Genomic DNA, 72,089 nt, shown 5'->3' on the forward strand with positions numbered 1-72,089 from the left:
CTGGTCTGCAACAGTGTTTATGTCGGCATCTAACATGTTCAAAATTTGCTGATTGATCACATGATTGGACGGGTCCAGGGTTTCTTAGCAGAACATTGGCGTTATTTGCTGCTATCACTAAACCAACTTCGCTGTGGTGGAAGATATCATCTAGAACACACATGCATAAGTAAAAATGACAACAAATACAAACTCTAGAAACTTTAACATCAACTTTCTCCTCACAGTCTTTATTTTCACTCTCATATCTACTATTTCATCAGATTAGAAGAGGTATTAGATATTGCAGCATTCTTGCAATTTCTTGCTCTCATCTACTATAAGCTTTATGCTGTGGAATATATTCCATGCTCCAGTCTTTCATGTTCTTGTGAACTCTTCTGTACTATTAATCCATGACACAGGCTAGAAGAAAAACTGTGATACCCAATCGACTACAAACTCTCCTCAGTGTTACATAATAAAAACATAAAACTCCTCTGTCAGTGTAGTGCTGGAATGCAAAGGTGGGAAGGCAAAGTAAAAATAGCAGAGGGAGATTAAAAAAAAGTCAAGGGAGGAATAGTAAAACAGGATTAAATGTGAATGAGGAATCAAAAAATAATTGGAGAGGGCAGTAAAAAAAATGTCAAGAAGTGAGAAAGGGAGTCATCGAGAGATCTCCTACAGGAAGACAGAACAAATGCTAATGGGTTTATGATTCCAGGAGATGACTAAACACAGACAGTGGGATATAATCCAAACAAGCCCTTCCCCTTGCTCTGCGCCATCTCTCCCAAAAAGCACACAAAGTCTGCAATGTGCCACAGAAACTAAACAAATCCTGTCACTCTATGCATTGCACGCCATTTACACCCACAGTAAGTGTGTGATATGTTGATCTTTTCTTTTTCTCTTTATGGTCAACCCCTTGGATTTAGAGTCTGAGGCAGTGTTTGGGTCAGTTTGGGGCAGCGTTAACCCTTGTGTGAGGCTTAGAGATGGAGACAGTGGTAGGATTAAGATTAGGGAGGAGTCTGAGGTTATGCGAGGGTTAAAGATAAAGGATTAAGAAGGAGGAATTTAAAGTTGCATTAGCAGCAATACACTGCGTTGCATCAGCATTAACTATAAACTTAGTTTTAAAGTTCTGGATGGATTTGACAGAAAATAAAAGATAATACCACCTCTGTGCCTCTTATTATTGTTTATCAAAAATGTTACATTCTGTCATGAGAAACTCTTCAGCACAGGACAGTAATAAAAAACACCTACACACAAAGGTCTTGGTAACACTGTCAAGGCTGATTTTTTTATTTTATTTTTAGGATTTCTTTTTTTGGCATGCAAGTACACTTTTAGTCTGTCTAGTTTTATTATACTAAGTGAAAAAGAATATTTATTTTCATCATTGTATCGCTTAAAGGATTAGTTCACTCAAAAATTTTAATTATGTCATTAATTACTCACACTCATGTCCTCACAATCCCATGACACTTTCGTTCATCTTCGAAACACAAATGAAGATATTTTAGATGAAATCTGAGAGTTCCCTTATTCTGACAGCAACAGTCCTGAGACATTTAAAGTGCAGAAAAGGAACCAAAAACATCAAAACATTCCCTGGGACTTTATTGAAATCATACAAAACTCCAAGAACGCTTTTGTCTGCCAAAAGAAAAACTGTAAAAAGGAATTTGTTCAACCATATTTTCCCTCCCACAGGTCAGGGTGTGCGTTTACTTCAGGCAGTATGACGTATTGCCATTAGGGTCAGGGCACAGCACACAAGTGCCCGTAATAAACACACATCCTGATCTGATGCGGTTGACAAAGATGAACGTTTTTTGTGCACAAAAGGTTTCTATTAGCTTTATATGATTACAGTTGAACTACTGAAGACGCATTGAATGTTTTGACAATATGTTTGGTTACTGTGACATGTAGGGGCAGATAGCTCTCGGATTTCATCTAAAATATTACATTTTCTATTGTGTAGAAAAATAAGGGTATCGGGATTGAAACAGCTTGAGATTGTGTAATAACTAATCTTTTAAATGCCACCCATTTTACCCCTTTTTCAAGATTTAATATTTAACTCTGCTGCATCAGATGAACAGCACAGTGACAGACATGAAGGAAGCAGGTCTCACGTAACATTTGTGCGAAATACTACAGTAAGATTTTTTCTCAATGATTATTTGGTGTATTTGTTATGGAGTTAATTAATGTACAAAATAAGCCTGATTTAAAGTCCATAAACCGGGATTGAAGCATCTTCTTTTATAATTGTACTGACATGCGGCCGTGAAGATGAATTACATAGCGATTTTACCTTATTTACCTTATTACAAACATGCACTGTTTTAAAAATGATTTAAACTTGTAAAACTCACTCTTGATCACATTTGATTATGATTGATGATCACAGAGAGCTGAACAGATCTTTTAATCACAGTTGCTTTGCACACATCCTGTCTTGTTGATATGATAATACGCATTAATACGGAGACATGTTAATACGTGACTGTCAATGAAAATGGAATTTATTGCAAGTGCTTCTAGTCCAGTCTGAGACCCACTTTATATTGTATATCTGTCAGGCGGTGAAGATCACTGGTTTATAAAGAAACGGCTGGCTTGAAAATTAAAGGTCTGTGTGCATATATCCCATTGATGGCACACTGATACATCTATAGAGTGAAATCTGTTCTGAAGCCAGAATGGGTTCTAATCTATAGCAAAGTGTACCTAATAAAATGGCCAGTTAGAAAAAAAAGATTTATTTATATATATATATATATATATATATATATATATATCTTTCAGACTGTTTTTGTAACCTTTTTTTTTTTATTTTTTAACTAAATGCAAAGTTGCAAAGTTTGCAAATGCAAAGTTGGCCCATGGTAACCTTTTATTTGGCCCACCATCCCATCTGAGAAGAGGTTTAGAATGAAGAGATCATCATTTCTAATTTAATGTAGCCTTTTGTTTGATTGTTAAAATGTTGAGATGTTAATGTTGAAATGTTGATGTTGTGCATGAATCAGATGTTTAAAAATGTAAATACTATAACTTTAAGTGAACATACACAAGACATCAACGAGCAAATCAAGGCAATGGCAGGTCCAGCTTGACCTGTGTATTTAGCATTGAACAGCAGTGTGTTATAAATGTGTTTGTATATGCTTTTAATGTAAGAAGTTCATTATAAAATGTAAAAAAAGTATAATTATTAATATGATTAAAGTATCTTTTCTATTTATTTTTCAATATTAATAAATTAGGCAATTACCATGGTAGCTTTAATGATATAGTTCGGGATATTTACCTTCTGCCTCCCCCTCAATCAAGTTTGGTTTTTAGCCCTTCATAAGAAAAGGTTTGTGCACCACTTAACAATACTCTCTATAATCTCGTTTGTGATTCATGGAGAAAGAAAGTCTAATAAGTTAGGCAAGCAATGACAAAAGATTTATATTTAAGTAAACTAATTTTTTTGCAACCTATATAGCATGACTTAAAAACGTGTGTATGGATGTGATATGGTAGATTTTGTTTGGCATCCTGAAAAATCTGTCTATCTCTTCCCTAGCCTGCTGTATTTCAGCTATCATGCAAACATCCCTGAAAACTCTCTTATACCCCCTTTGTGAGGGTTTCCATAGCAAGGGTCTCGAATTGAGCAAACTTGATTCTGAATTATTTTCCGCCAGAGCCTCGTTTAGTATAATTCAACACAGAAATCAAGACATTTTGAGGATTCCCTCAGTCTGAACTCACCAACAAGATTTAAATTGGACATCTTTTTTCACTTTCACACTGAATTGCACACACGGTTGCATAAAAACAAACCGCAGCCATCTTGTTCAGATGATTTAGAATCCTATTTAATGCCTAACTGGAAGGTGTTTAAATATGAGATACTCTAATATTGTGCAATTCTGAGGACAGCACAACATTCCCAAACTTCCAAACATCTCGTAATTTAGGAGGGCTAACTACTTCAGGGCGAATCCTTCACGCAGCGGAATAAAGCCTTGAACAGCCATAAACTCTTAAGAGGAACTTTTATTATTTTCTGTCTCATCTTTTTTGCTCTACACATACTGTGGAGCTACTGGAGTTCTTAGCACCATCACTTAGTCAAACGTTATCAAGAGTTGTTCACTTTGGGGCTTTCCTCTGACTTAAATAATTGTCCTTTTCAGCTAAAAAGAGATTTTAAAAATGACTAACAGCCACTCAGACTGAACCATTCAACCATGTTTTGACAGGCGTTCTCATCCTGTATCTTCTAAAGATTTGAGATGACAGGAAGCTGAATTCACGCTGCAGTGCTGCTGTCATAACTGCTGATTGCTTATAATTTAGGACTTGCTATTCTAACAAAGGGAGTTATTTTACAAAAAAACACCTCTGAGAGTTCCCACTGAGCATCCTGGGTTTAAGTGTCTTTTTTGATGACACTGGTGATAGTGTTCTTGCCACTTAGCTTAACATTAACACAATCCAGACAGAAATAACCAGCAACGGATGAAGAATGGCAGTGGTTAAGTGAGCATTGAATGGGAGGGTGGGCATAAATTAGGATGTGAACACTTTTGTTGTGACCCAGTACTATCAGCTGCTTTGTATATTGGACCTGATGTTAAACAGCTACAGTTTATTCAGTGAAATGTCCAATGATTGATGATGTTTTAGTCGAAGCACTTCAAATGTTGACAAATGCTTGAATACTGCCTCTGCCTATTTATAATTCTTGCTTAGTAAATTGCACCATCAGGGTTTACTGTATCATTTAAATGTTTTGCCTTTGGAAAATTGCTTAAAAATAGTATTCACTCTTGAATGAATACTACAAGCCACATAATACTGCAAGAACAGTGCTTGAAAAAGTTATTTTAAAATGGTTATTATGTGAAATATTATTATATTACAGTATGAAATATTTTACACCGTACTGTTTAATCTACTTAAGTTTATTCTTTATGTAATGGCTAAGCTGAATTTTCATTGTACTGCAACCTTCAGGGTCAGTTGACCTTAAAATTATGATTTGATAATGAAGAGACATACAGTATCATTATTATCATCAGTGGTAAAAGCTGTTGTATTGCTTGATTTTTTTTTATGAAAACAATATTCAAAGATTCTCTGCTAAACGTTATGACAAAAGAATTTGTATGCAGATTTATCATTATTATTATTATTATTATTATTATTATTATTATGTAGCAGTAAAGGTCTTCCTGTGTGAATTCACTTACTACCATGAACAAACTAATAACAATACATTATCACATCTTGACAGTATTCATCTTTGTTTTTAATTGTTTATCTTTGTTACTGTTTGTTAGTTTTATTTAAGTTAAATAACGTTATTTCATGTTGCTTCATGTTAACTCTGTCACTATTGTAGGTGGGGACAAGGATTCAAATGCAGAAATAAAATGGGTATTTATTAATTCAACATGGGCTCATTCTGAAAACGTAGCCCTATATACAGTACGTTTCTGGAGATCTAGAATTATGTAGCCAGGTCTACGTATGGCTGTATTTCATATTTAAAACGAACGCTATGGGGCGCTATGATGCCGTTTATTTTCTCATTTACCAGCTGACCACTTACCTACATATGACTTTCCCGCTGTTACCAGTTTGTCCAGTTGGCTCGCCATGTACATCGGCAGACTTGAGATGCAGAGTGGAGTTGACCATGATAACAGGGTTCAAGTCTGGTGAAGAATGATTCCAGAAAGCAGGTAAGACAAAAACAGAAGCAAAAAATTTAAACAAGTAAATAACAGGGTGAGAATGTGGTAAAATCTGAAAACGTGGTAAAAATTAGGGGCTTTTCTTTTTCTGGATTGCTTTTTAAAATACTGCGGTTTGGTTTAGGGAATTGGGTGTTTGGGTCAGTCGGTGCTTTTGAAAACACTATTAGTTAGGTTTAGGAAAGGGGAAGGTTGGGGGGATTGGTTGGTTGGTCAGTCAGTAAATCAGTCAGTCGACAGCCGCCTCTGGTTGATTTACGCAAGAAGAGCAGGCAAGTATGGCACTTGTGAGAGAAGTTTGAGATCTAAAAAAGGATACAAAGCGGCCTCTGGTGGATTCGCGAAAACAAAAACTGCAAAAAACGCACCTACTGGGATGTATTTTGCTCTCTCCAGAAATGTATATAGAGGTTCATAATCAGAATGAGCCTGGGTTGTATTAATTATAAAATAAAACAAAAAGATATCAAAAACAACCCTGAGGGGGAAAAGATTAACAAAACAAATAAACAAACGAACTTGACTGGGTAGGCTGGCAGGGATCAGGGCTGGACAAGACAGGACAGGACAAGACTAGACTGGATAAACACATGTGATGAACTGGCACAGGACAGCAGACATGAGGAGACTATAAGCAGAAAGAATTAACAAACAAACAGGTGAATATAATAAAGTAATTATGAGTTAACAAGGAGGGTGGGACTAGACAATAGACAGAAGACCACATGACTAGGCCCACAAGGAATCTGCATGTGCAGGATTCCGCAGATTTTTAGCCCATCATTGATTCTGTTTATTTACTTGTGTAAATGTGTGTAAATCTATATTTATTTAGTTTTAAAATTAATTTCAGTAAAATTGACTAATATGAAAATATTCATATGATTTATTTACAATACAGTTTGTAAAGTAATATTTTCTGTCTTTTAGTAGATATATTATATAAGAGACTTGCTTTTTTTTACCAAATAAGTGGATCTAATTTGGATTTGCATTGTAAACATTAAATAAAGATTAAAAGGGTATTACTTTTTATTCCATATATTAAGGTTTTATGATCTAAAATCATTCCGCATAAATCTGCAGATTTTTAACAAAATTCTGCACAGAAATAGCAAAAAATGTCAGCAGATTCCATCTGGCCCTACACATGACACAAAGAAAACACAAGCCATGTGCTCATGTAAAATGAGACTAGAGCACGCAGCCGATAAGAGAACTCATTACCGCGTGTTCACATGAAACGTGACACTAAAGCATGCGTGCATGTATGTGCAATGTGCGAATCACCACACCAACAGAAGACTGAAATTAAGACACGAGCACACGATAAATGAAAACATTTGCTGTTCACTTACATATGCAATGTGCATGTTTCATCCCATGTGCATGTTTCAAATTTTGGAAAGGTCTGAATGTGTGAAAGAGGCTTGAGACGCTAAGAATGCATGGCCCAAGCATGGCCAAGAAGGTGTACATACAAAAGTTGAAGATTGACAAGAACAGAATAAGAGTGCTTGTCCCAAGAATACTCTGAGCACAACATACAAGACAAGACAGGACTAGTGTCTAGACTCTGCCACCATAACAAGAATTGACGAGACCGAAGTGGCAGAATCCTGACAAACTCACAGTACATTAACTAATGTTAACAAGCTCAACTTTAGGTTTTAATAATGCATGTTACAATTAAACCATGATTAATAAATACTTTATAAGATTATTCATACTTAGTTAATGTTAGTAAATACCTTAAATGTTAGTGTCACCAATGCCTTTAATGTGACATTTAAATGCAACTTTTTTTACTTGAACATTTTAGGTTAGTAATGTTTATTTATTCTGTTATTTATTTATTATTTTTAAGTGACACTTTTTAATGTAATGCATGCTAGCTGAATTACTGTATGAATTCCCTACACAACACGCACAAAAGAAAAACATTGTGACCTCAAGTGTTTGAGCACTGGAGTATGTTCTAGAGGACAGTGACTATAGCATGAATGAGGCATGAGATGGATGCAGCACAGATCCCTGAGGGAGGTTTGCAAGGCAGTGCACAGTAGAGAGTGAGTTTACCCTGGATTTACAGCATTTGGCGATCAATCTGTGGCCTTCACAGCTGCCTTATCTGTTTCCAGCACTGAGAGACTGCTGGGGTTAGTTCAGGACAGCCACAAGCAGTCGTGCAACCATATGAAAGAACAGACTTTCATGCATAAACACGTGCAGTTATCACATGCTTTAATGCACAGAGCGGAGTCTAAAAGTCTGGCATTTCACATGTGAAAATGTGGGTTTTGTTTTTTCTTTATTTCGATAAATTATTCCCACTTGTATTTGTAAGATGTATGTAAATTTCAGAATGTGTTTGCTCTCTGATTAATAAAAGCAGCATACGGACGTTGTGTAAAACCTACTGATCACGTGATTGAGCATGGTTTGAGATAATCGAAAGAGCGTTCTGTGTCCTTCACTGAATGCAATTGACCTTTTGTACAAATGGTCATTGACCCAAATTCACAAATTTGATTAGTTTCTATAAATACTGTAGGTATTTTACATCATTATTTGTTCTGCCAGACTGTAAGTTTTGATCTTACATATATATATATATATATATATATATATATATATATATATATATATATATATATATATATATATATATATATATATATATATATATCAAAACTTACAGTCTAACAGGACAAATATAATATGGTTTAATATATAAAAGTCAAAATGCTACAATTTTTTCAACATAGGCTCAATCTGAAAACGTAGTCCTACATACGTTTCTAGAGACTGCAAATTATGTAGACATGGGTACGTATGGCTGCATTTCATTTTTTAAACAAACGCTACGAGGCGCTATGACGCCATTCCTTTTTGCGCTTACCAGCTGACCAATTACCTCCATGTGAATAGCTTTCCCACTGTAACCAGTTTTTCCCACTTGCTCGCCATGTACGTCGGCGGACTTAAGACACAGAGAGGAGTTGACCACGACAATGGGGTTCGAGTCTGGTGAAGAACGGTTACAAAAAGCAGGTAAGACAAAAAATAAAATAAACAAGTAAATAACAGGGTGAGAATGTGGTAGCATCTGAAAATGCGGTAAAATCAAATGAGGGCTTTTCTTTTTCTGGATTGCTTTTGAAAATTGTTGGTTGGGTTTAGGGAAGTGGGTGGGCGGGCCAGTCAATAAAATTGGTTGGGTTTAGGGAAGGAGGAGAGTGGGTCAATCGACTGGTCGGTCAGTCATTCAGTCAGTCAAACAGTCAGTCAACAGCAGCCTCTGGTGGATTTCCGCAAGAACAGCAGGCGGGAATGGCACTATCGAGAGAAATTTGAGATCTCAAAAAGTGTACACAGCGGCCTCTCGTGGAAACAATAACTGCAAAAAAACGTACCTCCTAGGATGTATTTCCCGGGTCTCCAGAAATGTATATAGAGGTCCGTTTTCAGAATGAGCCTGGGTTGAATCTTTTGCATTAGAGTCAGCACGTTATACATTTATGATTTTGATGTTAAATGAAGAAATAAAATATTGAAACAATATTTGTTATGTTGATATTTCAGTGGTGGCAAAGTTAAATTGTCAGCAAACATTACACCATATTAAAAGTGAGAGGGACCTTTGCACACTTACCTTGATATGTCTAAGAAAATCTGAAGAGGCAGCTCCACTCTCAGAACATAGTAAGTGTATTTATTCACACACACTATTATTAGTTTTTTGTACTCCATAGAACTCCACATAAAATGCAGAAACCTTTTATGCACAGGCCTATCTAAAGGGTTAATGGTGCCAACAGATGATCAACAATAAAAAGTTAAGATTTGACAACAGGGAAAACCACCAACAATCAAGAAAGCATGATTATTTGGTGTTAAGGCTTTGCAATCAAAAAATGTGGTTATAATGAAATCAATGGGGCAAAAACAGCCACCAACATAACGAAAGTGTAGTCAATATGAACAATACACAAGGGTTAAAATATGAACGGATGGATGGATGAATGAATGAACAGACGATAATGCATTAGTTAACAAAGTAGCAATGAGTCTATTAACACAGTCTATTAACTAATTATAATAAATACAACAATTTTGTTAATTTTAGATGATGTTGCATTGAGGGGCATCACGGTGGCGCAGTGGGTATCATGATCGCCTCACAGGAAGAAGGTTCATGGTTCGAGCCCCGGCTGGGTCAGTTGGCATATCTGTGTGGAGTTTGCATGCTCTCCCTGTGTTGGCATGGGTTTCCTATGGGTTCTTTGTTTTCCCCCAGACTCCAAAGACTTGTGCTATAGGTGAATTGAATAAACTAAATTGGCCGTAGTGTATAAGAGTGTATGGGTGTTTCCCAGTGTTGGGTTGAGGCTGGAAGGGCATCTGTACCGTAAAACATATGCTGGATAAGTTGGTGGTTCATTCTACTGTGGTCACCCCTGATGAATGGGACTAAGCCAATAAAGAAAAGGAATAAATGTTGTGGTTTGTTTGGTTACGTGGACAAAATTACCTAGTTATGCACTATTAAGGTGATTTAGAGGGACATTCCTTGTGTCTCTGTAATTTGAAATGCTGAAATATTTTATTTAATGGGGTCTTTTGACTTTCAAAATTTGCCACTTCCTGTGAGTGTTGGGTTTGGGGGTAGGGGTGGAACAGACCCAAATAATAAGCAGTTTAAAATGAAACAAACAAACAAACATTATGTCTAAGGAGAGTGGCTGTACACCATATGTACAAGTGTGCGTGTGTGCATGGGATCGAGCGTGTTACTTTGTTTTTCACCTCAGTAAGTATTGTACAGGGTTATTTGATTCTCATCCTGGAAAACTGTTTCATCCCATGCTGATTTTGTTGCTTTTAAATACCAAGTAGTCATTTAGAAGACATTTGTTGTACATTACATTTATAGTAGGAACAATCCTAACTTAAGCAACCTGAGTGAATTGCTCAAGGGAATCAATGATGATTATTCAGGAGTTGTCCTTCAGTGCAGTTTCTGATGTTCAGCAGCTGTGCCATGTTATTCTAGCATAAATAAAAGACAGAATCACTCTACTAAACAACAAATTATTCACCTCTCTTTCCTTTTTTCCTTTCATTGTCTTTCACCTGTCACAGTGATCTACTGGCTTGAGTTTCGTCCTTTGCCTCATGCAGTTGTGTTACGATCCCCCGCACACCGCCCTCTGACAGCTCATTCATCGGTTTTGAAACTTCTGTAGGGATTTGGGAAGCAATCTAAAGGGAACATTAATGCCAGAAATTAATAACTTCCAGTGTGCTTGTTGAAAGGAAAATATAAAGAAATCAACCATTCACAAACTGATGTTCTGATTAATCCACAGAAGATACAGGGGTCTTAGATGAACTTTGTTGCGACACAGTGAAGGTTATCACCTCATGTCCACTTGCGTATGTGTCAGTTTGTAAGATTCTTCCTGTGTGCAAAGCAGAATGTGTGATTAATTTCTGAAAATATAATATGGGGGAACTTTGTTAAATGTTTATGTGGAAACCTCAGTGTAAATAAAAGTTGATGCAGAAAAATTATCCTTGATTTAGAAAACAAAACCCAGCCAATACTTATTGAAATTTAGAATTACCACATACAAAGATTTGATGGATTCTGATACTTCTGTTTGATTAAAAAAGCAGTCAAAGTTCAAACAGGATAGCATGTGTGACTGATATGACCAGACAGCCGTAGCTCAGCAGCCTTACCTTCAGTCTTAAATGAAAGGTTCACACCTCGGATGATTTTCATTGGCTGGTGTAAATGTGTGTCATCTGGCTTGTCTGATTCTGAGTAAAGTCTGTATGTGGTCATGAGAAGATAAACTTTAATGACCGCTTTTTAAAGCAGGTTGATAAGATGTTTAGTTCCATTCGCACTTTATTTGTATTGCTTTATCTACATTACGGTGATTGAAGACTTTTATGAGTCTTGATGGCTAATCTGCTGTCTGGTGTCACTCTTTCACACTATATTGCTTTACACAGCACAAGGTTTCTGTGTGTCGTTCAGATAGATGAGAGATCTTTGTGATATCTGGTAAGTACTTTTTGCATCAACAGTTTTCAGCTTCTCTATAGGCTTTGAACAATGCAGCAAATGGCAGGTCTTGTCAATCAAGTTTACATTATATATACCAATGAGCCTTTCTGCCTTCTTGTGTTGGTCCTCTCTGTGCTACTAAAGCCTCAAGCCGCCTTTCCACTGCACACGACATATGAACATGACTGTCGGAATACACCCCCTTGTGGAAAACAACAAAAAATGTACATTTTTTATTACTTATTTATGAATAGATATGTTTTTTTAATAGACATTTTCTGATTAAAAAGTAATGAAAAAATACTATTTCTTACTTCGCATGCACAGACCTGCTTAGACAACACTAGAATACATCACAGCCTGTCGCATACAGTCTAGTTGCAGGAGTTCAAATATTTCAACGTATCCGCAGCTCAAATCAGATCCGAATTATCTGCATACGGATATGATCAGAACTCTACGCTACCGGACTACTCTCCATTGGAAATGAATGACTTCTGGTCTGTCGCTTGTCGTTTGTCGTGTGCAGTGGAAAGGCTTCATTCACACTATGAGCGACTTGCACTGGCAAAGCGACAAGCAAGCCGTCATTTCAACAGAGAGTGAGCGACTTCCGGCGACCTCCATCTAAGCAAGCGATAGCGACCGTTGGCAACCAGGGGGCATGTTGAGCGATGCAACAAAGTTGAGAATCCTTCAACTTTATGCAAATGAAGAGCGACTTTCTTGAGCGACAGCCAATAGGAGCACCAGTAGAGGTCAGGTGATCCTCTCTCAGCTTGCTCAGCCACCGGTTGTATTCGTGCTGTATATACCTACACAGACCTGTGTTTGCAGCACCACCCAGAGCGACAGGCAGCTAAAAATTCGCTGCTAGTGTGAATGAGGCATAAGGCAGGAATGTCAAACTCACACACTTGGTCAAACTAATTGAGTCCTTCAGGATTGTTTATTGCCGCGGTCACACTAAAGCCTGGCTCACACTGTGAAATTTTTAATAATCCTGAATGATTGTAGCATGTCAGACTGCACGAACATGGCTCCCATGTCAGACTGTAAGACCTCAGCCATCATAATGTCAGACTGAACGTCAATGAAGACGCACTAAAAACAGAAGAAAACTCTCCCAGAGTTTGACGTCATCCACCCGCGACACTTTCACTATCCCGCGGTCCTCGGGAAGCCCCACTCTGCAGATTTTGTATGTCTTTCTTGTTTGACACACAAGGATCAGTTCATGAATCTGTTAATGTGCTGATGATCTGAATCAGGTGGGTTAATTAAGGAAGACATACAAAATGTGCAAGGCGGAGGGCTCCCGAGGACTGGAATGAGGAACCACTGTACTAATCCATGGGCTTTGTGAAACCTATGATGGTGTCCTGTGGTATTTTGTACCAAAATATTTTCAATAGATCCTTATAGTAATCCTACAAGTTATGTGGAGCCTTTATGGTAAAACAGCCAGTAAAACCACTGTTGCTCATTTGGATTAAGTTTTGTGTATTTGGAGACCAGCGCAACACCTTGAACTTTTCATTATGTCTTTCAAACCATTCCTGAACAATGTATGCAGTGTAAAAGTGTGCATTATCCTACTGAAAGAGGCCATTTTTCCATCATTGAAGTGGTCTATTTGGTCTGCAATGGTGTTTTGATATGCATCATGTACATTCTCCAAAGTATGACACTCCCTCAATCAAGCCGTCAGCATCCTACAGTGTGTCCTACTGCAATCAAATGCACACACATTCACGGTCACCTATGAATTGTACAAAACAGCACTCATCGAACCAAACCCCCTTCCTCCATCGCAGTACCAATGCTTGTGTCCTCATAAGCACTTGTGATGGAGGATTTGGGTCATTAGCCACTCTGACTGGTCTTGGCAATACGGTGTGGTGGCACATTCTCTACATAACCCTTATAAAAAATGTGTTTCACTTGTGCCATAGTAGACCTTCTGTTGCTTTGAACCAAACATGGATTACCTTTGTTTCCCTTGTTTATTGTTTAGGCCCAATCCCAATTCTATTTTTGTACCCCTACCCCTTCCCCTTTGCCCTTACAACCAAGGGTTAAGGAGAAGGAATTCAAAATTTCCCCCTAAGAATTGGAATAGCACTACAGCACCTGCACACGTCATCATATGTCATCACGATCTCATGCTTCATGTGAGATCCTGAGAAATCTTCGTTCGAAGGGCTATTCACCCCTTCCCCTTAGCTCTACGCCTCCAAGCTAAAGAGAATTGGGACACCCTTACCCCTTGGCGTGCGTGAGCAAAACGAGGGATAGGGGTAAGGGGAAAGGCTAAGGGGTAGAATTGGGATTTGGCCATAGTCTTGAGTGTGCAACACCCTGTCGCTGTTTGTCCTTCATCTGTTCACTGTTGGTAATTTCTCAAAATGTAAAAATTGTAAATATTAATAATAATTAATTATTCATATTCCAAGTTTCATGCAGAGACTTTGTGACTCAAGCAGAGATCTCACCAAGTGACAGTTTTATGGTGATCCAGACACACATGTACACACACTCATACACTCATGGCTCCTTAATTTCTCTGCACAACACATTTATGTTCCTCAAAGGATGAATGAATTTCTGTGCTGGAAGCAAGAGTGCTTATGTATTATGTGGACTGTTTACCAGGTTTCAAATTTTGCCAAACTTATCTTTGAATAATCCAAATTCAACATTTCATTTATTCGTTGCTATCCCAGTAGGTTTAATTGTATATTTCAAAACTAGTTTTGATAGACCTGCTGAACCCACCGAATAACTGCAACTCTTGTCCTACATAACTGTTAAGCATGTGTGATGATCATTCGTACAGTTACAGGAATGACCATTACTCATAAGACCTTTATCTCTAATGGGACACAGATTGGTCATCATGCCAGCATTTCTCAGAAGCTTGTGCCATGATGCCACCCCCTGATCTGACTTTTCAAGCCCACCCCACGTCCCTCAGAGACTTTTAGGGACAGACCTCAAGATCAACCGCTGAGCCATCATGCAAGAAATCTCCAGTATATGTGTTTGTGTGCCTCCCTTTTTTATGCGCTGCTAACGCAACAGAACTGATGTTGCGTAACGCAAATAAGACCCCTGATAGTTATTATTCTAGACCTCAATCTGCTGATATGACACACAATTTTTAAATATCATTTTTCGTTGGTACTTCTTGTGGTTGGAAGCTGTTATTGTGCAATGGCCCAGTGCTCTGATAGGCAACTGCTGATAGTGGGCTCAGAATACTGATATTGTGAGGCAGAAAGAGAGATGTGGGCTCCAAAAACAAGAAAGCCGCACATTGTGTCCAGGTGCACCTCATACAGTTGTCATGGTTTTGAGCTTGATCAAACAGAGTGTAGGAAGACCAAAGTCCACACCCATGGCTTGGTCAGCAAACAGCTTATCATAAACTGTAACTTTTGTCTAGGGACACACAAAATCAGATCATTTCAGCACTCTTAGTCCCTAATAAAGATTCTTTTTATAGGACACATTGACATTTTTGTGTGATTTTTTTCTTGCTTATTCTATTTGTTTGCTTGATCCATTTTCTTTCGGCTTTGACATCTTATGAGGCCCACATTTATATATATATATATATATATATAGGCCAAATTTTTCATGCTACACATCTTTTTCATCACTTGTCACACTGCAGGACTTGGATCGCTGACATGTTTAGAGATTAAGCCTGCTAAATATCTTTCGGGCATCAGCAACACAACTGCATTTCTCTCAGATCACATATTTGATATATTAGATTGTCACTCATGTAAACAAGTAGTTGTTTGACTGTCTCTGTGCTTTTGTCAATAACTCATCAGGTGGATGATTGGGCTAAAAATGTCTGTGGGCAACAGTAATGAGTTTCGTGCAAATTGCACAGGAATCATGATATAGAGGTATGGGGAATTCTAAATATCCTCACTGACCAGTATATTATATATTGCGAGTTGGACTCCCTGTTGCTCTCAGAACTGACTCAATTCTTTGTGGCATAGATTCAATAAAGTTTCTCAGAGATTTTACTCTATGTTGACATTATAGCATAACACAGACTTGTTGGCTACACATCCGTGAAGCAAATGTCCCATTCCACTTCATCCCAAAGGTGCTCTATTGGACTAGATCTAGTAAATGTGTAGGTTATTGGACTATAGTGTACTAGCTGTGATGTTCAAGCATCTAGATTTAGATGATTTGAGATTTGAGACTGTGTGCCCCTACTGTAATTAGCCAGATTGTTGGAGATAATCCCAATACCAGCATTTTGTGAAATACTTTGACCAGCCAATTTAGCATTCACATATTCAGAGATAATGGAGATAATCCCAATACCAGCATTTTGTGAAATACTTTGACCAGCCAATTTAGCCACATTCAGAGTCATTTAAATTAACTTTCCCTCAACTTTGATGGTTGATTTTTTTTTTAAATTACCAAGTTAGACTTGGGGGTGGTGCTGTTGGTCAGTTGGCATTTCTGTGTGGCGCATGTTCTCCCCGTGTCCATGTGGGTTTCCTCCGGGTGCTTTGGTTTCCCCTACAGTCAAAAGAAATGCGCTTTAGGTGAATTGAGTAAGCTAAATTGTCTGTAGTGTATGTGTGTGAATGAGAGCGTATGGATGTTTTCCAGTGATGGGTTGCAGCTGGAAGGGCATCCTCTGCGTAAAACATGCCGGATAAGTTGGCGGTTTATTCCTCTGTGGCAACCCCTGATTAATAAAGGGACTAAGCCTGAAAGAAATTGAATGACTTGTTTGATTGTAATGAATTTCCACCTAGAGGCGGAACCAATGTGCCAAATCTCCATCAAATTGCACATGAACCAAATAAATAATAAAGTGAGATAACCTGTTTTAGTGTCTATAAGGTATACATTGCTTATTATTGTTTGGGACAAAAATACATTATGTAGTTACTGCTGAAATCTTTCGAGCACTGATGGACACAGATATGCTGTACCAAAGGATTTAACTTCTTGCACTTGCGATTGTGAACTTAAATTGAAGCATAAATTGAATTTAAAGCAAATTCCCCAGTCATTTTTTTTAAATGATTGCCTTGTGAAATTATTCATCTTTGTTTTGTTGTTTATATTTGCTTTTCTTTTTTGTATTCTGTAGAAATACAATGACACTATTTCCAATTAAGAACAAAGTGCACCAAGCTTACAAACTTTTACATGAAAGACAGATGTTTTTCCAGGCTGACTATATAATACAGGTAACGTTTCAATTGTAATAAGACTTTCACCTAACAGAAAGGTTGTTTGAGATGAGCATACATCTGCATTCACTCAGAGGTGATTTACACAGCTTATCTGTTCATATGGAAGTTTTCAGTAGGGAAAAGGTTATTGCATTGTATTCAATCACTTTACACTGTTAATGTGGCCAATATGTCATCAAGTGTTGCAATGTAAAATACTCGGGTAGGTGAAAGGGTCTCATCAGACCCCATGATTACAAATGCTGTGTCCGAAACCTTCCTGCTTTTCTGCCTGGTTTATTTTACTTTTTTTGTTGTTGTACAAAGGCAACTTGTATATTTTCAGACCTGTTTCCAGTGAGACGCACTGTATCCTCATGTCCAATGACCTAGAATAAAATAGATCAAAATGCTTATGAACCAAATATATCTTTAGTCATCACAATTTCAATTTCTTGGTTTACCGAAAGTTCAGAAAATAGACATTTAGGAATAAAATGACTCATTTCAGTAACTCAAACATTGATTTGCATGTGCCTTGACGCCTTTCTATCTCAATAATTGCATTTGCGACTTTAAGTATGTAAATACTTTGTAATCCTTTGCTTCTCTATGCTTCTCACCATCTTCAGAATTTCTCTCTTCGTTGTTTTGTCATACAAAAGGTTAGAATTTTGATTTAAAATATGACAGATTTTTCATTTTTGGGTGAACTAATCCATTAAGGGAACCTGGGACAAAGCTTGTGCAAACCCAGGGAAGGGACGGCCTCGCAGAATGAGAGATGCTATGCTAGATTTATAGCAGGAGTGACGGCATTACCTTCAGGTGCACCTCCTCATTTGCTGCCAGCAGTGTTGCGCTTTCAAATGGCAGTGGTGCAAAAACATGCTGATATTTGTGTAACTTAGCCATTCAAATACTAAAGATCCAGCTAAATCCAGAAAGGCCAGTCAGCTGGACCGCAGAAGAATATCAGTGGATTAGCTTTATCAGACACATACTCAGCATAATAGCTGGTGATTTATTATCACTACTAAACTTTGAGTTTGAGACTCAGGAACAAACCGCAGGAAAGAAGAGATAAAGACGAGAGTGAAAGAATGTCCTCAGTGCATTAAGTCCACAGAACAATCTCAGTCTCTCTTAGGTTCAATGGTCTAGTTTTACAGCTTGCCGAATAGTATATCTTATCCAGAGAGAGCAAAAATGGGAGAATGAGACAAAGTTTGAGTTTGAGGTGTTCGTGGACACATTCCTGAGGATCAACAGGTGTCATTTCTGCATAGCTGAATGTAGCTGTTGTACAGGTGCAAAATTGTAACTAGGACTAGTTATTGATTCAATTAGATTTTTATTCATATGCTTTCTATTCGATTCAGTTTTGATTGTGATAAGATGCAGTATTTATTATTTATCAATAATTCATTAAAATTGTTAGTTTTGCATACACAAAATTCATATTCAATTCGTTTTCTTTTCGGCTTAGTCTCTTTATTAATGTGGGGTCACCACAGTGGAATGAACTTATCCAGCACATGTTTTACGCAGTGGATGTCCTTCCAGCTGCAACCCATCTCAAGGAAACACTCACACACATACACTACGGTCAATTTAGCTTACTCAATTCACCTACAACACATGTCTTTGGACTGTGAGGGAAACCGGAGCACCTGGAGGAAACCCACGCGAACATGGGGAGAACATGCAAACTCCTCACAGAAATGCCAACTGACCCAGTTTAGGCTTGAACCAATAACCTTCTTGCTGTGAGGCGATCGTGCTACCCACTGTGACGCCCTGGAATTCATATTTAAATATAAATATAACTGCCAGTAATAAAAACCCCGCTACTCAGCTCTGGAATTCATAACAATTATACTAACAGTGGAGATCACAAAATTGTTATATGTAAGCCTTTTGTCCAAAGTGATTCACACCATGAACACACCCAGAGCAGTAGGCTGCCCAGGAAGCAGTTGGGGGTTTGGCTCAATGAAATCAACTCAAATGTGTTATTAAGTGTGGATGAGAGCGCTGGATATTCACTTCCAAAGGCTAATCCCTGCCAGTGCTGGGACTCAAACCTGTGATCTTTGGATCACAAGTTCAACTCTCTAACCATTAGGCCACATCTGCTCCCTATAATTTAAGTAACAAACACTATAATAATATTAAATCTTTAATTATGTGCAGACAATGTCTACAATTCAAGCACAAATTACACAATGGACACAATGATTAAATATCAGTAGTAGTTGTAGTAGTATATTTTATGTATGTGTGCTTTTATGAACTTTAAGTATTAGAGTATGGCACTAACACCAAAAAGATCATGGACTTTAATCCCTACAAAATGTATGTGCAACAACTTATAAGAATTTACATAACTATACAAAGTGTACCTCTTTCTTTAGATAAAGCATCTTAAAGAAATAGTTTGCCCAAAAATAAGAATTCTGTCATTGTTTACTTACCCTTGACTTGTTCCAAACTAGTTTGTTCAGTTTAACACAAAATAAGATATACTGACAAATGCTGTAAACCTGGAAACATCGACTTCCATGTTGTTTGTTTTTTCCTACTATGTCAATGGTTACAAGGAGTGTAATGGATCACGGTTGATCCATTATTCGTATGGATCACAACCCACGGTTCGGAACACACATGACCCACGGATTTGGCTAATAAATTGTTTTTTACTTGTTGATTAATCCTAAGTTTGTAACGATCGCAGTGAGAGATCGCCTCTGGTGTCATTGAAATCACATGTATGAAAACATTTAGGCTTTCCTGTAAAATATAATGATGATGGAAGAAGCTGTGGTAGGTTTTTTTGGGATGTGGTGGGTTTCTTAGGTTATTAAAGGTGTTTTCTGTCACTACTTGTTTAGCCTGCATTAATTCATTCAGTCTAAGCTGCACGATTAATCATTACAAGATCAGGATCTCAACACCTACGCAACATCAGTTATAAATTTTATTCATAAATGTTTATTAATCCTTCGAATTGCTGCATCCAAATCTGTGTTTGAAAAATGCAAAAATCAAGAAAGAGACCCAGTCTTTAGTTTACAAACAATCAAATAACACAGAAGTACTGGGATAACAGGTTATAGATCAGCGGTGTCAAACTAAGTTCCTGGAGGGCTGCAGCTCTGCACAGTTTAGTTCCAACCTTAATTAAACAAACCTGATCAAACTAATTGAGTTCTTCAGGCTTGTTTGAAACCTACAGGTAAGGGCATGCTCACAGTAGGTACAGTTGCCTTGAACTGTGCTGAAGCACGATTGTGCCCTCTCGAGTCTCCCCCGACGGCCCACACTCACACTGCGTTTTTAGCATCCGTACTTATGATAATTTACTTGTTTCTATTTGTAGTAAAAACATGTTTGATATCATACTATTGGTCAATTAGTGGAAACCATAGTTTTACTACAGTAACCTTGGTTTCTTAGCTGTATTTGTAGTAAAACCGTATGTAATTTACGTCTGGGACATGCACATGCTGAAGCAACAGAATAACTAACAAATAGAACTGGTATGTATGCTAACATTACTCACCACTCTCTGATCTCTCCAATCCTGTGTCCTCCCTCTCAGATGGCGTAGAATCACCCATGTTCTGTGGATGGGTCTCCAGCACATTGGGCTATCGACAGCATCGTACCATTAAAATTTTTTCTTTTCCTCCGCAGAGCTGCCAGATCTACGGAGTGCATCCCGTACTTCTAAATACTGTGTCCACAGTTTTTTGATCTTGTCCCGACATTGCTCGGTGGTTCTTTGACAACCATGACCAAGAAGATAGTCACTGATTTTCCGAAATATCTCGGAGTTCTTGTGTGTTTTGTCCAGCTGTTGTTGAATGCTTTCGTCTGCCCAAACGTCCAACAAACATTGCACCTCTGTCATAGTCCAAAATGATCCTTTCCACGGCATGAATATTTTGAATATTCACAGAAAATGGCGTCACACGTCATTGCTTTGAGAGTTTGCAGCATCGCAGAAAATGACGTCACACAATCTCTTCCGTTTTTGAAGCGTTGCAGCTCTGTTACACCGCTAATGTTTACTGGTATTCAACATTCTTCAAAATATATTTTTTAATATTTGTGTTACCAGTTAATCTGGCCCGTGTTAGAATATAAGGGTTAAATTGCTTCATTTGGTCACAGTCTTAAAACATGACAAAAGGAATGGTGCATTCAGGTGTTTTAAAAATGACCCTGGTGTAACAGATAAACAACCTGTTACCAGAAATACCTGAATTAGCTAACTCAGTGAGGGAATTCTTCCTGTGTAACAGGGTGAGACAGGAAATGCCGCTTCACCACAAGTACATTCTGCTGCTGTGGAGTCATGACACTGGATTTGATTTCATACTTTTAATCCACCTCAATATATCCCACACACACCACACCCAGAGCAGCTCTGTGCGTCTTCAGCTGGCTGAAAGGTAATGTAAACCAGGGCTGCTGAATTATGCTCATCCTCTGTAAATCACAGTTTTGGCCCTTTTTCGTGTCAAACCACGTGCCATTTTCATCACCATAACTACTGACAGAAATGGAAAAGATGTGCCTTTTAGGCTGTTGTTTGGTGTGCGTGTTAATATGCCTGTGTGTGTATTTGAGTATGTGTGTGTATTTGAGTATGTGTGTGTGTGTGTGTGTGTGCATGTGTGAGAGCGAGAGATGGAAAGAGAGGTAGAGTGAGACTGACAGCGCTAATTATGAATGGAGACAGTCTGAGGGTGTTTTTGTGAAGAGAAGGAAAACACATGCATACAGACTGGCAAAACACAAAGAACTGAACTTAATGTCGTCCTCAATTTAAACTGATTTTAAATGCTTAAAAATGCTTGATGTGTGCTTCTTTAAAATATTATTCTTTATTCCTTTTACCAGTCCTGAACAATTAAGCCATTGATGTGGAGTTGAGTGTGTTTATGTGTATGCTTGTTCATCTTCTGGATTATAAACTGCTTATAGTCTTAAAAATGAATCTGTAAAGGTCAAATTCAACAAGTTTATTAATGGTGTTTAGAAGCATAGTGTGATTAAATGTGATTACTTTTATATACAACATTTATTTAATGCAGTAGTTTTGATATTTTTTGACCCTCATATATTTAATACAGGAAAATACTGAAATATACCTGCTTCCTTTTTTCTATTCATCATCAAAACTAAGAGTAGTAATGTATTAATGAAACTAATTATTACATAATCAATTCTGTAAATCAAAAAGTTTCAAGAAATGATTTTGAGTAGTTTCCCAGTGATGGGTTGCAGCTGGAAGGGCATCCGCTGCTTAAAAAATATGCTGGATAAGTTGGCGGTTCATTCCGCTGTGGTGACCCCAAATTAATAAAGGGACTAAGCCGAAAAAAATAAATAAATGGATGAATGATTTTGAGTAGTTATGGATATTTTTTGGTCGTAGTAATACTGTAGCAGATTTTTTAATTATAACCCTTCATAAATATAAATTTCTAAGCAATTTCTAAGAAATGTTTTCCAGAAGTTTATAATGTCATTATGATGTATTGCTTCTGGTGGAGAATGAAGACGTGATAGGCTTGTGTTGCTTTCTCAGATACAAGTCAAGGCTACCAGTCTTCATGAATAGACAACCAGGCTGATTTGCTTTACAAAAAGAGATATTCTTAAGGTATAACAATATAAATATCAACTAGAATTTGGTTGATCATGATGCACATCTGAGTAGCACACACCTGAATTTGCAATCATTTTATATTGCATCTTTATATTGCAAATGAGTTTAAACAACACAATTCCTAAAAAAATTTTTACAGGACAACTTAATTGTTTTAAGTTCAATCCGCTTAAATTTGTAAAAGTTAACTTAATTTCTTTTTGGGACAACACAAAATATTTTTTTGCAGTGTAGTTTTCTGTTAATTTCTACAGATATTAATTGTACATTTGACAAATAAGACCAGCATATTCAGTCTGTGAAGATAAAATGTGTTAAGTTTGTTAAATAGTAATTTTTTAAAACGAGAAATGCATAACTGTACATATTCTCCCTTATATAACATCATTATTAATCATGTTAAAACAACCACGTATTTTTAGAGTGTACTTGTGTTGTGTGAAGGAAATATTTATATATATTAGGGCTGCATGATATTGGAAAAAAACAAATGTTGCGATATTTTTATTTTCAGCGATTTATATTGCAATATTTCACCAAATAACTTGATTAACTCGATTTGGAAATAATAAATACTTTTATGTTTTTTGGGATGATTTTATAGAGTGCATTTGCAGAAAAAATAATTAACAAATTACCAGCATAGATAAATAGAGCAACAATATAAATAGACACTATTCATGTACAAAAATAAAAGAATTTAATGCACAATTAAGTGGTCTTCACGGTATCAATAATTAAATAAAATAATCTTTGTTAAAGCTATAATGTAATAATACCTTGTGCCCAAATACTTTAAACTCACTTAAAATACTTACTGATAACAGGCAAATAATAAACTTTCAATTTATTATGGTTACAACAAAATGACTTCACAATTTTGATGTGTTCTAAACTGTTTACCTGGTCAACTATAATCCAGACTCCACATTGCAGATCCTGCAGTGTGACTATCGTGGATTCACACATTGTGATATATACAGTATATATATAAATATTTGGATATATTACATCTACACAATTCTAACATTTTTGGGTCTATACACCAACATAATGGATTTGAAATTAAATAAACAAGATTTGCTTTAACTACAGACTGTCAGCTTTAATTTGAGGGTATTTACATGCAAAGCAGGTGAACACTGTAGGAATTACAAACGTTTGCATATTTTCCTCCCACTAGTTAAGGGTCCAAAAGTAATTGGACAGAATAATAATCATAAATCAAACTTTAACTTTTTAACACTTGCTTGCAAATCCTTTGCAGTCAGTTATATTCAGAAGTCTGGAAAACATAGACATCACTAGACACTGGGTTTCATTACTGGTGGTGCTCTACCAGGCCTCTACAGCAACTGTCTTTAGTTGCTGCTTGTTCTTGGGGCATTTTTCCTTCAGTTTTGTCTTCAACAGGTGAAATGCAAGCTCAATCAGGTTATTGACCTGGCCATTGCATAACATTCCACTTCTTTCCCTTCAAAAACTCTTTGGTAGTATGCTTTGGGTCATTCTCCATCTGTGCTCTCTCTCTCTCTCTCTCTCTCTCTCTCTCTCTCTCTCTCTCTCTCTCTCTCTATATATATATATATATATATATATATATATTAAAACAAAACACTGCAACAAAATGACAGTATAGGGCAATTATTGTGCAAGAGTCGACTAACTAAATCAAACAGACTTAAATGCTTTCCTCTCAATTTTCTGGTTTAGATCACACTTGCTTCCAGAGTTCAACAGAGCCTAAAACATTCTGAACAAATGGATATGATTATGATAATGATGATGAGCATTATTATGTTTATTATTATTATTATTTTATAAGCAAAACAAAAAAAGTGAATTCCATCATGCCAAAGCTGACAGAGCACAGTAGGACTCAATAAACAGATTGAGAGGTGTAATGATTGGTCTTTTCCTTGGTATTGAGGAACAGCTTTACTGCTGAGTGATTGAAGACTTCCTCTGCTAACATTGCATGGCCAAACTTTCCAAAAGAGAAAACACAATTATACTGCGATTGTTGTGCGTGTGCAAAGCTTTAGGGACTATTACAGGCCCATCTGGCCTCACTGAGCATGTCTGCTTACTGTCTTTATCATCTTCAATTAAGCCTTGGCCTGATCAAAGATCTCTTTCACTGATCAGAAACAATGCGTTCAGCTATGTCCAGCAGTGTTAGGAAAGAACTAGTTATGGCCAACTGTAATACAAGGCTAAGAATAGAGTTCACATTTGTCAATGATTTATTGTTCTTGCAAACTACCAATTGGATGGGAGAGAGCGAGAGAGAAAAGCGGACTTGATGAAACATAATTTAGTCTTAGTTCGGCAGAGGTTTGTAAAATAACTGCAGGTCTTTACATCATTGGTTAGTTTTGGCATTCAGGCTGATGATCATATTTCCAATCTTGCTGGATAACACAAATAACCACTTCTCTGATGCAGATTAAGGTAGAGTTTATACGATTCTCCCAGCACACTTGCTGAATGTACAGTGCATACAATACAATGAGGCAAAAAAGTAACAGGGCACAGAGCCTCTATTAAAATATCAAATCAAGCAACATCTGCAAGCTATTAACTATGCACATGTTCCACTATGTTTGTAAACAAGAACGTGTCCAGCAGTAAATCAGTAGTTGTATGATAGAATGTATAATTATATCTCCATCTAATGCAACAGTTTGATAATTCAGTTACAAAAAAGTATACTTGCATTCAAATATAATGTACAGTCACCGGCCACTTTATTAGGTACACCTTTTGCCTTCAAAACTGCCTTAATTCTTCATGGCATATATTTAACAAGGTACTGGAAATATTCCTCAGAGATTTTGGTCCATATTGACATGGCAGCATCACGCAGCTGCAGCAGATTTGTCGGCTGCACATCCATGATGTGAATCTCCCGTTCCACCACATCCCAAATCTGCTCAATTGGATTGAGATCTGGTGACTCTGGAGGCCATTTGAGTACAGTGAACTCATTGTCATGTTTAAGAAACCAGTCTGAGAGGATTCGCACTTTATGACATGGTGAGTTATTCTGCTGGAAGTAGCCATCAGAAGATGGGTACACTGTGGTCATAAAGGGATGGACATGGTCAGTAACAATACTCTGGAAGGCTGTGGCATTGAGATGATGCTCAATTGGTACTAATGGGCCTAAAGAAATATCCCCCACACTATTACACCACCACTACCAACCTGAACTGTTGATACAAGGCAGAATGGATCCATACTTTCATGGTGTTGATGCCAAATTCTGACCCTACCATCCGAATGTCCCAGCAGAAATTGAGACTCATCAGACCAGGCAACGTTTTTCCAAACTTCTATTGTCCAATTTTGATGAGCCTGTGTGATTTGTAGCCTCAGTTTTCTGTTCTTAGCTGACAGGAGTCTCCTGGTCTTTTGCTGCTGTAGCCCATCCACCTCAAGGTTTGACGTGTTGTGACCTCTGGCATCGTGACCTCTGGCATCAACAAGGCGTTTGCGCCCAAAGAACTGCCAGTTACTAGATATTTTCTTTCTTTTAGACCATTCTCTGTCAACCCTGAAGATAGTTGTGCGTGAAAATCCCAGTAGATCAGCAGTTTCTGAAATATTCAGACAACCATTCTACTTTTAAAGTCCCTTAAATCACCTTTCTTTCCCATTCAAATGCTTAATTTGAACTGCAGCAGGTCGTTTTGACCATGTCTACATACCTAAGTGCATTAATTTGCTGCCATTGGATTGGCTGAATAGAAATTAGTGTTAACGAGCAGTTGGACAGGTGTACCTAATAAAGTGGCCGGTGAGCATATGTAGTAAGTATACCAATATCAATGCACAAGTAGTATACTTGTAAGTACTACTTGAGTCGAAATTGGACCTTTTATGACTTTACATGTAACAACAGAAATGTTTAGTACATAAAATTATTTTTTTTGTACTGACTCTTTACTACAATACAATACTGATATCTACTTATTTAAAATTTAAGAAGTTTATTAAAGGGCACTTTAAGTATTTTCAGTACATTTCTACTCCTGTAGTTTTTGTACTAGTATAGTATACTGTACTTGTAAGTTTGGTCTAACTTACAAGTGGACTTAAATCACATTTCAGATACATTTTAGGGGGAAATTCTTTGAATTATATTTTTAAGTCAATCTTAATGAAAAGATGGATTATGGCATACTCTACTGTAAATATACTGTTATGTCAGTATAAGTCAAGCTATCTTATGTGTAATTTGAGAACACATAAACAGAAAGTATGCTTTCTTATTTATAGTGTCCCTTATTAGCTTAAATTAACCATGGTTTTACTTCAAAAGAAACCAAAAAGCATGGTGCCACAAATCAGCCATAGTTTTGATATACTCATAGTTTAACCCAAGTGCTTGTAGTAAAACTAAGGTTATACACACGTGATTAATGTGCCATGGTTATTAACTAAACTTTGACTTTAATAAAGTCATTTCAATTAATTCTTAATTAATTAAGAGTTAAAAAGTATACTAATAACACATGTGGAAGGGGTGACTTGACTATTCAAATACTTCTATTGGACGTTTTTTTTTTCTTCAGTTTTTGCTCTAAAGTTTTCTTTGTCAGACAACACTGCGCCCTAGTGGGTGCAAAACAACTCAAAGTTACCTCACAGAAGTTCAGTACACCACCATTAAGAGCTTTTATTCCAGCAAGTAAATCACTAAAGCTGTAGTTGAGTGTTTAAAGGTTGAAAATTCGATGTGTGGTTGGATTTTAGGTTAAAGGGAAGTGAGACTCACGTGAAGGAATATTTGATTTGATGACTCATATGATGCGATACTGTCACGGACACTGACAATGAATGACGCTTTGTGTTGGCGTGCTTCTTCCCACCTTTTGTTCATTGGTTAAGTAAACCTGCAGCATGTAAAGTGTAAATCATCATGACTAATGCTGTTACTGTAGTTAAATACGATCTGCAAATGACGGGAAGACTTTGTGACAGGAAGTCATGAGTGTTGGTTTATCCCCTTACCTGATGACAGACTGACAGAACAAGATGACATGACCATCAAAACAATACTCTTGGATCAAGAGTCGGTGTACTCAAACACAACTTCAGCTCGTCACATTTTGTGTGTTTGTTTTTAAGTAATGACCTAAAATGTGTTTAGATAAGATGATGCACTACTTGAATTTACAAAATGCAAAAATATATCTCGAAAAACGAATGCGTCTCTGAAAGAAAGTCTCCGCGTTCAAAATGATGCGTCATGTGAGCACGCGAGCGTCATTGCAGAAGTTGTGCTGAAGAATATTGGACGCAGGCAATAAAAAGTCACTGATATCTGATTAATGTCTTTCACGCTGTCTCTTCACTGAGTTAAAATAATTCCCTCAATCCCTCATCAGTCTGAGATGCACGCTGATGCTGGAATTTCAACACATTTCATCAGTTAGTGTCTCCACTGATGCAACCGTGGCTCAATAAGCTGGTACTGGAGGAGGAGAGAGACACCTAGTGTTCAAGATGAGAATCACACGCACACACACTCATCTCAAACACCTAGAACATTCTCAGGAATACAATTTAAATGTTTCACAGTGAAGACCAAACTTGGAGGATTAGAATTTCAACAGTTCTGAGGTCTCTACTTAGTCTACTTTTAAGATAACCTAGCCGGAGTAAAAACTAGATATTAGATTTATTCTAAAGCAAAGCAAAAAACCTCAAATGAGACATTTAAAATTCTAAAATAATTCAACATTATCTGACAAAGCTTATATAAAGGGTTAGTTCGCTTCAAAATGAAAACTTCTATTTTTAATTAATTACAATGTGTCTTTAGAACACAAATTAATATATATTTTTCCCTCATCCTCCAATAAAAACTGTAAAAATTACTTGATCTTGACTATGTTTTGTCATCTACATCAGGACAGGGTGTTCATTTGCTATGGGCAGTATGACGCATTGCCAAGTGTTGTGTTGCCTATTGTAAATGTGCACCCTGATCCAATGCGGAAGACAAGACAAACGGTTGTTTACAGGCACACAAAAGTGTTCTTGGAGTTTCGTATGATTGCAGTTGAATCACTGAAGTCGCATGGACTATTTTGACAATTGTTTGGTTCCTTATCTGGACTTGGATTTTCTCGTGAACATTGTGGGCTGTGGAGTTGTTAATTGCTGGCAGCTAGCTTTTTTCAACTCTCACATGGTCGCCCACAGTAGAGCAGCGCCTGGTCAGTACCTGGACGGGAGACCACATGGGAAAGCTAGGTTGCTGCCTGAAGTGGTGTTAGTGAGGCCAGCAGGGGGCACTCAACTTGTGGTATGTGTGGGTCTTAACCCCCAGTATATTGATGGGGACTCTATACTGCTCAGTGAGCACCGTCTTTCAGATGAGATATTAAATCGAGGTCCTGACTTTCTGTGGTCGTTACAAATCCCAGGATGTTTGCCCACTGTTTGCCCACTGGCCTCTGTCCATCATGGCCCCCTAACCATTCCCATATCATAATTGGCTTAATCACTCTGTCTCCTCTCCACCAATCAGCTAAAGTGTGGAGTGTAGTCTGGCGCAGCATGATGAGGATTTTCCTCCCCAAAAAGTATAAAGTACTTTGATTGTCCAGAAAAGCTCTATATAAATGTAAGGAATGATTATAATTGGAGTTGGTTGTTAATTGGAGTTGTATAAATTTGTGTTCTGAATGTGAATGAAGGTCTCACGGTGATTATAACAACATGAGGGTAATTACTAACAGAATTTTTGTTTTGCGTGAACTAACCCTTTAACTGCCAGCCAAACTTTCCTTTTTGCACTGATTTTACAAGATGGTGAGCCTTTCTAAAGTGACTGACACCCTCCGACAGCAGAGGAATGCCAAAGGGATGAGGACTCTTTCAACCATAGCAAGAGAAACTTATCATTCAAAACCTTTACAATGTCTCTAACTCATTCAATTCTCGACAAAAAGCAGGTTGTAAGAAAGACAAATGCACAAGAGAGCAGGATATTATAGAGAATCTCAACTGGGCAGTCAGTTCATCTCTTCAGCAGTGAACAGATCTATATCTCGACATCCAGTGTCTTGTCATTTAAGAGAATTTAGACTTAAAGCCCTGCAGTAGCCAAAGGCACATCAAGAGACGAATCAAAAGTCTGGTAAAGCCATAACTAAAATTCCTTCCAATTTCAACAATGAAGATTACATTATTTCTGAAAAAACAACTGGTGTTTATAAAATATTCTCTAATTTTGAATTCCTCTGAACACTGCAACAGCCTTATGATACATGGTGAAATAAAGTATGCACGTATCGAATACAAGACAGAAATTAGGATTTATTTGTGAACAGTTTTCCCTAATACATGTTTTATACTTATAAAAATCAAATAAATATTTTTTTATATATACATTTGATGAACCTATGAAAATATTTTACACATCGTTTGTAAATGCTGTGTCTACACACACACACAAAAGACTAGTGAATCTCTGGTGAAAAATTAACTGTGCAGCTCAAATAAAAAAGTGCTAATCCATGTGTTTTTACCTATTAATGTACAGTTCAAGTGTGCTTTGACATATTATTGATAGCATGTATGTAAAGATTGAGGTATGAAGTCTCAAATGTTCTGTATAAAAGATGTGGTAAACTCCCTCAGGTTGACTTCCTGAATAAATGTATGAGGTTTGAATGCATGTCTAGATGTGAATGTGAATGTTTGTGAGTGCTTCACGTGTTGACTTGATTCGCAGCTGCTAGAAGTGATGCAAATAAAGAATTGGGTCTCTGAATCAGGTCCTGCGGTGGATCAAACTCAATCACCTGGAAGAAAACACGATAGTGGGTTTAAAATAATGTCATTAATGCAATCAAACAATAATATACTGCATTTAGTTGCTTGTATGTTGTAATGGTACACAAATGTGAAACGAAAATGTTCAGTTACAGGTTTTCAGTGTGAATGTTTTCCGAATAGAAGCAGTGTTATTTTAATTATGGCAAGTGTGGATTGTTTTGGTCTGTGTGTACACCATTCAGTGTCTCCGGAAATACAATATCATCAATATACTTTGATGCTGCTAACATATCTAAAAAAATGCATTAAAATGGTCCTGCTGTGCACATTCATACATGTACCTCCAAGATGTGTAAATGTTTAGCTTAAAATACCTCTTGGATCATTTATTGCTGTAAATGACTTTTTTTTTCAGAAACTAGCTTACTGATATAGGGAGTAACTCCTCTATACATTACCAAATACAGGATTGAATCATTATAAGACCCCTCTCAACCTGATGGAGTGGCCACAATTTAAACTACAATATTTTACACATTTAACACCCAAAGGTGTATATCTTGTGTATATCTTGCCCCATTCAAATATCTTGCTGCAGTTTTAACAGCATCATAAACTGCGATGTGTTGCTGGTTGTTTTTTAAGCAGTTTTTCCCCTCTGTACGGAGCCACAAATAATCGCATCCAAAATAAAAGTTTGTTTTGACAAAATATGTATGTTTATTTATTATGTATTTACAGTAATCAGCATATATGAGTACACCCCTCACAAATCTCTCTTTTAAATGCATATTTTAATAGGAAGCTCTACAATATTATATTGGTGCATATACATTAGACTAGTCAGTACTGAAGCCAAATCTGGAGCTTATCTAACAAAATACCTTAAGATAATGATCCAAAAACTAGGACCCTCAAATTTATAAAAAAATTATACATATAAAACACAAATTTAAAAAAGAGAAAAATATCAAGAGAAGCAAAAAATATGAAAAATTTAGTTGAAATTTTGTAGGTTTCTTTTTTTTTGCAATATTTTGCTTGGATTTAATTGTATTCTCTTTCAATTTCTAAATCTGTTTAATGACTAAAATATTATTTTAATAAATATATCTGTTTAATAAATCTGTTTTGTTTAAATGCACCAAAATACATTGCTTATATTCACTGAGAATTGGATACAAATATTCATTTTCAAAATGGGCTGTACTCAATTATGCTGAGCACGGTATGAATACATGCATTTGAGAAATAGTTTATTTGTATTTAGATATAAAATATATATGTATATGATACAGATTATGAATAAATTAAATATCCATGTAACAATTTTTTTTTGTATATTTTTTATGTATGTGTATCCCACAAATACTATGTAAAAAAACGTTTATTTTAGATGTGATTCATCTTTGCCCAGCACTAATATATACAAACTGTCATATGTATCATTACACCCCTTGTAATAATGTAAGTTTATACATTTAAAGTGCTGTATTACCTTGCCCTGGTCCATGACGAGTATCCGGTCGCTCTCCAGTACTGTGTTGATTCTGTGGGCGATTGTGAGCATAGTGCAGTGCTGGAAACCATCTCTAATGGTGTGCTGGATCAAGCTGTCAGTCTCTGAGTCTATCGACGCTGTCGCCTCATCCAACAGAATGATCTACAAACACAACTTTATCAGATTCTTTGAGAGATTTGAATATTTTTGAGGACATTGTGTGTGTTTGCGTTTTTACTTTGGAGTTGCGCAGCAGTGCTCTGGCCATGCACATGAGCTGCCGCTCGCCCACAGAGAAATTCTCTCCATTCTCCACTACTGGAGACTGCAGCTTCTCTGGTAGCTTACCAATCTGCATAAGAGAAAAAAAAGAGTCACAGATGATTTAACACCTGAAAGCATGAGTGTTTATTATATTCTTTGACTATTATATTCTTTTACTGTTTCTTCATTCTTTTTTGTTACCATGGCCCAAAGTTTGCAAGGTACTGAGCGGATTTTAAGCAGATGTTTCGTCTATGTTTCATCACTATAGTGCGGCTCACAGTAACATGCCCACTCTCATATTGTGATTTTTCTTTTCTCTCTCAATAAATGATATCCTCACATAAAAGGCTAGATTAACCTAATGAAGTTTGAGCGGCTCCTATTCAATCTGTTGAAATCACAATGAAATCACGGCACCCCGCTGATCACCTGAAGGCAGACTTTATCGTAATGAGCAGAAGTGCTTTATGGACATGTGTCAGATACTGACTACTTAAACACACAGGTAATGTTCATCAGGTTCGAGACTTCAAAGGTGTGTGTGACTAAGCTGTTTTCTAGAAAATGAGGCATGTTTGCAGAAGTCTTCTAAGTAAGAGACAAGTTGAAGAAAAGTTTGTTCTTGAGACATCGTCAAAACTATTTTCCATTCAAAGCCTTGTGTTTGTCTTTACCGTATCCTTCATGTAGGTCTTTTCTAAAGCCAGCCAGAGCTCCTCATCTTTGTAGTTGTTAAAAGGGTCCAGGTTATACCTGCATACAGTAATACAACAAACAAGCACATTTAAGTCTGCAAATAAATTAGTCTTTTTTTAAATTGAACTGCTGTGTTTATTGTGTATTATTTATGTGCACATTGTTGTATTAAAAACATGATATATCATCATTTTCATTAAAGGGTTAGTTCACCCAAAAATCAATGCTTATATTGTAGCTAATTTATGTATTTTTCATATTTACACAGGTATTAATCATTTCATATACCCAGGGGTGTGAATAATTTCGGGCTCAACTGTAGATATATCCACACACCGGCCACTTTTTTAGGTACACTTGTCAAACTACTTGTTAAGGCAAATTTTTAGTCAGCCAATCCAATGGCAGCAATTCAATGCATTTAGGCATGTAGACATGGTCAAAACGACCTGCTGCAGTTCAGACCGAGCATCAGAATGGGGAAGAAAGGTGATTTAAGTGACTTTGAATGTGGCATGGTTGTTGGTGTGAGACGGACTGGTCTGAGTATTTCAGAAACTGCTGATCTACTGGGATTTTCAAGCACAACTATCTCTAGGGTTTACAGAGAATGGTCCGAAAAAGAAAATATCCAGTGAGTGGCAGTTCTGTGGGTGCAAATGCCTTGTTGATGCCAGAGGTCAGAGGAGAAATAGCTAGACTGGTTCGAGCTGATAGAAAAGCAACAGTAACTCAAATAACCACTCATTACGGCTGAGATGTGCAGAAGAGCATCTCTGAACGCACAACACGTTGAGCCTTTGGATGGGCTACAGCAGCAGAAGACCACACCAGGTGCCACTCCTGTCAGCTAAGCACAGGAAACTGAGGCTACAATTCGTACAGGCTCACCAAAATTGGAAAATAGATGATTGGAAAAACGTTGCCTGGTCTGATGAGTCTCGATTTCTGCTGCGACATTCAGATGGTAGCCTCAGAATTTGACATCAACACCATGAAAGTATGGATCCATTCTGCCTTGTATCAACAGTTCAGGTTGGTAGTGGTGGTGTAATGGTGTGGGGGATATTTCTTTAGGCACTTTAGGCCCATTAGTACCAATTGAACGTCATCTCAATGCCACAGCCTTCCTGAGTATTGTTACTGACCATGTCCATCCCTTTATGACCACAGTATACCCTTCTTCTGATTTGATGGCTACTTTCAGCAGGATAACTCACCAAGTCATAAAGCGTGAATCCTCTCAGACTGGTTTCTTGAACATGACAATAAGTTCACTGTACTCAAATGGACTCCAGTCACCAGATCTCAATCCAATAGAACACCTTTGGGATGTGGTGAAACGGGAGATTCACATCATGGATGTGCAGCTGACAAATCTGCAGCAACTGCGTGATGCTGTCATGGCAATATGGACCAAAATCTCTGAGGAATATTTCCAGTACCCACTGAATATATGCCATGAAGAATTAAGGCTGTTCTTAAGGCAAAAGGGGAGTCCAACCCGGTACTAGTAAGGTGTACCTAATAAAGTGGCCAGTGAGTGTATGGTATATATGTATAGCCAACGAAAATTAAAATTTAACCCATTGTTCATAAAAATTTCGATTTTAAGCATATATTAGTGTAATTGTGTTTGGAGAGTGCAAAATGTGTGTTTTGTGTTTCAATATGCATATAAATGTGCAAAAGAAAGGCTGCAAATCAAATCCAAGAGAGAAACTATAAAATATTAATACTGTAATATACTGTAGTCACTGAGAATAGTTTATTTATTGTGAGCCATTTTTTCTAGGATTTTTGGCTAAGTAAAATAAGACCAATTTGTAGCCAAAAATGTTGTCAGTTAAAAATCTTAACAAGGTTTAGAGGTTTCATTTTCCCACTATAACATGTTGCTAATATTTTTATGGTTTAATCCGACTTGTAGGGTCATAAAAAGCAAATATTTGGCAAGGTCCCACTCAAACAAAACATTTTTGGCTTATTTATTTATTATTATTATTTTTACAACAGACTCACTGTTCATATCGTGTTACAGTTGCCCAATTCAGTATAAAGACTAACTGAACAAAACAGTATAATATTTGTACAGAATAAGAATAAGAAGAAAAAAATGAAATGAACAATCACGCCATAATGAGTAGAAGTGTAGTTTAAGAGTGAGAATTGACCTGACGGTGCCGATGAAGAGTACAGGATCCTGTGGTATGACCGAGAGTTGACTGCGAAGGTCTTTGAGCCCCAGTTTGCAGATGTCCATATCATCTATTAAAACAGTACCCTCAGCCGGCTCTGCCAAACGAAACAATGCTACACCCAGAGAAGATTTCCCTGAAACACACGAGCACACATGACTTTATTAATGACACTTTATGAGGACAGCAACCATTTTAACATAATGTTATAGTACATACCACAACTTAAATATAGATTCCATTTCTGAATGTAACCAACTAGTTCTACATTCAAACAATCTGAGCTTATGACAATAATACAAGCAGTAATAATAGAAATAAGATTATCTCTCACCAGAGCCAGTGCGTCCCACAATGCCGAGTTTTTCCCCTGGCCTAATAGTTATGTTGAGATTATCAAGGACTATTGGAGTGTTGTCCCTGTATCTCATACTGTAGTTTTTAAAGGTAATGGTGCCCTCTTGTGGCCAACCGGCAGGGATGTTGGCATCCTTGACTCTTCGTGGACCCTCTGAAACACAACTCTACAGCACACAAGCAAGCAGATTAAAACTATTATATTGTATAATTGATTTTCTGAACTAATTAAGTTGAACAGGAATATGAATTCCTGATAACCCTAGAGTAAACCTGATGTTTAAGTCTCTTACCGTAATATACTCCAGCAATCTCTCTACGCTGGTGAACTTCGCCTCCAGCTCGGTGGACAATCGCACCACAAATTGAAGGATTCCAGTCAACTGCAATCACATAATAACAAGTGGTCATATATCCAGTGACAACTTTCAATAATTAGCCTACTGTTTGAGTGTAGGTGTGAGAGTTACCTGTATGGTGTAAGATAAGGCCAGACCTTTCAGAGAAGGGTTTATGGTCTCATTGGGGCTGAGCACAACAAACAGTGACACTATTAGAGTAACAGTAGCAGACAGGACATCCAACCAGAAGGACAGCCAGCGAGTTCCAGCATTAAACAGCATGAAGTGGTTGGAGTTATTGTCACTCAGCATCTTAAACCTGTGATTAAAAACAAACAACAAATGACTTTCAACTCCTCAGTTGTGTGCTATATTGCTGTAAAGTGTAGCCAATGAGCAGACTGTTGCTAAACTATTAGTACACAATAAAATCTAAGGTACTTCTAGTACAAAATATTAAACAGCCTTCATTTTTGTTTTGGCTAGGCTACACCTATAACCCATTTGAATTCTGACTATAAAATAAGCTGCATGCCAATATTTGTCAGTGTTCACTTAAAAATAAAGTAAAATCTTTATATCCAAATGTAACCAGCCCCCCTAAAAAATTGTTTTATTAGCACCATCTGGAGGTTATTTCCCTGATGTTTGCCTCTGAGTACTGAATTGAGTACTGAATTCACTTTAAAGCTATAATTCATATGAGCTCAATTTAATTTCAGTTTATAGAAGTCAAAAAGCTCCCTAGAAAGTGTGTCCTTCTGCGAGTACCACAATTACACCAGTAGGTGGCAATAAGTTCCTGTCAATAATTGCACTGACTCTGAAACTGGGGGGCAGGGTCAGACGTTTTTATTTCAAAATAGTTTTTGATCACATTTTATTTTTACCTTCATAAGGCCCTTTTTTATAATTATGTTATTTATTGCATCTGCTAAAATGGTTTAAAGTATTCATTCATTCATTTTCGTTCGTCTTGGTCCCTTTATTCATCAGGGGTCACCCCAGCAGAATGAACCGCCAACTTATCTAGCATATGTTTTACACAACGGATGCCCTTCCAGCTGCAACCCAGCACTGGGAAACATGCATACACATTCATTCACACACATACACTACGGCCAATTTAGTTTATTGAATTCACCTATACTGCATGTCTTTGGACTGTGGGGGAAACTGGAGCACCCGGAGGAAACCCATGTCAACTCGGGAAGAACATGCAAACTCCACACAGAAATGCCAACTGGCCCAGCCGGGACTTGAACCAGCGACCTTCTTGCTGTGAGGTGGCCGTGCTAACCACCGAGCCACTGTGTTGCCTGGTTTAAAATTGTAAATTATAAAACAGGAACTTACTAATGACAAGAGCTGCATTATTATGACAAAACCTTTATTGTTGATTGTTGCTCTTGATATTTTAACAGTGTCTATTTTGATTATTAGAATACATGAAAACGTTTGGAGAAACAGCATTGGTTAATCTGGCTACTTGGTCCTAGAGACCCTCTGTCCTGAAATGTTCAACTGCAAATAAACACGTTCCAGCTGATTAAGGTCTTACTAGTCACATACATATAGGTGTGTTTTGGCTAGTTGGAGCTACACTCAGCAGGACATTGGCCCTCAAGGACCAAGTGTAGACACCTCTGGGCTACAAAGATAAAACTTGTCAGCCCATGAAATTAAACAAGCGTAATTTACTCATGATATAATGGGCTCTATTTTGACGATCCATGCGCAAAGTGCAAAGCGCAGGGTGCAACCTCATTAAGGGCGTGTCAGAATCCACTTTTGCTAATATAAGGACAAAAAAAATCCGCTTTGTGCCGTGGCGCATGGTCTAAAAGGGTTGAGCTTATTTTCTTAATGAGTTATAGTTGTGTTTTGAGAATAAACCAATCAGAGTCTCATCTCCCATTCCCTTTAAGAGTTGTGTCGCGCCATAGCGCATTTGCTATTTACATGACGGACTTTGTAAGTGTAAAAACTGAACACTTCACTAGTGAGAAAACAGTTAAACAGAGCATCTACAGCACGAGAATGAGAGATGAGCCTCCTTATTGTTTACTTTTGCTTTCACTCTCGTGGATAGAGAAACTTCTTGTACGCACAGACATCCATTAGCCTTTAAATAATTTATTTCGTTTGTTAAGTGCAAAGATTTGTTTCAAAATTATTTCTAAATTCAGTTCTAATTTCCAGCAAACAAATAAATGAACAATAATAACAACGAAGTGTGTTCAAAAAACTGAGTTATATCCTAATACACATGCTATGCCCCATATGGTCTAAAACCTGACAGGTGGACAAATCTAAGCTTGTTTTTAATAAAACAAATATAAATATGCATATAATAAATAATACTGCTAATAATGATAACATTATACAAAAGCAAATTGTTATGAATAAACTGAAAAAGCCCTCCGAGATGAAGAAGGCATGAAAGTATGGTTTTTATATTTATATAGGCTAGAAAATAATATGTTTTGTAATATTTTAATCCTTTATATTTATATCCTATATATATCCTTATTATATCCTATATATCCGTAATATTTTATTTCTTTTTCATATGTAAATATATTTGCGTATTGCTGTACATCCTGTTTGTATTAAGCAATGTGTAAGCGAGGCATACAACTAACGCGCTCTGCGCTGGACAATAGACCGGCTTTGTTCTGGTCTATAGAACAGTCTATTAAAGCTTCTCAAAATAGCAACGCGCCTCAAGACGCCTCCTTTTGTAGATCAGAAAGCCTATGGGCGCACATATGAGCCCAAATGCATTTGCTATATAAACAGTGTGGCGCAAAACGTCAAAACGACTCTTGCGCCAAGCTGAAATTAGCAAACAACAATTGTGTCGCGCCTTGCGCCACATTGCGCCGAGTGCATGATAGGGCCCAATGACTTAACATCTCTGATTGGCACATACATAATGGCATGTGATTGGTTTTATGTAATACACAGTGCTGCAAAACACTTAAATGTACACATAACCAATTATAATACCATAAAATCCATTCACTTTCACATTTGACTTCAAAGGTGACAGCTGAGCAATAGCAGTTTTGTTCATTTGGTGGCATTTAGGCTCAAGCCCCTGTTATTTTCCAACCCTGCTCTACAAGCATCATACAAATTCAGTTATGCCATCCCATCCTTTCAGTAATGTGACATTTCATTTATAAAATATATAAAAATGTGGCATCTAAGCATAAATACAAATGTGGCAGTTTTCTGAAAGGTGGTGAGATTTAGTTATTTATTTTTGGTCATCGCGTTCCACTTTTCATGTGATTTATAGCTAGAAATTGCTGAAGCTCTCTATCTTTTTTGTAGATCATTAAACCATTTTGCTGCCTCAGATATCTGTCCAAAATCATGTGCAAACATTGAAAACAAGTCAGCTGCCTAAGCTTTTGAACATAGCCATGGGTTCATTTAGGAAGAAAATTCCACGCAATAGATAATTCTGTTTTGACTTTTGATAGCAACAGGCAATATCATTTCTAAAATATTTAGCAATAAAATTTTTGTTTCAGTATTAAATTCTTTATTGGACTGTTACATAAAAACAATATCCTGCTTGTAATCAAGCTGCTGGTCTAAAAATTAACACACTTATTTCTATCCCATTGCTTTTGCATGTTGGAGTCATTCTGGGAAATGATTCACGATGGATCGTAATAATGATGTTTTATTTTTCTAAAATTCTTATAATATGAAAAACAGTATCTTACCGTTCAATGTACTGTTGTCTTTTGTCGTAGGCATGGATGGTGCTGAGCCCTTGTATGGTAGAGGTGGTGAGAGAAATCCAAGGGGAGCGACTCACGTTCTCCATCCTCTTCATATGACGAATGCTTCTTTGGAAAACACTAGAAAAGAAAGCAAACGGTTTGTACATTTAATGGCTTTAAAACTTAATCCTACTTGATGGATCTGAGATTGTAATATTTAACGTCTGGATAATTTTAAAAATAATATTAATTCTCATGATGTTAAGGTAGATTGGTTGTGTCTCACTATAGGATTGTGGCGAAGATGAGTCCGAGAATGACCACGGCGATCAGGAGGAATGGGAAGACTATGCAGATGGTGAGAAGAGTGAACGTGACAATCAGACAGAACTGCAGAAAGTTCTCCATGTTGAACGGTAAAACTGCATCCACTTCATCTTGGTCTTTGCTGAAGCGGTTCACCAGGCGGCCAGTTGGAGTCGTGTCAAAAAAACTCATTGGGCTGCCAAGGATCTGATTAAAAGTACAGTCACATGGTATGAAAATGCTGCGCTTCTCAGTTTACCGAACAAATAGTAGTCAAAGCTTACATTCTCCATTAATGAGCCTACTCTTGATCATTCTAATTACAAAGTACATTTTTTGCCACAAGGAGGATTTAAATCACTTCCAATGGAGCTATTTTTAAAATATAAAAAAATCAATACTTAAAACACAAAATTATTGTTTATTTAATTAAAAAACAGTAATTTAGTGTTTTAAGTATTTTAAGTAGGTAGTGCTGTCACCTCACAGCAAGAAGGTCACTGGTTCGAGCCTCGCCTGGGTCAGTTGGCGTTTCTGTGAGGAGATTGCATGTTTTCCCTGCCTTCGTGTGGGTTTCCTCCGGGTGCTCCGGTTTCCCCCACAGTCCAAAGACATGCGGTACAGGTGAATTGGGTAAGCTAAATTGTCCGTAGTGTATGAGTGTGAATGAGTGTGTGTGGATGTTTCCCAGAGATGGGTTGCGGCTGGAAGGGCATCCGCTGCATAGAAACGTGCTGGATAAGTTGGCGGTTTATTCTGCTGTGGCGACCCCGGATTAATACAGGGACTAAGCCGAAAAGCAAATGAATGAATGAATAAATGAATGAATGATTTGATGAATTTTGCTTGACAAAACTACAGCCTCTGCTCCATCGTGTATTAATACTGATAGATCAGACATTTTTCATTGGCACTATGGCTAAAATAAACGTTTTTTTGATTCACCTGTCCCCACCAATGTCAAGTGCAAACCTACGCCCTTGACTTTGACAATCACAAATAATGAATGAATTGATAACTGTCAAACCAATAATTGGACAAATTGTATATTGTAACTTTTTATAATGAATCTGTAAATATCACATTAGTCCATGTGACTTTCTGTACTGCTGTGACAATAATTTAAATGTAAAAAATATTTCTACAGTGGTGAATTTGAAGAAGAGACAAAACCAGGATGATTTTCAGGTATCTTCAAAGCAGAATCCTTTAATAAAAACTCGCCATCACTGTGGTGTTCATCGAAAAATCTCTCTACTACTGCAGCTGGCACTTAGTTAAATACACAATTTAGTGGGCAGTGCTTATTAGTAGAAACAGAAACTGCCATTACAGGTTTAGTCCAAAAATCTTGTTTTAAGGGTCTTGCCTGAAAGTATGGAACTGACATTATGCATTACTTTGGATAAATGATACTGTATCTTACACATAGGCAATGAAACTTGATCCCCCAGAATGCATTTTACATTGTTTTTAATTTATATATTTTAAGAAATCTTTCACAACTTTTTTCTTTTGTTGAGTCCTGGCTAAATAAAATAAAAACACTGATGTACTGTACATTCAGTCTCCAGAGTAACACAACAATTCTCTCCTCATCCTGTATCATTAACTGTGAGTGACATATAAGGACTAAGAATCTTTGATCATGTTAACAGTAAATTGAGAAGTTGTTTGACTATTAAACATTACCCCTTGACTAGCATTTATTTCTGGGCATAAGGTTCACTTATCAGAATTTTACACAATGCACAATTAAAACTGGTCTCTCAAATAATTGCTAATAGATCAAATAACCACAAACAGATGATTCAGCAATAATTTTCCCTTCTCAAAGCCCTCACACTCCAACAAGCTTTCACTATCAGTAATGTATAGCTGCTCCCCTATCAATTTGTGAATGAATAAATTCTGTGCAATTACATACTGATTTCAGACAAACGCAGACACAAAGGTCTGCATTATGCATACGGGGGAAATGTTCTGGATGTGAGAGTAAATAAAAACAAAATAAAGATTGATGCTATAGCCTACGAATATAATGACGGGAGGTTTGGATCAATTGAATAAAATTTATTTGATTCCCTCACACACAATTTACAAACACAAGCAAACTGTGGCATCCTAAACAAGACAATAATACATCTATCAATGAATAAAAAACGATTAAATCCTCGTTTATCTGTTTGTCTTACCCGTTTGAACATGGTGTCATGGAGTTTGGAAGAGGAACGCAGGGTGACTTTAGTGAAGGTGTAGCCCTTGAGAATACTCAGCAGTATCATGGCAATGATAATAACACCATAAACCATTTGGTAGAATGGCAGGTCCGGATTCTCAGAGATATTACCGTTGTTTGATGTTACATTAGAACTGGTACTGTTCTACAGGAACACAAACAGAGAAAAGTGATTTGATTATAAGATGGTTATGTCTTGAATGAGTCTAAAGTGTGTGCATGTGCGTGACATTGCTTTTATATCCTTGTGGGGACTTAAACATGAATGTGCACAGACTCATGGGGACTTGTGTCACCGTGGAAACATAAACTGAGGTCCCATGGGTAGAACTGTCAAAGTTATCGACTTCGGTACCAATCGATACTGAGATTTTTAAAACGCCCATTTCCCGCTAACATTTGAGCGATGTTGAGGGCATACTTAAACACAGCTGATTGGCCATTGTGTTCACGTGTTCAAAAGAAATGACTGTGATTGGCTGTGACGGTCATAGGTTCACCATTCTTCACTGCCGAGTGTTACAGAGTGCAAACACAGATACAGTGACAATGGAGCGTTTCAAAGAAGCATCAATCAGCTGATCTGTCTATGAGCTGACATACGAACGATACACTGATGAATCGACTGATCTTCATGGCTTTGAAACGCTCCAGTGTCCTTGTATCTGTGTTTGCACTCAGTGAAAAGTAGTGAACTGATTACCTTCATGGCCAATCACTGTCATTTCTGTTGATAGCATGTGAACACAATGGGCAATCAGCTGTGTTTTAAGTATGCCCTCAACATCACTCAAATGTTAGTGGTTATACAGGTTATATATTTTCTACAGTATAAAAATTATTATGGCCAAGGAAGTCCACACAAGGATAGCAAACCAGATATGTGCGTGCTTGTGTGTGTGTGCGTGTGTGTGTGTGTGTGTGTGTGTGTGTGTGTGTATGTGTGTGTGTTTACCCCTGATCCCTGGTCCAACCAGTAGCTGAGCCACCAGTTGCTGAAAGCAGTCGATCCCACAAGAAGCGTGAAGAGAAGGACAACAAGAAACAACAGTATGTAGCCTAGAGAAATATAAACAAACTGTGTTATGACATTCACAATGAGCAGAGAGAAACATATGGAGAGTGAGGAAATAATAAGAGAAACCTCCAGCTGCTTGGCAGTATTGATGGTAAGTCCTCCATGTAACGGAACCTTCTTGGGCCACTTCTCGTGTTACTAATTGATCCTTTTTCCCTAAAACAAACATACACACTGTTGTGTGAGTCACGTTTGTATAAATATAATGGACATTTTCTGGATTATATTGTGATTAAAAAAAAAAAAAAAAAAAATATATATATATATATATATATATATATATATATATATATATATATATATATATATATCTGTCTATATCTACCTTTTGTTTCTGTGGAGTCTTTGGGTGTTTCGTTTGTTGCAGGTTTCTCATCAGACATATCAAACGCTAAAGGGAAATGATAAAGATTACCAAAGGTGAACAAAGTGCTTTCCTTATTCCCTTTGGACCACAATAAAACATAAATAATATAACAGTAATTATAACTATATAATAGATTATTATTATTAATATTATTATTATTATTATTACACATTATATAATTGTAATCATAGTTTTTTTATGTTTTTACATTTTATATCCGAATATGTAAGCTTTCCATTGATTTATGGTTTGTTAGCATAGGGTAATATTTGGCCAAGATACAACTATTGGAAAATCTGGAATCTTAGGGTTCAAAAAAATCTAAATACTGATAAAATAACCTTTAAAGGTGACTATATGAAGTGCTTAGCAATACAAAGTTTTAATATATTTACATTTACATTGCCAATAATATACCTGAGCAAAAGACTGGTTTTGTTGTCCAGGGTCACAATTAAGAATATTTTTCAATAAAATCTCTAAAATTAGCAGATTTCCAATATAACTCCTAAGCTATTAAAGAGGTGGTCCAGAATGTAATTTTTAAGGCTTGGTTGTGTTAATAGGATGCAAAGCAATGTGTCCTCATGTTTCACTTGAAGGAAATCACGTTATTTTTTCATAAATCTCACTTTGCTTATATACAGCTACTTAGCTAACATGAAAACAACTGATATATTTCCTAGTTCCTCTAAAAGGTCTGCCGTCAAGTGACTCTGTTTGGTCATGTGTCATAATGTCCTGTGATTCGCGGATCGGCTCCACGTCACGCCTGTACAAGCACGCACGTTTTGTGTGAACAGTCAGTCAACCTCATGTCCACTCTCTAAAATAACATCTGACAAGTGTCTGTAACGAGTGAAAATGGGGTGCGGCTCCTTTAAGAGAGAGTGTGTGTGTGTGTGTGTGTGTGTGTGCGCGTGCCATTGTGAGTGTGTTTATGTGTGTGCGTGTGTATACTATGAACTATCTGTAGACCCCGTGTAACACGAGAAGCGCATGAGTGGGACCAATGTTTATTTTTATTTTTCTCTGATGCTCGGATTAAGTTATTTTCTGTAATTTACAGTGACACTGACAGGAGAATAAAGCACAAGATGTGGGATGCGACCTGTGTGAGTCTTGATTTATTTTTCTGCTGCTACATGAGTTAGGCAAGCTCTCCTGTATTTTTTAACTCAACGCGTTACACGACGTCTTTCACATATATTCGGAATATGATTGTGTAAGTAACGAGAAGATAAAAATATGTTTTGTGAGTTCATTATCTAAGATGTAAAGCTGCCTATAGATAAACACAGCAGTCGCACACATATAGAGAAGCTGCACGTGCTGGTGAAGTGTGTGTGTGTGTGTGTGTGTGTGTGTGTGTGTGTGTGTGTGTGTGTACAGCAGTTTGACGGATAAATATGAGTTTGTAGCTAAATCGTTAGCAGTGGCGAACAGCATTTCCCGTTGTTTACATCTTTGCTACAACATACCATTAAGGCTAGGCACTGTGCATGTCATAATCAATTTTAACAAATAAAAACACTTACAGGTCGTGGCTCAGAGTTCACAGCGTCTGCTTGTTGTAGCTGCTCCTCCTTTGAGGATTAAGATTTAAGCTGTGTTTTGTCAAATCATGCTTGCTATGTATTTTATAATTCTCTGGAACATAATTCATATTGAACTGTGAGCACTTCTGTATCTGTGTCGTGTCTTTTGGAAGCCCAGATACAGAAACAGAGAAGCTCTGGTAAAATAGCAGGATGGCATTTTCTCCCTCTGCTGTAACGTTACAGCGCCTCTGGCCACACCCCTTAGCTGCGCAGTGTGTGTGCGCCGTAAAAATACGTTTGTGATCTCACAAGGCCTGGAAGTATTTTTTTGTAGTTCCCAAAATATGTTCATTTTAGGCTTTGCTAAGCTAACTCTGTAAAACCAAGGTCTCCCTTTGCATTAAACTTTGAGCATTTTACAGATGCTATTTATGTTCACACAGCTCCATTACACATCAACTAAAATTTAAAATATGATATCGTAGTGGACCACCCCTTTAAGTTAAGTACAAATTAATTCAGAACAAATCGTAGTCGTAAATTAGGACAGAAAAATAAATAAATCAATCAAGTTTATGTTCAACGTTAAATGTTTATTTATTCATTACTACGTAATATAATGTAAGGCCAGTAAACAAGATTCCCTGCTATTGCTTTATAATAAAAATGCCATAAAAAGAGTACTTTGATGCCGTTTTCCTAAACAGATCGAAAATGAAGCTTCTAGTGACTTCAATGCACATATTTCACATAAAACATGTAACAATAAGTGATTAACAACCATAGTTTATTGTCCTTTTGTTAATAACATGTTTATATTCTAACCTGGGTTTTCGATTCCATTGGCCTTGGGCTCATCTGCATTGGTCTGTTCAGAATCATTGTGTTCAGTTTGTGGTTTGGAATCAGCTCTTTCCTGTAAGACACAGAAGGGAAATGAAGAAGAAATTCAATGACACACTACTAAAAAACAAACAAGAGCTGACAAGTTGCATTATTTTAATGGCTTATTTCATTTGCAAAGTAAGTAAGGTTGGTTACGTTATTCTGTTCCAGATGGACATTGGTAATAAGCTGAGAGTAGCGGCCTTTAGTTTTCATCAAATCACTGTGAGTTCCAGCCTCCTTTATCTCCCCATTATCCAACAGCATGACTTCATCACAAAACTCTAAATACTAAACAAACAACACAACAAAAAGGACAAACAAAAATTGTTAATCACTGATATAAAGCTACTGTTTTAACAACTTTACAGTATGTCGAGTAACACATTAAAAGGCTATGCTGAGTCACACTGACTGACAGTAAAACATGCTGAGTAACAGAAATCAGTTAAAGGTTTGTGTTTGTAATTTCTCTTGATAGTGAATCTTGTAGACAAGGTACACAAACTTGGGTTACTCTTTTCTCAGTCTGAGATGGTTATGCATTAAATGTGTTATGGCAATATAAATTAATCATTACTGTTTACTTCTTGTCAACATAAGACTTTCCACACATTTTCATGTGCAATTTTATTGCATCTTCCTTTGGAATGTTGGTTATATATTAACTTCTCATTCATGCAACTACATCCCCTAAATCTTTGGAGAAATATCAGTCTCAAAAAAATCCAGATTTCATATCATAAGTTTCAGAATAATTTTCAGACTTTTTTGCCCTTTTTTAGAGAAAATAATTACTTGTAAGTTTTTTTTTAAGTTTCCTGTCATTTTGCAGGTTTTTGGAAGCTACTGGGAATCTCATGTCTGTATTTGGTTTGAGCAAATATTTACTCTACAAACAGCTTGAAACAGCTTTTTTTCAACCTAAAAAAAGAACATTCAAGAGAATTACCTGCAGCTGATGAGTGACCAGGATCACTGATTTGCCTTTCAGTTCTTTCTTGATGCATTCTTCAAATATATGCTTCCCAACATGCGCATCAACAGCAGACAGAGGATCATCCAAAAGGAAGATGTCTCTGTTAGAATACACTGCTCTGGCCAAACTAACCCTCTGCTTTTGACCACCTGAAAGATTAATACCTCGCTCTCCAATCTTGACAGACACACACACAGGATATATTATTTCCAGTTGCTATATAACTAGACCTTTAAAAAAATAAATAAATAAATAATAATAAAAAAAAAAAATATATATATATATATATATATTACAAAGTAATCTAACACACCTCTGTCTGGTCTCCATATGGAAGTATTGCCAGATCAGGTCTTAGACAGCAAGCGTTAATAACACTGGCATATCTAAAATACAACAAGCACATACCAGATTGTTTAAGTATGCAGCAATTTAAGTACAAAAGATCAATGTTTAACAACATTATAGATTTTAAAGCAGCAAAGACTGTAACCACAGCCAGAAATGTACTCCCATCCAATAAAACTAGTCATAAACAATATAAAATACACAATAAAGTGTCTTCTTGTCACAAGAATAAAGTCTGTATATTACAAAGTGAGGGGTAGCTGACTGTTCTTGACTGTTTTGCTCCTGTCATTATCAGCTTGTTTATATCAAGACATTGGTAAGGATTTGTTTATAAAATCCTATTGTGTGTATATTTTCTTATGCTTTTGAGTCTGTGCATCTATTACTAATTAAAAAGCCTTATTTTAGAGCTGTTAAAAGCAGACTAATGCATGAGAGAAAGATTAAGCAAATGTGCAAAATACCACCTCTCTACCAAGGATGTCATGTATGTTTTCAGTTGGCAGTGCTGATAACACGTTTTGTGCACATGTTTTTCCTTGTTTATTTGCATATGTAGGAGAGACTGTGATTTCCATAGATAAAACAGCATTGCGCAGGAATAACAAGGAAATTGTTTGTTTTTTCACAATTCTATCATTTATTTATTTGGTTGGCCAATGTGTAGTGTGTTTTTTACCATTGCTGCTGTAAGTACCTTTCAAATAACTTTCATATATGATGCTAACAATATGCGATTTGATCTTTAAACCACTATTTTTTTAAGAAAGTTTTATCTTTTATCAGGGTGTCCACTGGGCCTTAAAATGACTTAAATTTCAAAAACTAAATATTAAACCTTGTAATTTAGAGTTGTAGGTGTTAAATAATTTTAAACAGGTCTTAATTTTCATTTGTCCATGTAAAGTTACCTGATTAGTACTACCAACAATCCATTTAAAAAAAGTTTAACAAAGGTTATTTAAACAAAAGTAATGCTGAAAAAAGTATATAACTAGTGTATTTAACTAGAGTTTGCTTTTTTGACAAACTATTTAAAACATGTGGCTAAAAAAATAACTAAATTTTAATTTTAATTGGGCAACTAAAAACCTTCTCCACTGGCCATTAGAAAAAAAATCCTTAACGTTTAGTCCTGTATAAGTCTGAATATTATAATATAATGGTCTTAGTAAAACCTGCAGAAACCCTGTTTATGTAGGTCAGTCAGTCAGAACATAAAGATTTACTGTGGCTGAAAACCCACAATATTATAAGTTTAAAAGCTGCAGTCATGAGTAATTTCATTGCTCTAAGACATGACCCTTTTTTGTTGCTGTTCTGTTTAGTGCTGTGTTTATCACTCCAAGTCATCCAGTGTTCTACATGATGCTCTCTTCTGGCCAATAAAGATACTTATATGTTGACCTGGTGTTAGCATTTGGCCTTAAATACAGTATCATACAGTAATTTCAAATGTGGGTTTGTGATTTTATAAATAAAGTTCTGGCAACCACATGGCCTGCTTTTATTTGTAGACTTTTACTGTAAACAAGTGAACTCCTTTGAGACATATCGAAAAACAAACACAGAAGTGTTCACCGCATTCTCTACTCAAAATTTGTCATTGGTATTTTCTAGTTATACCTGGCTTGGTCAAATGGTTCTCCCATTAGGATATTGTCCCGTACAGTTCCGTGGAATATCCAGGCTTGCTGTGAAACGTATGCTAATGTTCCATTTGCTGATACAGATCCACTCAGAAGATGCATCTTTGGAGACAAATCATAGGACTGTCAGTTAAATCTCATCACATCAAATATGAAACTGTTCATTGTAAGTAAGACAAGACAGAAGCACCCCACCTGCTCGAGAATACTTGATATCAGAGAGGTTTTTCCACTTCCAACATTTCCACACACCCCAAGCAGACTTCCCTACCAATGAATAGAGCCATCCATTAGTCTCTGTTATAGATGCACACATTAAATATATATAGCCCCCATGTTTATTTTTTCCTTAATTTCTGGTTAACGGAGAGAAGATTTTCTCAACACATTTCTAAACATAATAGTTTTAATAACTCATTTCTAATAACTGATTTCTTTAATCTTTGCCATGACGATATTTTTCAAGACACTAATATACAGCTTAAAGTGACATTTTAAAGACTTAACTAGGTTAATTAGGCAGGTTAGGGTAATTATGCAAGTTATTGTATAATGATGGTTTGTTCTGTAGACAGTCGAGAAAAAAAATTGCTTAAAGGGGCTAATAATTTTGTGCTTAAAATGGTTTTTAAAAAATTAACAACTGCTTTTATTCTAGCCGAAATAAAACAAATAAGACTTTCTCCAGAAGAAAAAATATTATCAGACATACTGTGAAAATGTCCTTGCTCTGTAAAACATCATTTGGGAAATATTTAAAAAAGAAGAAACATTTCATAGGCTAATAATTCTGACTTTAACTGTATGTGTATATATATATATATATATATATATATATATATATATTCACAGCACACCTTTGAAAGAGTCAAGCTGATGTTTCTGAGTGACGGTTGAGACTCTGATTTATGTTTGCCATTTTGAGAGGGGTTGTCAGGCATCTGGCTGGTGTTTTTGTCGTCTGTCGGGCTCCAGGAGAATGTGGCCTTTTCCATGACCAGCGCCAAATCCATATTTTTATCCTGAGTAAGATAACCTTTGGGGTTCTGAACCAGCATGATCCTCTGTAGAGATGCAAACATTTAAGTCCTGTTATTTACACTGTACTGACAATTGCTATTCAGTGTGTAAAAGATATGATTAACATGTCAGTTGCGGCATGTGTAAAATACACTGCATATATTACCAACACATATCTTTATGAGTCATTCAGATGATCAACATTTATTTCTTCCTCAATGCATCTTAAACTAATGCTTGATTAGGGCAGATAGTGGGGGCCCAATTTACAAATTAATGGGTTTTTTAGACAATGATGTGAAATAAATGTATAGTTTTAGATAAGCCAAAAGAAATGTGAATGAGTACAACCTTTAGTCTAGTTAGAGCCACTTTAGCCTCAGCCACAGCTTTAACAGAGAATGGCAACAAGCCCATTGACATCCTCATGCAGTTAAATACAGCGATGATAGTGTAGGCCTGTTGAGAAATGATCAGATGGTTAGGGAAAACTCATCTCTTCCTTGAACCCTTCAAGTACGTCATATACGTTTGCATGTTTCATTGTAAGGAGTTAAACATGTTGAGACAGTTAAATGGAGTGTAAAAACAAAATATTCTGCCTTTACTGGGTGCTTTCCACTCCACTTTTAGACATGCACTCACAAACTTCCCTTCCCTTGTTCCCTCGGGGGATCTCAGCAGCCATTTTAAAGTGCGTTCCACTTTATCAAGTGAATGAGGAAGCTTACGTGGACATACCCTCGATCCCTCGATTTTGAGAGAGGAAGCGAGTCGGCTTCATATGTCCACTCCAGCACTATATGTTCCAGAATGCAATGCAATTGCGATGTCACAACAATGTAGTTCCCAAGTGCTCAAAGGTTTAGGGCACTCCATTTAAACCAGTCTGCAAGTAGTGGACACTTGTGTAATCTAATCAATGACGTACATCCGAGGGAACGAGACAAAGGGAAGTTAGCGAGAGAGCAGCATAAAAAAATGGACTGGAATTCAGCCATTGATTTCTTCTTCACTTCTTCAAAATCTAAATGAGTTTGTTTCTTCTGTTGAACAAATGAATATATATGGATGGTAATCATTGAATTTCATAGACTAAAAAAATTAATTTAAAAAATTATTTCTTTAAAAAAATATGAAGGAAGTCAGTGGGTACCATCCACAGTCTGGTTATCAGCATTTAAAATATCAACATATTCAAAATATCTTCTTTTGTTTTCAGCAGAAGAAAGAAAATAATATAGGTTTAGAAACAATGTGGGTCATCAAATAACAAGTTAACTGTACCTTTTTGTGTTAACTTGTCCCCATTTTTTAAAATATTATAAACAGAAACATTCAATTAAATAAAATTTAACAAAGTGTCCAATGTTTCAGTAATAAAGTGTAGTATTCATAATTACACTGCTTTTAAATCAGAACATTCATCAAAGCATCATGTATTTAATCAAAAAATCATTATAAAAATGTTATTTTGTAAAATATTAAAACTTTAATTCATTTAATAATTAATTCAACTTTAAAACATTTTCCACGATTCGTTTGATCAATACAATGTACCATCAAACAACATTTTTATATGATTTTTAAAAAGAATAAAAATAAAATAACCATAAATTTCTTTGTTGTATTCCGAGCCCAAACTTTTAAACAGCAGTGCTGCTCATTTAGTGTATTACAGACATATTTCTGCTTTGTTTCATGCACTTACAGTAGAAGGTAGAAGTGGCAGTTTCAGTGCTGTATGGACAATGAAGGTGACTATAGTCGCTAGTGTGGGGACTATCGTCGTTAAGGAAGAGTTTAAACTCTGAACATAACCAGCCTTTTGTAATAGCAGCTTCTCGTTTTTCCTGATATCTAGATTAGAAAAAACAGTTAAAGAATTGTTGAGAAAAAGGAGAGAATAGATGAAAATAACAAGAGTGGATGGATGGACCACCTGTGATTGACTTCTCAAAAGACTCCTCCCATGCATACATCTTAATGAGCTTGATGCAAGTCAGAACCTCATTCATGGTGCGAACTCGTTTATCTGTCACAGATACAGCCCGCCTTCTGAACACACCAATCAGCCTGGCGATAGAGAACTACAACACACACATAAATATGCACAATTAACAAAATACAACTGATACCTTTTAATATTAAATGGAGATTTCAAAGCACAACACAACACAAAAGAAGGCTGCTTACCTGTATTGGTAGGAAGATCAAGTACACTAGAATTCCAATAAGTGCTGTGTATCCAAGAATAAAGCATGCATATATGATACAGATGATCAGCAGTACTGGAACACACAGCAGAAACGTCCCAAATATGACCGCATCAAACAATCGATAGCCATCACTCGTCAAGACGTTTATCGTCTAAATCAGACACAAAACATATAAATAATGAAGACTACAGTTCATGACAAGCACTATTTGGATTGTATATAGTAATTTAAAATTGTTTGGTTTACTACAGTACAATAATGCCCTAATAAAGCCACTAATAAGTAAATTCTACATCTAGAAAATATTGTGGCAGTATTCACTGCTGAACCAACAATCAGTAGCTGACCTCTCCTACAGTGATAGAAGTAAGACTCCTGAGAGAGATGATTTTCTTGAAAGCAAGCATGGAGAATGCTCCCTTCACTCTCACAGCTGTACGCAAGTTCACAGCCCACAGGACCGATGCAAAAAATGCCTTGCTGAACTCTGTGAGGAACAGAGCCACACACACACCAACACCATGCACCACTGTAGACGATTCAGGCTGCTCGACATAGTTCAGGATTTCATATACTAGAACTGACTAGAAAAAAAGACAAAATGTATACATAAGACAACATATTCAAACAGATTTATAGTGTAAGACAGCAAATAGCACTACACACATGCACTGAAAAAACATGGAAATGTTTTACAAATATTTGTGTGTAATATTTATAATTTAGTTTTTCTCATTTTTTGGCTTGAGAAAGCATTGCATGAATGTTTGATACATTTTTAAAGCTATAGAAAGTTTAAGTTTAGAGTGAAATAGAAAGAAATATGTTTTATAGCATGCTAATTACATGCTAGCATGATATAAACTTTCATTAGCATACATTTTAGCATGGTTGGTTTGGTTGTAGCACGTTTCTATGTTTCTAGCAATGTTTTTACAGTATGTTAAACATTACATGGCATGTTTCTAGTATGTTTTTAAGCTTTTGTTTTACATATTGCTATTTGCAAGGATGTTTTTAACATTAATGTATTGCTAACATAAATGTTGTTAGTATGTTAAGCACATAGCTAACGCATTTTTGCTGTTGCCAGACTGTTTTAGCACACTATTCATGTAAATTAGCACGTCTACCACATTAAGATCAATTAGTATGCTCCTAACATCTTTGTAGGAGTATTCACGATTAGCCAAAAAGACTTAGCATGTTGCTAGCATGTTTAATGTGTGTGGTTATTTGTTAACATGATGCTAGCATTAAATACTGATTTTAAGCATGTTTTAGTAGCTTAGTAGCTTATTTGTAGCATGCTTTAGTACATTATTAACATGCATTACCATTTTTGTGAGTTTGATTTAACATGTTAGCAATAGTTATAGTAATTAGACAGACAGACATATATAGGAAGAAGCTTATTTCACATACCGGACCAAGAAATACAGCGAAAGCAAATAGGACAGAGGCCAAAAATGACACTATAAATCTTGTCTTCTGAAAACGCATGATCACGGCAGAAAGAGATGCCTTCTCTAGACCCACACGGGCAACTTCTTCATCCCACAGTCTCTGGAATCTGAACACAACAAATATCACAACATTTAAAAAATATTTTTCAAGATTAAATAGATAAACAGAATTCTCCCAGACTGATTCTGGATACATGAATAGACTTTAAAAATGAGTTGTCTTTTTGCTATGTGCTACACTACAGCAATTCATCCTGCTAAGTTTTAAATGGAAAGGCTATAAATCAGATTCAGAACTGTTAAGATGTGTACCTCTCTCCATTGATGTGAGCTCCATCATTAGGGGAGAGGAAAAGAGAGTCTTCATCTAATCGATTTCGAAAGAGCCTCCACATCATGGGTGTCATCCATGAAAATGATGTGAAGGAGAAGAATCCAGCATCATCAACCGGGTGTGAACTGTGCAAAGTTAGAAAATGCATTTTTGACATTACATTATGACTTTGAAACATATTCAGATATTTAGGAATGTCCACGTGAATTACAGACTAATTGATAAAAATGTAATAAGTGGTTATTTAAAAATTGGTCGGTCACTGCACAAAACAAAAATGCTTTTAGTTTTGTTTCAGATCTTTTGATAGTATGGTGTTGAAATTGTGATGAAGCAACAGGCTTTTAATACTTTTTGCTAAAAAATCGTGAGGATATCTTACTTTGATGCAAAACGGAATGGGATGAGGGTTTTCAAGCTTTGTTGGTACTTGTGCTTCTTAGGTGGAGGTTCTGGTTCCCTGTAATCTAGAACCGGGGGACCTTCTGGAAAGGCACTCATGACAGACGAACTATCTCGTCTTTGTTTCTACATAATAAGAGAGAAAAACAAAGAAACTGGGATATCATAACACACAAAGAACTGTGAGACTTTAAAAACATCTTATATGAGGACATGTTTTGACAAAAGAAAGTAAAATACTTGATAAGCATCTCACTTACAAAAGAAACTCCTTCAACTTTCTGTTTTTCTGAAGAGAAGTCCTTCATTTTTACTAGTAGTTTCTGGTGGTTATTATTCAAGATCTTTACATAAACATATGGAAATAAACTAAACATTAAACAAATAAATAGAAATCATGGTGAAAATAGTAGTAATAATGATATATTAAGTTCCTTACCTTTTACCAGTTGTGCACTGATCAGTGGAGTTGTCAGGCTAAACATGAATCCCTTAATACTCCAGCAGCAACGTGCTTTAAGGTCCTTACACTGAGTTACATCACAATTTTACCAGGCTCAAAGGTTATTACGAGCAGAGGGCTCGACACTCCTTCACACTCTCTCTCTGTTACCACCTGTCGGATGCAGACACCCCAGTCTTTTTTTTTCAGCCTGTGAAATAAACCAAATCAGATTACAACAGTCCTCAGGAAACCGACTCTATAGGTGAAAAGGCAAAGGCAAAAGAAGGTTCTTTCACCTCTGAAACTACTTTTCAGATAGATGATATACTACTGTTAATGACTGTCAGTCCCCATTTATGAGTTCACATAAAAGTCAACATGAGTTGCAGATTCACTCAATTGGTGGACTTTAGTTTTATTCCTCAAATTCAATAAGCTTATTTCTTCCATCGTTTTTCAATGAAGTTCTTTAATAATAAGCACTATCTGTAGTATTGTAATGTACATTTATATAGCAGATTTGTTGTGTATTGCCATACATGATGAAGGGAATTTGGCCAGGAGTAAAAATTTGTTTACGAGAAGTGCAACAGGATATGTAATGACCTCACACCTCTCATCTGAAAGACGGTGCTCACTGATAGTATAGTGTCCCCATAACTATACTGGGGCATTAGGACCTATACAGATCGCAGGGTAAGCCCTTACACCACAGGTACTAACCAGGCTCAGCCCTGCTTAGTTTCAGTGAGCAACTAGTCTTGGGCTTTAGTTATAGCCATTCTGTACTTAATAAATTCTTTAAGCTTTTAAACATTTAGACACTTCTCGATTAGGTCTGAGTTGTTTGTAATGATCATAATTTTTCAGTAAGTGATGGTACATCTAACCTTAGTATGGGTAATGCTGCTTTAAAGCTCCTCTGACCTATGAACACTTATTTCTGATGAGTCAGGTTTGTTGACATGACGGTAAGCAAAGTTATTAACTTGCCAATGTCCTACGTCACTTAGATACGATTTATGATCAGCACAGTTTAAATGATATATTACCACTTTATAATTTATTACTGGGTTTATTACAGAATTTTATTCACACTTTCAAAATTATGCATAATTTGGAGTTGCTCATTACCTACTTATTGAACAAAAGTGGAGTTACATTAAATAACAAAACACAAATGAATGTAAACCAGTAGTAATCATACAAAAATAAGTGTGTAGCACAATAAAACTAAATCCAGGGACTATTAGCCAGTACAGTACACAAACACTGTACTGGCTTGTGTTAGAAGTATAGTCTGCCTTAGGTTATGTTTATAGTTAAGTATTTATAGTATATGTATATTTAGTACATAGATAGTATACAAATCCGGTATGTTAGTTTTGTTTTGGTTTAAAGTAGTTCTTACACTCAGTGTTGTTTTCATATTTATGATTATGTTTATGTAGCACTGTGGTTCTGAGAGACACGACATTTCGCTCCACTTTACTGTATGTCCACACATGTAGCAGAATGACAATTGAGTTCAACTTTACTTGACTTAACCACTAATTAGCTTCTCAGATTAGATACCCAAACAGGCTCATCGAAGTATCGTGACCAAGTTTTAAAAGAAAGCTGATTGAAACTACAACTTGAATGCCAAGAGCATCCAAACCGGGGAACAGGTCTAATCGATAGAATATGAAAGAAACATAAAATGTCAAATTTGCTTTCTGTTTGCCACGGAGAAACACTGAATGTAATCATGTTTAGGACTTTATTGTATGGTGTGTGATTGAGTTTTTCAAATCTCTCAGTGAGCGATTGTACAGGTCTGTATCCATCTGTACCAGCTCTGCTACTCAACCCTCTAGTTTATTCATATTGCTAACTTAGTGTTGTGCTGGATGTTTTTCTTCTCTCTGACTCTGAACTGTGTGGATATGAAGCACGTCAAAGAAGGCAGAGTTCCAGGACACACTCACCGATTGCGTAAATAATCACGGACCAAGGGTAGCTCAAAGATGTTTAGGAGCCAAAATGAGCTGCCCCAAATACTTTGCTTTGGTGAGCTGTTTCAAACTGCTGAAACAAACTCGAAACAAATTTGCCAGATTTTGTTTGAAATAACATTTAAAAAAAAAAATAATAATAAAAAATTCAGAAATAAGTCAAGTTAAAGTGCATGTGTATCTTAAAACAAGTAAAATTATCTGCTAAATGGGGTAAGTAAAAATAAATTGTTTTTGGTTTGAAATTAGATTGTTTCACCTAGGCCATTGGCAAATTATTTAGCTTGTTTTAAGGAAAAACTCACTTAATTTTGACTTTATTTCTTAAAACACAACAATATTTTGTTAAACAACTTAATTTTCGGATATCTGAACTAGAAACAAACTTGAACTCTTAGTTAGAAAATAATTTATGTGAAATGGTGTTCTCAGTCATCCATTTGTGCTCGATATTCTCTTCTTCAGTTTAAAATAGTACATACAGCTCAGACATCTAAAGTTAAATTAGCTCAAATGTTTCCTGGTGTTAGCTCTTTGTGTAATAGATGCCAGGCCGCTGAGGGTACTTTAATGCACACATTCTGGATTTGCCCTAAATTAGAAAACTTTTGGAGATCAAGATTCGATACCCTTTCTGTTGTGCTTCAATATAAATTAGAGCCAGAACCAATTCGAACCATTATTTGGAATCCCCCCAGAAGACTCATGTTTCTCTGCGTCAAAGTGAAGATTCTTGCCTTCTCTTCTTTATTAGCGTGCAGAACAATTCTGCTTAAATGGAAAGATCCCCTTCAACCCACCTTTATTCAATGGACCAGAGATGATGTCTTGTCTTTAACTTGAGAAAATTAGATACTCTTTAAGAGGATAGAGTAAACAATTCTATAAGATATGGCACCCCTTTATTGATTATGTTGACCATATTAAGTAATACCTCTCAAATATATGTATATATAATTTTTTAAAAAGGTATTAATTTATTTATTTTTAATGTATTTATTTATTTATTTATTTTGTTGCTGTTGTTGTTGTTGTTGTTATTATCATTATTAACACTGCTATGTTTCTGAAATTACTTGTAATTTTAGACTGAAGTGATCGACATCTATGTTTTGTTCTATTCTAAGTAAGGGTTGTAGGGTTTGTGAATGGATATATTTGAAAATTTATAAAACATATTCAAACAAGAAAAGTATTTTACAGTGATGGGGCTGTGTTGATTAATGCTTCATTTGGGGAGAAAAAGAAAAACATTCTGAAAAATATTGAAAAATGTCAATTATAATATACCATGAATAGACTTTGGAGCTTTCTAAACAGTTTAAATTCCACATTATTAAACATTAGTAAAATGGCATGTAAAGCTAAACAAAGTTCATACTCTGTGTCTTATCTTGGATACAAGCGAAGCAAATCATATTTCAAAGAGAGAAACTTAAACTTAAACTTTAAACTCATTATTTTGCTGTACACAAATAACACAATTTTACCAGGCTCAAAGTTTATTACGAGCAGAGGGCTTGACACTCATCCACTCTCTCTACTTTACCACCTGTTGGATGCAGCAAATCCAGTTTTTTTTTCAGCTTGTGAAATAAACCAAACAAGACTACAACAGTCCTGAGGAAACCGACTCTATATGTGAAAAGGCAAAAGAAGGTTCTGTCACCTCTGAAAACTATTTTCAGATAGATTATATACTACTGCTGATGACTGTCAGTCTCCATTTATGAGTTACAGTTTCACTGAATTTGAGGACTCTAGTTTTATTCCTCAAGGCCTGTTTTTGAAACTGTTTTTCACGGCAGTTCTTTAGACACTTGTAAGTACAATACATTTCTATACCCATTCTATACTTCATTTTACGCTTTTAGACATTAAGACGCTTCTCTATAAGGTTATTTGTAATCATCATAGCATTTCAGTAGGTGATGATACTGTACGCCTAACCTAAGGTAAATGCAGCTTTAAAGCTCCTCTGACCTATGAACACTTATTTCTGATGAGTCAGGACTTGATGGTGAGCAAAGTTATTCATGATTAACACAATTTTAATGAAATATTACTTTGTAATTCATGACTGGGTTTATACAGACGTTTATTCACACTTAAAATGTTCTGGGTAATTTGGTGTTACTGGCTAGGCTACCCTATATGGAACAAATGTGGGAGTAACATTAAACAAACAACAAAACACAAATGGGTGTAAATCATTATTAAAGATACGAAAAACTGTGTAGCACAATAATACTAAATCCAAGCACTTTTAGGCAGTAGCCTACAGTAGCTACAGACATCTTGTTATCAGAAACCTGCAATATCTTGAATGTTTAACAAACACTAGCCTTTTAATAAAACCTACATACCTTTTGTGACATGTCAATGTTGTGCTAATAGTTTCAATAATGTACTATTAATCATAGGTTACTTATTATTTTGTAAATTAGATCCGTAAAAGAACTATCGATAAAATATTTCTTACCGTTCGCCAACAAATCCTGCTGCGCATGCGCTCTCTGCATCATCTTCTCATCCGTGCAGTGGTTTTAGTTCGTTGGAATCAAACTGGTTTGATTTTAAGTTTTACTAAACGAGCCGTTATGTGTTTTGCTCAGTAAATTTAACTAATTTTAAGTTTGATTCAGTTTCTTTTTGCGAAAAGATTCACTGAATAGTCTAATAGAACAGATTAGACATAAATGGGCTCTCGTCGAAGTATTGAGACCAAATGCAAGTTATAAAAGGAAGCTGGCTGAACATACAACAACTAAACCAAGAACAAATGCAACACAGAATGCAACTAAACAGGGGAACAGGTACAATTGGCAGAATATGAAAGAAAGCCCTCTTCACGCCATAACATCCTGTCTCCCTGACATCCTGTCTAAACAGCTTTTATCTGACCGTTATCTGTTGAAGGCAGCGTATACTGTATGTGTATGGCTATACTGCGCTGCTTAGGTAAATGATTTGGTTATGACTAAAACTGAAAAAGAAAACAACGACATTGATCCATAAGTTTTTTGATCGTTGATTTTGTGACTGGCGGTAAATTCCGCGCAATTCCCACGACCCGTATTAAATCAGGGACTAGTCGAAGCAGGGTAAGTGGCTTTTAGAAGTGCGAGACCTTTTTTTAAAAGCACCCTGGCTTACTGCAGCCTTCAGCATGTTATGTTTGCTATGTGATCACAGAAGAAAAGCTTTTTTTTGTTTCTAGTAAAGGTCAAAACTTAGTTAGAAAGTTAGAAAAGCGTTTTTGCAGTGGCTGTGTTCAAATTAATGCTTCATTTGAATAATTATTATTCAGAATAATATTATTATTCAGTTCTGAATATGTTAATATGCTAGCCTATGAATAGATTTTGGAACTTTCTTAACAGTTTTAACACCACATTATTAAACAACAGCAAAATGCCAAGTACAGCTAAACAAAGTTCATTTTCTATGTCTTATCTTGAATACAAGCAAAGCAAATCATATTTCAAAGAGAGAAAATTAACAGAAAACCGAAAATACCTTGCACGACTTTAAACTTCTCATTTTGCTGCACAAGAACACAGGAAAAGGGATTTCCTCCTTTCTTTTTTGTGACCAACTCGTGATACAGTATGTTTAGCTCCTGATTCAAGCAACAAGTTCAGAAACACAAGCCTTGGAGTTTGTTCATTGATGCATGTTTTCCACAACAACAGCTCTGTGTCTACTGACCAAACCATGTGAAACTCTCTCTTGCTCAATCTGCTTTTTCTCAGTTGTGAGTTACAATGACAGAACATGGTGAAGTCAGTCTCTAAATAAAAGCTATCCTATGAGTTCTTTAGTCAAGACATGTTCTCTGTCCCATCCTCACATAGTATTCTTTAGTTTCTGATTGATGTATTAGACAGCACACATTATATAAAATAAAAAAAAACTTTTATCATTTTAGCAGTGCTATCAAATAAACTTTACATTACACTGACTTAAAACATAAAGTGAAAATTAGTTTATAAATTGAATATGAATGAAGTGAAAATTTTATTAATTATATATGTATAACAAAGCAAGGAAACTATATATATATATATATATATATATATATATATATATATATATATTAAAATATATAATAAAATCATAGGTTATTATAAATGTACTGATAAAGGTTGTTGATCTTTGTATAGCTACAGACAATCTGTAATACACAGGTTATGTAACACAATCATCACCATCTTAATGATTCTTTTGCAAAGTCAGTCACTCATTGTCTTTGTTGGCAACGTTCAGCATACAAGATATTATCAGTACCTGCAACTATTCATGTTCAATTTACATCATGCTTTTATTTGCATTGTAAGGAGATGAATTGGTTCAATATGCACTTGGTAAATAGTTTAAGATTCTAATATATACTGTATATATATACTATAATATATATATATTTATATCTTAGAATATATTTTATAGGTGATTATTATTAACATTTGCACTTTATATATTGCTAAAAGAGACATACACTCTATCATACATTTTATCTCCATCTAATGCAACAGTTTTATAATTCAGTTACAAAAAAGTATACTTGCATTCAAATATAATGTACAGTCACCGGCCACTTTATTAGGTACACCTCACTAGTAACGGGTTGGACCCACTTTTGGCTTCAGAACTGGCTTAATCCATTGTGGAATAGTTTCAACAAGGTACTGGAATTATTCTTCAGAGATTTTGGTCCATATTAACATGATAGCATCACACAGTTGTTGCAGATTTGTCAGCTGCACATCCATGATGCGAATTTTCCATTCCATCGCATTCCAAAGGTGCTCTATTGGATTGAGATCTGGTGACAGTGGAAGCTGTTTGAGATGATTTGCGCTTTATGACATGGTGCGTTATTCTGCTGGACGTAGCCCTCAGAATGGTACACTGTGGTCATAAAGGGATGGACATGGCCAGGAACAATACTTAGATAGGCTGTGGCATTAACACGATGCTCAATTAGTACTATTGGGCCCAAAGTGTACCAAGAATATATCCCCCACACCATAACACCACCATCAGTCTACAACCATTGATACAAGGCAGGATGGATCCATGCTTTCATGTTGTTGACACCAAATTCTGACCCAACCAGCCGAATGTAGACTCATCAGACCAGGCAATGTTTTTCCAATCTTCTATTGTCCAAGTTTGGTGAGCCTGTATGAATTGTAGCTTCAGTTTCCTGTTCTTAGCTGACAGGAGTGGCACCCGGTGTGGTCTTGGGCTGCTGCTGTAACCCATCCGCCTCAAGGTTCGACATGTTGTGCATTCAGAGATGCTCTTCTGCATACCTTGGTTGTAATGAGTGGTTATTTGACTTACTGTCGTCTTTCTATCAGCTGGAACCAGTCTGGCCATTCTCCTCTGACCTCTGGCATCTGCAAGGCATTTGCGCCCACAGAACTGCCCCTCACTGGAGATTTTCTCTTTTTCATACCCTTCTCTGTAAACCCTAGAGATAGTTGTGCGTGAAAAGTAGATCAGCAGTTTCTGAAATACTCAGACCAGTCCGTCTGGCACGAACAACCATGCCACATTTAAAGTCACTTAAATCACCTTTCTTCCTCATTCTGATGCTCGGTTTGTACTGCAACAGATCGTCTTGACCATGTTTACATGCTTAAATGTGTTGAGTTGCTGCCATGTGATTGGCTGATTAGAAATTTGCATTAATGAGCGGTTGGACATTTGGACCTAATAAAGTGGCCGGTGAGTGTATGTTTATTTACCTATATTTAGTATGTGTGCATTTACAAAATGTTCACTATTAGTTTAGATTAATATCGAAAATGCTGGAAAACATAAGTATGAATATTTAGCATTGCTTCATTCATTTAAATATCATTTTTTAAAAACTGTGTATCTTAAATATTAGCTTAATGTGACCACTCGAGGACGCTGTAAATCAACAAAAGCTCCTGGTTTGCATTTTATTGCATACCTCTAGTGGCGACACACTAAAAAATAACATGTTATTTTAACATTAGGTTTGTGTTTGTCTGTATGTAGTGTGAAATTATGGAACAGTCTAGAACTGATTCTCAAACAATGTCAGGATATTAATCAATTTAAAAAGTTGTATAAATAAATATATTATTAAAGGAATATAATGAATAGAGGTGATTGGAAAAGGATAAAATTAGAAAGGTATGATTCAATTTCAATTAATGGCTGTTTGCAGTACTATGTTTGTTTTTTGCTTGTTAGTTTTGTTTTGTTTTTTTTTTGGGGGGGGGGGGGGGGGTCTGTGTTATAAAATGTAAATGTATAAATGGAATAAAACATACAACACGTCAAAGAGATAAATTATGTCTCATGCAAAGCTCATATGTCTCGTGTAAAAAAGAGATAAGTAAAAAAAAAATAAATAAGTTTAAGTAATAGACGAATGATGTGTGTAGAATGGGGTGGGAAAATAATAAGCTTGTGCTTCATCCCGCTTCATCCCTTCATCCCGCTTCATTTTCGACCATGCCGAAATGTATTTTTTGTTAAAGAATTTTTATGTATGATATTTCTGTTCAAAAATAAATAAATCAAATCAACCCAGTTTTGGGTCAGATGTTGACAGTACCAACGCTTTAGTTCCTTTTTTTTTTTTTTTTTGAAATGATATTTTAAACTCAACAATTAGGTACAGTGACATGTGCATAGGTGCCTAAATGTCTCTTTATAATTAAGTTAGCATGTTTGCTTGATTCATATTATGTTTCACAGTAATATTAAATGATGTTTAATAAACATACTGTACATTCCTCACATGTTGGATTTAGAGTGAGAGCAAGGCAAGACATTGAATAAACACTTTAAAGATGTATTCTTAGTCAATTCAAACTTCAAATAGAACTTCATACAGAATATTAGTATCTGCTAGTGGTCATAAAATAAGATTGCAAATAAAAACAACACTTTTTCAGTCAAATTCAAGCTTGCTTTACTGACATGACAAATGTGATGCATTGCCAAAGCATTTGTGATGTTTACATTAAATAGAACATAGGGAAAACAGAATGACATAGTAGTAGAGATAAACTACAAATAACATATTTAGGAATCAATAGTTTAGGACAAAACAATAATAATAAACATTTTATTTAACAGTCAACATTTAAGGACTCATTTATAACTTCACACAGGCTAGTTGTTAAGTATGCATTTGTAATGAAAGCTGTGGGTTGAGTTTTACAGGGATGTTTCACTTTGTGGATTTTGACCCGTGTCTATCATTCGTAGTTAATGTATTAATGTTATAAAACCTTACAGTCCAAGGGTTCATGTTAGCCAATACCAGTCCCTTGCTGACATTCATTCAGAGTACTAACCCTTCAGCTCTCGCTGGACACATTTTAACGGTAAGATTTTAAAATGTTGTCTTACTTTTTATGATATTTTAATATATATTATGTTTAAAACTAACTGTATCCCTTTATCTTACTTGAAAAGCACAAACATATATGTTTGGACATTTATATATGCCAAAAACATTAACTAATGCAAATTCCCTGTTAATTTTAGTTACTTAAAATATCTATGTTGACATTTTCTAGTTTAGTAATATTTAATTATATTATATATGATTTATTTGTCTGCAATAAATGCTTTTAGAAATATATTTTTGCCCTTACAATATGCATTGGCATTTTAAATATTGCATGCCATTTTGCAGTACATCCCATTTGAAAACATACATGGTTAAAATTCTTCATCACACTGTAGTTCTATGATGATATATTTCTTATACAGTGTAACAACGTTTAAAGAATGACTGCTTGTGCATTGTTTCTCATAGGTTTACAATGGATCTGAGAGAGTACTTGAACAGGATTGGGTTTACTGGCCAGTTCAGCAAACCTGACTTGGACAGTTTGTTCACCATCCACAAGCTGCATGTTATGAGCGCCCCATTTGAGAACTTCAGTGTTCACAATGGGGAGAAGAACTCAATGGACCTGCGTGTCATCTATGACAAAATAGTCAAGAGCAATCGAGGAGGCTGGTGTTGTGAAAACAACCTCTTGTTCTCATGGGCCCTGAAGGAGATGGGATACAAATCTACCATATTGGGTGGCAGGGTGTTCAACTCTCTGGAACAGGACTTTCTTCCTAGTGACTCTCATCTTATCAATCTGGTGGAGATCGAAGGAAAGCAGTACATCGCTGACGTGAGTTTTGGTATGTCATATCAGATCTGGTATCCCTTAGAGTTGATCTCAGGTAAAGACCAGCCACAGCCTTCAGGAGTGTTTCGCCTCACAAACAACGGTGAAAAGTGGCTTCTGCAGAAGACCGGAAGGAAGCAATTGATCGTAGATAACGGCTTTGTGGATTCTAGCCTTGTTGACAAACGGCTCACCAAAACATTATACTCCCTCACATTAACACCACGTGATGCAGATCATTTCCTGGAGATGTCGGTTATGCTGCAGACTAACCCAGACTCTCTGTTCGTGCTCAAGACCATTTGCTCCCTTCAGACGGCCACTGGCTACAGAGCTCTGCTCGGCTCGACATACAGTGAAGTCACTTTCAAAGAGGACTCAGATTCAGTGGAAATGAAGAAAATCCCAGATGATGAGATTGAGGCTGTGCTGAAAGAAAAGTTTAACATGGTGTTGGTTAATAAGTTCACACCTAAAAACCAGAAAGCTGATTACCGCATGTAGTACTATGCTACTCTGGACTCATCTACTCATAATTTAGAAGGCTACCCTGTGTGTGTTTAATTGTACCTGAAAGCTCTCTGTCATTTATGTTGTTTGATCTTTGCTTCATTATAGGTGAGAGCTGCATTATTATGACACAATCATTGCTCTTAATATTTTAACATTGATCACTAATTAATACATGTGTCTGTTGCCTCATTACAAACATATGCAGCAAATTTCACAATATACACATTAAACTTACAAAAACTTTTTAACAGACCTTATGCCTCTTTGGTGTGGCATTCTGAGATACTTTGAACAGACGGCCGCTTCACAAAACTGAAGATCTCCATGGTTTCCATGTAGGTGGTGCGGATGGGTGGAGGGAGACTTGCCCTTTTTTAGCCGGTGGAGAAAATGTATACATTGTTGAGCCTTCTTGAAGAGTGACATGGTGTTGGTGGTACAGGTGAAATAATATGTGATGTGCAACCCTATTTAGTGCTGCTGACTTTCTCCGCAGTCAAATTGTTGATGGTCAGTGAAAGGAAGTCAACAGGGTTGATCACAAACTCTTTTGTCTTCTCCACCTTGAGGGACAGGTTGTTTGTGCCACACCTTTCAGCCAGCTGTGCCACTTCCGTTCTACCGTCTTCCTCTCTAGTTTCATCATTGTTGCTGACAAGACCTACCATCGTGTCATCAGCAAACTTAATGATGTGGTTGGAGCTGAACTTGGCAGGGCAGTCCTGAATCAACAGTGTGAAGCGCAGCTAAATGAACACACGGCTTTGTGGGGCATCTGTGCCCAGAGTGGTAGTGCTCGAGGTGTTGTAGCCAAAATGGAATGACTGAGGACTTCCAGGTAGAAAGGTTAAGTTTATTAATGAGCTGTTGAGGAATTTTGTTGAATGCCAAGCTGAAGTCGATGAACTGTATTCTAACATAGGAGTCTTTATTTTCATGTGGGTAAGAGCCAGGTGATTGGTGGAGAAATTTGCATAGTCTGTAGAGCGGTTTGGACAGTAAGTAAACTGGAGCAGATCAAGTGTGTTTGGGAGGCTGTTTGATTTTGTGCATGACTATCCTCTCATGAAAGCACTTCAACATGATTGGAGTCAGTGCTATGGCGTGGTAATCATTTAGGCAAGACACGTGGCATGTGGGGACAACTGCCTGACTCAGCGAAGTGTTGAATATATCGGTTAGAACAGGGGTGCTCAACCCTTTTCCTGGAGATCTACCTTCCTGCAGAGTTCAGCGCCAACCCTGATCAAACACACCTGAAGCAATTAATTAGGACCTGAACAGCACTGGATATTTACAGGCAGGTGTGTTTGATATGGGTTGCAACTAAAATCTGCAGGAAGGTTGTTACAACATCTGTCAGCTGTGCAGCACAAACTTTCAGTACACAGGCTTTAAGGACCCACAGCCTTTCACTGGTAAACCATAGATAGGGTCTTACTCACATCAGCCGGAGACAAAATAAAGCACCTGCTCAGTGGGAGGTGAGAGTAGTATTTGTGCAGGTGTGTCATTCTGGATTTCTAACCATCAATAAAAGTAGTTGAGTGTGTTTTGGAGGGATGTGTCATCATTACAGGCCTGTGGCAGGAGCTTGAAGTCAGTGATGAACTGAATGGCGTGCCACAGGCTCTGTGTGTCTCAGCTGTCAGTGGAGTGATTATTGAGTTTTTGAGCATATGATTGTTTTGCATTCCTGATGCCACAGGACACGTTGGTTGGCTCTTGCCGTTTCAAGGGCTGCTTTATCTCCCAATCTTCATCTCTGGTCATATGCAGCCCATGAATTTGTTTTCATCCACGACTTCTGTTGTGCAATGGAGGTTTTGGTGACAGTAATATTATCAATCGATTATCCTTATGGGATGGCATGGTGGCTCAGTAGTTAGCACTGTCGCTTCACAGCAAGAAGGATGCTGGTTCAAGTCCCGGCTGGGCCAGCTGGCCTTTCTGTGTGGAGTTTGCATGTTCTCCCCGTGTCTACGTGGGTTTCCTCTGGGTGCTCCGGTTTCCCCCACAGTCCAAAGACATGCACCATAGGTGAATTGGATAAACTAAATTGTCCGTAGTTTATGAGTGTGTGTGTGAATGTGAGAGTGTATGCGTGTTTCCCAGTACTAGGTTGCGACTGGAAGGGCAGCTGCTGCGTAAAACCTATGCCAGAACAGTTGGTGGTTCATTCCGATGTGGCAACCTCTGAAATAGAGACTAAGCCAAAGGAAAATGAATGAATGAATGAATGAACGATTTCCTTATGAATTTGCAGTTAATCCATCTTATACTGTAGGTGTGGCATATCAAGATGCATGGCCCCATGTTGCAAGGATTTGTATGTTGCATGTTCTTACGGAGTTTTTGACATGTAACCCATTAAGCATGTTTGGGATGCTCTGGATTTGATAAAACAGCATGTTCTAGTTCTTGCCAATGAAATGGAGTGGACCAACATTTCACAGGCCACAGTCAACCACCTATTCTACTCTATGCAAATGGTGATGTGTTGTACAGCATGAGTAAAATAGTAATCACACACAATATTGGCTTTATTTTGACCAGCCTAAGGCACACATGTGCAATAATCATGCTGTCTTATTAGCATATCAATAGGTCGCACCACATATATGAGGTGGATGGATTATTATGGCGATGGTGAAATGTGTGAACTATATTTGAGAGAAATAGGCCTATTGTGTACATAGAATTTGTTTTAGATCTTTAAGTTCAGCTCACGAAAAAAGGAATTAATAACAAAAGGAAGATTGTGACATGTGGCTAAATATGGTGAACCATACTCTGAATTTGTGCTCTGAATTTAACTCATCCAAGTGCACACACACAGCAGCAAAAGTTTTTTCACTAGAATTTTACACTCGCAGGACGTACAGGCTCATATGTCATTTCCATTTACTAAACTCCCATTTCAGTATCCAGATTTTCAGTATATCCAGATAAAACCTCTGATTAGTTTCAGAGTTCAAAGGCTCAACAGAAATGCATGTAATAGGTTATCAGCCTCAGACCTGGGAAAAGAAACACTTAAGTCCACAAAGCACATATAATTTCAGTAAAATGTTACCCAACCAATAGCCTTTATACGTTTTCAAATGTAACTTCAGTTGTGACAGCCATAACAGTTTAAGGGGTTTTGTCCATTTTTGTGGCATTTTAGCCACAATCCTAAATTTGATTTTATGAAACAAGGACAAGTTATGTCATTAGGGTTTCAAAAATTCAATGGTTCGCTACTGGTGGCAATCTGTGTAATACTATAAAATATACACGAGTCACATGGATTCATTCAGAATGAAATAATTCATACCCCTGACAAATGCTGACTTAAAGTTTATTTTATTCAAAGTTTTTTATTTCCAGCTATTTTTTTTTTTTTTTTTTGACATGACACAGGTTTGGCCCAAAAGATAATAAGATGATATACAAGAGGCATCATTGTGGAACAAAAAGTGCCTTGTCCAAAATTATTCATACCTTTTGCAAACTGTCACAATCTATGGGAAAATCCAAAGTTCTATACCAGGGGTGTCCAAACTCGGGCCTGGAGGGCCGGTGTCCTGCATATTTTAGTTCCAACCCTAATTAAACACACCTGAACCAGCGAATCAAGCTCTTTCTAGTTATACTACAAACGTCCAGGAAGGCGTGTTTGGACGCTCCTAGACCGAGTTTGGACACCCCTGTTCTGTACCATTCTAAAAAGTCCAGGCTGTTCTAAAGCATCCTATTTACCCTGATTCATTGGGAACAGCTGTTTGAATTAACTCAACAGGTGAAAAGCAGAAAATCTCAGCTGTTTGTAGTCAGTCATGGCTAAAACAAAGGAGCTTTGTGGCTTCTCACAACTCAGGAAAAGGCTATAAGGCCATATCTAAATGTTTTGAAGCTTTAGTGGCTACAGTCCACAGTATTATTAAAAAATTAAATATGTTTGCAGTTAAAAACTCAAAACATGAATACACAGAGAAAGTATATGTTAACATTGTTAAAACATCTGTTTATACCAACTAAGCACAGAGTTATGGGATCAGAAAACTATCAATCTGTGAACCTTTTAAAAAATTTTATGAGAAATAAACATGCATTATGATGATCATGTGACCAAAAAAGTTAGCAAGTTTACAGTATACAACATACCTTGCAGAAATTCTGTGAATTAAACAGCACAACCCAAAATAAACAGTACTCCAAAAGGATAAGATTTGGCACTTTATAGAACAAAAATTATTTGTTTTATTTTACATTTTTGCATTTATGAGGGAAAAACTTTGTTATGGATATGACACTTTATTATGAATGTGATAGATGTGAAATTGTCACTTTTGTGACTCTGGTAAATCAAATATAATTGTTTGTAAACATTGACAGACATTTTTGAATAGTTTTACAATGCTGTAAATACAAGCCTACACAAAAATAACTTCACTGTTTTGGTGAAAGAAAATCATGGCGAGGTTGACGTTTGCATGGAATTGCTTATTAATGTTTTAAAGTAGCCAGCAGCCTAGCAGATTTAAGTCCCCCTAACTCCTAACTCATGTAGACAGATTTTTAAAAAACAAATTAATGAAACCCATTAATAAAATGGCCTGTGTATGTGTGGAAACGGCCTTCTTATGTTTTAGAAGAAGCCTGTGTCGTTTCTTGTATAAAAAAAAAAAAAGTTGCTGGTAAATAAAAATAACTCAAAATTCGCCTGGGATATGAATAATTTTTAGGCTAGACTAATGTTTTGCCTAAATTCTTGTTGCATTTTCATGGTTCTGACCACAAGGTGTCCCAAGCACATTGTGTTCAGGAATTAAGGATTGTGGGGGATGAATTTCGAAAGACCACGACTAAAAATCAGGTGACAGCTCCCTCTGGTGGTGCATAGAAGAGGGAGCAGGAATTCCATTTGCAGGACGTGTGTATTAAATATAAATCTTTTTTAAAACATGAATATAAACCTTTAATGTTAAAAACAGATTATAAATAAAAAGTTATCATTTTGAACTTGTTTTTAGTAAAGACACCTAAAAGTAAGATGTATCAGTTTTCACGATAATATGAAGCAAGACAAAAAACTGTTCAGCACTAATAATTGTAAGAATCGTTATTATGATTTTGTACCAGTAATAACTGATTATGATAGGTCTTAATGAAGACTGTCACTCTGAAGACTGGAGTAGTGATGAGAATTTTGGAATGCGCTATTCATTTTATTTTAACTATTATGCTGCTTTTTATGCTATCTGAACAAAATAATTGTAGTACAATGCCTAAGCTTTCGCCATTGGTTCGTTTAGAAATAAAACATCAATATATAGTTAATTCCGTTTTGACTTTTGCTGGCAATGTAAAATATTTTACAATTTCATTTAAGTTTCAGTTATAACTTAATTTTTATTAAAGTAATAGCCTTCTCGTAATCAAGCTGCTGGTCTAAGTATTAACACTTTCTGTGTCATTGCCCACTTCATCTCCACCTACTTCACATGACGGATGCTCCAATAGTATCTGGATGCCTCAGTTCCGACTGCACATACTTTTTTTTTTTTTTTTCTGACTGCACATACAGTATATTGTCAAAACGCCAATGTGCGTAACATCCTGTCTCCTTACATCCTGTAAAATTCCTTTATCTAATCGTTCTGGAATTTGAAGTCAGACTGTATGCATATACTTCGCTGCTAAAGTAGACCTTAATGATTTTCTAAAAGTCTTGAGAAATACATTTACTTCGTAATCTTGACTAAAATTTACACGAATCTATTCTAAATCATCGTGCTGAAGCCTGTCTGATACAGTTTCTTGAAGAGGTACGTATCTTCTTCCAAATATGCTGCTTGGCTAACTGAAGTCCATTGCAAAACTGGTATATTTGCAAGATGATGTGGGGCTCTTTATTGATTTAAGGCTTCGTGTAAAGGGAGAAATAACACGATAAATCATTAAATATACTATAAATAGCTTTCTAAACAGTTTTACCACCACATTATTAAACAGTAGCAATGAGCACTGATAGAGCAGGTAATTTGATATTGTGGGATGTCTAATTTATCCGAGGCATTTGCACTGTTACTGTATATATGACAAAATAACTATTCAAGGTTTGTTTGTGAATGTTTTCTGTCAAGATTCAAATCTAATTGGATTTGCTGGAGAACATCAGTATGAATATAGGATTGCTAAATACTGGAATATTAAAACATGTATTTTCATTGGAAATCTTAAACATTAGCTTAAATTTAAGCTCTTCGTTTGCACTTTATTATTTAGTTGAAGAAAATACTGGGTTATTTTAATATAAACTTGGATCAGATATAGACAAGCCCAATCTTTAAGTTAAAATTTAAAATGATTTGAAATAATATTTTTAACTCAACAATTGAGTGTCCATTTTTGGCCTATATTTTGGTTGAAACAAACTCTTGTTGCTTAAAGCAAAGTGTGCATTAGTTTG

The 72,089-nt window shown here is 36.4% G+C and overlaps 3 protein-coding genes across 4 annotated transcripts in view; 2 read left to right on the forward strand and 1 right to left on the reverse strand.

The window, feature by feature from the left end:
- Positions 1-30,099: 30,099 nt before the first annotated feature.
- On the reverse strand, positions 30,100-55,125 carry abcc12 (ATP-binding cassette, sub-family C (CFTR/MRP), member 12). Of its 2 annotated transcripts, none has more exons than XM_056461813.1 (31): positions 54,931-55,125; positions 54,752-54,814; positions 54,472-54,617; positions 54,068-54,214; positions 53,715-53,862; positions 52,637-52,873; positions 52,267-52,440; positions 52,013-52,160; positions 51,782-51,930; positions 50,422-50,529; positions 49,908-50,114; positions 49,246-49,317; positions 49,028-49,152; positions 47,364-47,436; positions 47,024-47,227; positions 46,228-46,362; positions 46,012-46,102; positions 43,604-43,669; positions 43,345-43,434; positions 43,156-43,259; positions 42,157-42,345; positions 39,942-40,168; positions 39,656-39,793; positions 36,042-36,231; positions 35,865-35,954; positions 35,549-35,738; positions 35,191-35,350; positions 32,995-33,073; positions 32,292-32,405; positions 32,051-32,215; positions 30,100-30,578 (listed from the first exon to the last, which is right to left on the reverse strand). In XM_056461813.1, the coding sequence occupies exons 2-31, from the start codon at positions 54,797-54,799 to the stop codon at positions 30,486-30,488; spliced, it is 4,107 nt and encodes a 1,368-aa protein (XP_056317788.1). In that variant the 5' UTR covers positions 54,800-54,814; positions 54,931-55,125; the 3' UTR covers positions 30,100-30,485. The 2 variants fall into 2 exon arrangements, with proteins under 2 accessions (XP_056317788.1, XP_056317787.1); XM_056461812.1 differs by having other exon boundaries at positions 54,752-54,835.
- Positions 55,126-64,226: 9,101 nt separating this feature from the next.
- On the forward strand, positions 64,227-65,803 carry LOC130232893 (arylamine N-acetyltransferase, pineal gland isozyme NAT-3-like). The gene is made up of 2 exons (XM_056462869.1): positions 64,227-64,312; positions 64,750-65,803. The coding sequence occupies exon 2, from the start codon at positions 64,757-64,759 to the stop codon at positions 65,621-65,623; it is 867 nt and encodes a 288-aa protein (XP_056318844.1). The 5' UTR covers positions 64,227-64,312; positions 64,750-64,756; the 3' UTR covers positions 65,624-65,803.
- A 5,464-nt stretch (positions 65,804-71,267) lies between these two features.
- LOC130232111 (arylamine N-acetyltransferase, pineal gland isozyme NAT-3-like) overlaps positions 71,268-72,089 on the forward strand; it is a 6,573-nt gene continuing 5,751 nt past the window's right edge. Inside the window, exon 1 of the mRNA XM_056461814.1 lies at positions 71,268-71,445. The gene's annotated coding sequence lies outside the window, so the exon portion shown is untranslated. The remainder of the gene's footprint in view (positions 71,446-72,089) is intronic.

This window comes from Danio aesculapii, chromosome 7 (assembly GCF_903798145.1).
Source record: "Danio aesculapii chromosome 7, fDanAes4.1, whole genome shotgun sequence".
Taxonomy (NCBI): Eukaryota; Metazoa; Chordata; class Actinopteri; order Cypriniformes; family Danionidae; genus Danio; species Danio aesculapii.

Coding starts and splice junctions, on each gene's coding strand:
- abcc12 (XM_056461813.1), bottom strand. CDS start 54,799: ATGAAGGACTTCTCTTCAGAAAAACAGAAAGTTGAAGGAGTTTCTTTT. Junction 53,863..54,067: donor GCTCACATCAATGGAGAGAG/GTACACATCTTA, acceptor TGTTGTGTTCAG/ATTCCAGAGACTGTGGGATG. Junction 46,103..46,227: donor TCCATCTGGAACAGAATAAC/GTAACCAACCTT, acceptor TGTGTCTTACAG/GAAAGAGCTGATTCCAAACC.
- LOC130232893 (XM_056462869.1), top strand. CDS start 64,757: ATGGATCTGAGAGAGTACTTGAACAGGATTGGGTTTACTGGCCAGTTC.